The sequence below is a fragment of the Lutjanus erythropterus genome, chromosome 8, assembly GCF_056507025.1.
Source record: "Lutjanus erythropterus isolate fLutEry1 chromosome 8, fLutEry1.hap2, whole genome shotgun sequence".
Lineage (NCBI taxonomy): Eukaryota > Metazoa > Chordata > Actinopteri > Lutjaniformes > Lutjanidae > Lutjanus > Lutjanus erythropterus.
In genome coordinates, this window is record NC_139324.1 from 38,709,294 (window position 1) to 38,781,382 (window position 72,089).

At 39.6% G+C, this 72,089-nt stretch overlaps 4 protein-coding genes across 5 annotated transcripts; 2 read left to right on the forward strand and 2 right to left on the reverse strand.

The window, feature by feature from the left end:
• Positions 1 to 2,748: 2,748 nt before the first annotated feature.
• LOC146323267 (glycophorin-C-like) lies at positions 2,749 to 22,814 on the forward strand. 2 transcript variants are annotated; one of them, XM_084725482.1, is made up of 4 exons: positions 2,749 to 2,857; positions 16,594 to 16,629; positions 20,780 to 20,824; positions 22,156 to 22,814. In XM_084725482.1, exons 1-4 carry the CDS (start codon positions 2,785 to 2,787, stop codon positions 22,350 to 22,352), a joined length of 351 nt encoding a protein of 116 aa, XP_084581608.1. In that variant the 5' UTR covers positions 2,749 to 2,784; the 3' UTR covers positions 22,353 to 22,814. The 2 variants fall into 2 exon arrangements, with proteins under 2 accessions (XP_084581608.1, XP_084581609.1); XM_084725483.1 differs by having other exon boundaries at positions 2,756 to 2,857; positions 20,783 to 20,824.
• Positions 22,815 to 51,256: 28,442 nt separating this feature from the next.
• Positions 51,257 to 52,908, forward strand: LOC146323268 (trace amine-associated receptor 4-like). Its single transcript, XM_084724165.1, has one exon. The coding sequence runs from the start codon at positions 51,516 to 51,518 to the stop codon at positions 52,308 to 52,310; it is 795 nt and encodes a 264-aa protein (XP_084580291.1). The 5' UTR covers positions 51,257 to 51,515; the 3' UTR covers positions 52,311 to 52,908.
• Positions 52,909 to 57,186: 4,278 nt separating this feature from the next.
• LOC146323269 (alpha-tectorin-like) lies at positions 57,187 to 65,681 on the reverse strand. Its single transcript, XM_084723910.1, has 15 exons — positions 65,655 to 65,681; positions 65,445 to 65,550; positions 64,407 to 64,542; positions 63,920 to 64,166; positions 63,069 to 63,213; positions 62,233 to 62,329; positions 62,083 to 62,145; positions 61,449 to 61,651; positions 60,981 to 61,115; positions 60,673 to 60,860; positions 60,215 to 60,363; positions 59,866 to 60,111; positions 59,522 to 59,684; positions 58,776 to 58,874; positions 57,187 to 57,771 (listed from the first exon to the last, which is right to left on the reverse strand). The coding sequence occupies exons 1-14, from the start codon at positions 65,679 to 65,681 to the stop codon at positions 58,776 to 58,778; spliced, it is 2,004 nt and encodes a 667-aa protein (XP_084580036.1). The 3' UTR covers positions 57,187 to 57,771.
• Positions 65,682 to 66,179: 498 nt separating this feature from the next.
• LOC146323270 (uncharacterized) lies at positions 66,180 to 68,829 on the reverse strand. The gene is made up of 5 exons (XM_084725484.1): positions 68,711 to 68,829; positions 67,556 to 67,624; positions 67,006 to 67,112; positions 66,564 to 66,791; positions 66,180 to 66,436 (listed from the first exon to the last, which is right to left on the reverse strand). The coding sequence occupies exons 2-5, from the start codon at positions 67,590 to 67,592 to the stop codon at positions 66,302 to 66,304; spliced, it is 507 nt and encodes a 168-aa protein (XP_084581610.1). The 5' UTR covers positions 67,593 to 67,624; positions 68,711 to 68,829; the 3' UTR covers positions 66,180 to 66,301.
• Between the last annotated feature and the right edge of the window lie 3,260 nt (positions 68,830 to 72,089).

The window sequence follows — 72,089 nt, forward strand, 5'->3', positions numbered from 1 at the left end:
CCTCGTAGCCCGTAGTCGGCCAGTTACGTGTGCAGCGTTTCATTTTGCCTTGCAGGTACTTCACAATAATTACCAACGCCTTCAGTGAAGAGCTCCGTCTCTTCTTCTTACCTTTCAATGAACAGTTAACCCCGGAATCCTTACTTGTAGTGCTATTTACCAATCTAGATCACATCTGTCAAACTCAAGGGCTGAACATACTTACCAACCTTGAGACAAAAACAGTTTGAGAGACTTTGTTTCCTGCATTCTAGGGACTTTTTAAAAATACACTGCAACAGCATTCATTTTACTTTTGATTTCAAAAGAATCCTGAGCAATTTGTTGCTCTACTGTGAACTTTGAAAATTTAAGCAGCAAATTTTACAAAGTTCATGGCACCTTAAAACTTTGCTTAAGCAATGGGAATTCTTCTGAGGAAGATTAACGCAGTCTTGGTGTATTGTTGTCTGGGTGTAAACAGGCTTTCAGATTTGTGAAGGACTTAAAAATACCGCGCAGTGTCAGGAAGCCAGTGATAATGAAACAGAAGGCAAGGTGCGAAAGTTTGAAGTGTGAAAGTTTGTCAGAAATAGTGAGAAAAACAGGATAACTGTGACCCGAAGTGGAGATATGGAGAGAGTCTTATAGGAAAATCAAGAGAGTTGGCAAGTACAGTGTCAAATCTGGCCTTGGTTATGTGACCTGTGAGAGCTTACAAAGGATATAAGAATATAAGAATAAATTCTATGCTGCGTTCTTGAAGCACGGTGTCTATACACTACATGTTTCAGAATGTATTAAGTTTTTCATGCAAGCATTGAAGGTGTCCTGCATCTAAATGTCAGTATGCGTTAAGTCTGAGCAGACCTGATGTGTCCATGGATGAAACAGTTTCGGTATGAGTTGACAGATTTGCGAGATATTAGCCATAGAGATATCTGCCTTTTCTCCAATATAACAGAACCTTATTGTGAGCAGTTTCCTGTAGGAACTACTTTCTTTCTACCCAACTACACTGACCAATCATATAAGAGGAAGTTTGCATCTACTCACGGACCAGAGGCTTGTGCTTGTGACCATTGCTGGGCAGTAAAATTATTACTTAAAATATAATAATAATATATAAGATGGCAGTGCTCATATCTAACTAGTCCAAAGCCCACATTTTGGTAAGGCACTTCTTCTCCGCAGCTGAATACCGTGCCTCTTAAGCTTCAGGGAAGTGGTGGTGTAAAGGATAGAGAAGAGAGCTTCTGCTGTAAAGGTCAATGGTCATGAGGAAAGCGAAAGGCAGCACTTGTCCCTCCTTCATTACCACCACTGAGGAGCCCTTGAGTAAGACCCTTAACCGCAACGCTCCAGTGCAGCCACTCAGTGGCCGTTAGATCAGATTGTGGTTGTACAAGGTGCTGCTGTGTGAATGTGATCAGAAAGACAGCCTTCCTCTCAGTGAATCTTCCATGAATAAATAAAGGTTTAAAATAAAGCTTCCTGCTGAAGATACAGTACAGGCTTCCTGTTTCCTCCTGCAGGAGGGCAGCAACCAACACCTAACTCAGACTCAGTTGGAAACTTTATTGGAAGTCAAGGCTCTTTAGTATGGGATCCTTGCAGAGAGCAGTCTTCAGGGCCTGAAAGAACTCCTCGCACTCGTGTTCAGTGAACCTTATCGGGTTTCTTAACATGCGGAGCCTCAGACCTGAGCTGCACAGTGCAATGAGAAAGTGGTTCAATGCACATGTTATTGTGCCAGCATGGTGAAATAAATATGAAAGGGAGCCTTGAGTGAAAGACGCTTCCTTTGTGGGTAATGTCTGACCCGTACAGGAGCCTAAAAATCAGGATATCTCATAAATCCCCTGACCTCATAGAGATGAAACACTAAAATATTGGAGTATTTATTTCAGTTTCATAGAGCCAAAGCCATTGCAGTCCAAAAAGTATTAAAAGACATCAGTGAGACACACTGTTACATTGGCCTACATGTTCCATCATCAGCATGAACACACAGGGTGATTTATTTTTTCAATCCCACATATGGATATGGATTATTCCGCCACTGAAAATTGTCCCAAACTAATCCACTATTTCTTCTTGCTTGACAAACATTTGAAAAAATGTACAATGACCAGCTGTTTTAGGAGATTAATGAGCCTTTTTGAAAAGCCTTATTTTTTGCACATGGGATTTGGAAAGAGCCAAATGCCCTCTTTTCACTTTATCTCAATGTAAATATACATATTTTATTTATTCAAGTTAATTAAACTTAAAATTTCTATTTGCCCTCCCCCTTTTCTTTCTTCAAGTTCTTCTAAGTCTAGTTCTTCTAATGTCTGGACTCAAAATGATGTGTTGAATTAAGTGGAGTTCAATCAGCTCATTAAATTAAGCTTCTAAAGAAACAAGATCAGCACATTCGCAGACTTCCCAGCATGCACTATTTGAGAGTTAAAACTCTGAGGGCATCCTAGAACATATATGATGAAAACTAATTTTTTAAAGTTAAAACGAAAAGTTTGTTTTAACAGTGTATCCACCCTGTGATTCTGAATCTGCTCAAAAATTCCACCAAGTTTCATGGGTGAAAATAGATTTTCCATAATCCTTCTGACAAACACCATTGCGAGTTGACATATTTAGAGGTTACATCCGTCCACTGCTCTCTGGTTCTTCTCCGTGAGAAAATGAAGAAAACTGTGGGATAAAGAAATCTCTTTCCCTCTCACCTCCTGTCAACTGTCTCTTCACCTGAATGTCTTTTCCACTTTCTTCCTTCCCTCTGTAGACATCACAAACACTGTCATGGCTGACCCTTCATTGACGCCGGCCTCTCTTCAAACTCAAACAGAAGCCGTCACAGGAACTGTGCTGACCGGTGAGTGATCCTCAACGCTTGTTTTCAACAGGACAACATAAACAACATCCGATATGATACTGTGTGACAATGAAAATTAAAGTTTATTACAAAATGTGTCTTATTTTGGTTGTTTTGTCCATCATTTTACATCAGCGATAATAACATTGTCCTGGTTAAGTTAATATCCGAAAGCTTTATATCTCAAACATGCACACACTACAAGATTTGAAAATAATGGCACATCTCAAACAACAGGATATCATCAAGTTTATCCTGCCAGAGGGAGCACAATCTTGTGTGATTTCATAAGATAACAAATGTTAAAACTGTAATGTAGAAAGTGTTGAGCACTTTACTCAGTCTGGATAACTGGACTACAATGAAGGAACTTATGGAATATCTGTACAGTATTAGATTACATAAAAAAATACAAATAATTGTCAAAACTCCTCAGGTATCAAAAGTTTGGTACCATAAAAGTGTTAAGGTTTGATATCCAGACCTAGCTAACGTAGACTAACTAGAACTAGAATTTCCATCTGACCAGAACATCTCAAATAGATATTTGCTGCTGAGACGTTACCTTTAGTAAGAGATAAAACCAGCCACAAACTCCCCCTGTGTTGGTTTTCTTTTCCTCGTATGAAAAAAGGTTGTAATGTGACATTCATAAACGCGGACTCTGGTGTGACTGTCTTCAGGGGAGCACCAGGGGAGCTTGGAAAATAGTGTGCAGACTGCAGTGGCCAGGAAGGTACACTGCGGCTCTGGGAACACCGGCGCACACGACGGGTGACCTTGTTTGGCTGAGAGTGAAAGAAAAGTTAGGTAACGCTGGAGATGTTTTCAGCATTTGACTATCAGAAAGAGGAAGAGGAGTTTTTCCCACTGAGTGTCTGGGCCTTACCAGGTCAGGCGTCACGCTGTGAAAAGCAGTTGCCATCTTTTCAACTGTCACTCCAGGTGCTCCCTTTGTACGCATGTGTTTCGTGTCAGTTGCTATCCATGGGCTCTGTTCTGAAAGGCACTCACTCAGAAGCCTGACGTTGCTGTTGTAGATTTTCTGCTCTGTATGATTCCCAGAGATGGGAATTCAAACAAAGACAACATGGAAATTTGTGAAACCTGATGCAAGGAGAGATGAATATATGTTCCAGCAAGCTGTGAAACAACACACCGGTCATGGAGACTAGCACAACATAAAAGTTTGCAGCTTGCAGAGAGAAAGTACTCGCTTGAATGGCTTCAGCACTCACTGTTTGTGGTTTGTATTGTCTGTGCAGACAAAAGGAGAGGACTGATGGCCATTATGATGGATGTTGGTAAGCCTTTGAGCAGTGAATAGGTAGCATGGAGGGCAGCTGCAAGAGCAGAACTAACATCAACATCAGAACACAAAGGTGCGAGTTATTGCTTCAAAAACCGACATACTAAAAAAAAAATCAGACTATAAAAGGCAGATTCTTACAGTCTTAGAAATAAGGGTTCCAAAAGGGTTCTTTCTGAAGGGCTGAGGTTCTACCCAGACCCATTTGCTTGTGAGGAACCCTTATAAGAAATGACACTGTCAAGGGTTATTTGTAAGATTAAGGGTTGCACTAAGAACCCTTTTCATCCAGAGAACCACTTTTGAAAAAAAAGAAAAAGGTTCTTCAAGGTTTGTTGGATTTCAAAAGATTTCATCTAAGGTTCTTTGTACCATGAAAGCGTTTTAGCTAGAACCCCCTGAATGTGTTCAAGATAATTTTTTTTTGGAAAAGGACTCCCTGGGTGGGTTCTAGAAAAAATACATGCAGTATAAAAACTTTTGTGGTAGAGCCATCCTGGGTGGGTTCTAATTAAAACCCTTGAAATATATAAAGGTTCCCAGTAGAACCCCCTTGGTACGTTCTAGATAAAACTCTTGGAATATATAATGGCTAACAATGGTAGAATCCTGAATCTGGTCTAGATATAAAACTCAATATATGAAAAGGTTCTTGGTAGAACCCCCTGGGTGCGTTCTAGATAAAGCCCTTGGAATATAATAGTTTTCTTGGTAAAGCCCCCTGGCCCGGGTGCCTGGTAGAACCCAATGCATGGGTTCTTGTTAGCACCCTTAGAAAAGGAAGTAACAGTTCTGGATTATTTTCTCACTACAAACAGGGAATATGTTGTAAACAAATTAGTTTAATACCTTGGGAAATGTGCTTTCTTTCTTCTTTGGTCTTTTCTTCTTTCTTTTGCAGACCTGGAGTCAAGATGCAGTTAGCCTAGCTTAGCACAAAGACGAAGCTTGGGGAAACAGCTGGCTTTGCAGTCCAATAATAAGTTCAAAAATATACCTACCAGCATTTCTTCAGATCACTAATTAATATGTATCTCCTTTGTATAATTTGTACAAAAACAGACAAATAAAATGGATTATACACAATTGCATGTAGAAACTGGCAAGCTAAACAATGCTCCCAGACATCATGGCATCTATCTTCTCACCAGAGGTAATTATTGTATAGCTAGCAAACTTTAAACATAGACAGATGCATAAATGTCACCAAAACACAGGAGATGGTTCTTGAGGCAAGTGACTCACCACGAGTAAGTGGTAATCAGGAATCAAACAATCATTCAGGTGTCATACAAATACTCCAGTGTCACAAAAAAACATTCTTTCCTGGAAAACACACTTTGATGATCTGTGACTATGACTGCAGTAAAGATTCTACTTTCAAGGTGACTGAGGCTGTATGGAGTGAGGAACCATATCATGCTGATGTTATTCTCTATTCAATCCTAGAACACCATTATAGACAAAATTACAGCAGGGTTTGGCAACCTAACAGTGCAACTGAAAAGCAGCTTTGACAGCATGCACAAAACAGCTATTAAGGTAATAGGGAGGAATATGAGCCCATGCAGAGCCTGTAAAAGCAGGCACTCATGAAACAAGCAGCAAAAAAATCATTGCAGACCCTCGACATCCCCTCTTCTCTCAATATGAACATCTGCCGTCAGGAAGAAGACTCTGTGTGCCAAAGTGCAAATCAGACTGCTCGAAGCTATCGTTTGTTCCAGCCTCCGTCAAGCTGCTGAACTCCAGTGTTAAATCTTAGTGCAACTGAGCAATGTGCAATAAATATACAGGCACTTTAGCACTTAGCACTCTTAACTTTAATTCTTGGAGTTTCTTTTTCAAGCCGTCAAGCTAGTTTTATTTATATAGCACCAAGTCATACCAGAAGTTATCTCAGGGCGCTTTGCATGTAGAACAAGACCAGAAGGTACTTGTTATAATTTTATTTACGGAGACTCCAGAATTCCCATCAAGAGCAAGCACTAAGGCAACAGAAAGCTCAAGCAGAACCAGTGCAAGTGGTTGCATAAACTACCTTAAGGGTATAGACTGGTGGGATATGACAGAAAGAACTGGAGTCTCTTGCGTTTTCCAGAGACGCTGCACTAAACTCAGACACACCTATGTGAGGTGGATATTAGCTTCACTTTCAGTGCAAACACACCAACAATAGCCCATAAGCAGTACCGAACTATGAGAAATTCTTACACTGGGCCATGTTTACTAATGTAGCAGACCCAGAGCTTCCCTTCGTTAGCTGCCAGTTAGCCGCTACAGTTAGCTCTGCGGCTGTAAAAACACCGAAGCCCACCAGCTACTGACAGCTAACGCTAACTAATGTTACCTGACCATTTCCGGAATTCAATACTGATTTGTTGTCCAGACGGAGATTATTCATGTGCTGGAAAGACTTATGGCTACCTAGCAATGGCTAAATTAAGTTAGCTGATACGTTTGCTGGTTGGATCTGTGACTTATAAGCAACTAACATTTGCTAAGCCAGCTAGCTAGCTTGTTAGGAGTCGGAATCTAGGCTCTTCACCTGTGCTAGCATACCCGGCCGGGGCTTAGCAACTCATGTTGCTAAACCCCTGCTAACCCTGCATGTCATATTTACAAAATAGCTATTTTTTATGTATATTTGATTAAAGTGAGCTTACCTGAAGACCAATCATGACTGACATGAGATACTCACTCTCCGTCTCCAACACCTGCTCTCTGTTCTGTTGGCACCAATTGGGTAATGTGCAATCGGCTGATCCACAGCCAACCTATCTCATAACCCCGCCCTCTGGTAAACCATGTCGCTGCTATGGGCCGATGCTTCTCAGACGCATTTACAGACTTTAGGAGTAGAATGCTGACGCACGATCTGAGGCCAACATCGGCGAGACGTATACGTGCTGTCTGGGTAAGATGTAGTAACTGACGTTAGTAGTACTGAAGTAACTGACCAAATCAACTTGAGAAGTCTGCAGTGAAACAAAGTGTAGATGAATTCATGAAGAAATATGAACGTTTCACTGTGACAATAAAGTTGACATTCAAACATTGACAAAAACTGTCAAGTGTCATGAAAATGTTAATAAATGAGAGTTTTGTTTATGTTTGACTAGCTAGCTACAAAGTAGCTAATGCTAAGTAAGGGATAATCAACGAGTAGGAGTATATTAAAGGGTCTGAAGGCACAACATGGAGGCAAAGCACCACCTGGCCTGAAGCGTGAGTTGATTATACTTCTTATACCATAGTCAACTGACAACAATATGAAAAACATCTGCAGATTTTTTTGTACTCAAAATTCGAAAGTTATGAAGCTGTTGTTTTAATTCTTTAAAAGTGAAGTATATGACAGTACATTTTGGGAGGAGAAATCCTTCCTATTTTTCAGGTTTCAAGGTTGGCAAGTATGATGACAGGTGCCATGTGTTATTAACATTATTTTAACATGAATAATTAACAAACAAACAAACAAATAATTTCCCTCTCAGAATCTGAGGCTGGGAATGAGTAAAACAAAAACAAAAAATAAAATTAAAAAAAGCTGGAAATATTGTTATCTTTATCTTTAAGTAAGGGTACTTTGTTTTAAACTTTGAGAGCACAAAATTTAAGTTCAGATATGAGTTGGAGGTGCTGAGACAAACTTTGTTACAACTGTCCCCAGTCTCCCCTACTTTATTTTTAATTCAGTGTAGTTAATTAATTGTTTGTATTCTAATGTCAGCAAATTGGAGCCTGAGACCACTTGTGAGGTTTCACTGACAGAGACAATGACAGTTGCTAAGCAACCAAGATGCCTCTCCAACTGTGAAAAAATGTAACTTAGCAAGTAAGCAATTTCAGTTCAGCCTACATAACGGCCTATGGCCAAATTAGGTAAAATGTATCACATTTTCTTTGCATTTTGTGTAATTTATATAAAAAGCATTTTAAATACAAATACACTTTGGGAAAAGTCAGGTACCAGCAGCATTATAGTTTTTAACAAGTCATTGCACATATAAATTTGACTCGGCTGTTCTAGTGTTAAAATGATTTTCAGTGGGTCAGCATGTTGTGTCAAAGTGTGCTGCGCTGTGAGTTGGATTTCTGAGGTAATTGAGAGGCAGACTGGACACCGGTCCAAAATCCCTGACTGATGGTCTGGCTGTGAAGAGACGGCAGCTCAGCGTGAGAGATAAAGAGGAGAAGGGGGAGTCCTCCAGGGCTCCTGCTCTCCTGCCCTCTTATCTCCAACACAGGACTGGAGGAGGGGGTGGAGGTGGTGGAGGTTCTTGGGGCTCTAAGATAAACAGACACCAGACGCCATTTCTGCCTTTTGGACATTTCTCTCCCTGCTGATTCCCCAATACATCTTTTTACCACCCCCTCTCCCTCCTCCTCCTCCTCCTCCTCCTCCTTGTCTCAGAAGGAAAAAGTACCTCCAAACCCTGCAGCTCCAAAACTCAACACATCCTGTTCCAACAGAGCTGGCAGTAGATGGTTTCCTCTTCCAGCTGGGTTTTTTCTCTCCCTCTCTTCTACAGCTTTTTTTCTCTTCTGCTGCCACTTTTTTTACTTATCGATTTTTCTCCATCTCATTCTTGGCCACTTTAAGTGCTTCCCCATCTCTGCCTCCAACCCTCTTTTTCATGCCGTCAGTCTGAATTTCTCTGCCTCCGCCATGCTCTAACTCCCTCTGTCATCTACCCCGTGACCTCTCCCTCCCACCTGTCCGGTTTTTCCTCCTACTAAGACCTGGTAATTTCTTGCAGCGCTGACAAACAGAGACACAGTGGATCGTTTAAAAACTCTCTCCTCGCTCTGCCTCAGCCTCCACTGGCTCTTTCGTCAGCTCTGGTAGCTTCAGACAAAAAAGTCGAGATCAACTCCTCTGCTCCTCTGTCGTCTCGTCTCAGCACGGGCAGACGCTCTCCATCATGCTGAAACTGGAGAATCTCAACATTGTTTTTTGTCCTCAGTGACACTGTGAACTAACTGCTCCAGATGGAGGTGTTCTGGCTCAGTGTTTTGTTAAGAAGAGGAAGACAGATGTATTGGCGTGATACAAGAAATATGCAGCTAATGATATGCACAGGTATTGTTCAGCATGATATCAGGTAGGGTGGAGTGACAGAAGCCATCTGTGTCAAACTGCACAGCCATCAGTCAACAGGAGAGTACGTTAACTTCTTCAGTTTGTTATATCCCACTGAGCCCAATGCGGATCGTGTAGAAATTCTATCAAAAATTGCAAAGTTGTTTACATTTTTCCTTTAAAGGTCCAGTATGTAAAAAATGGTCATATCAACAACATAACAACTCCAAACAGGAGCAGCATATCATCAGACTAACTGCTTAATGCTGCTACTGTAGCTGTTAACTGTAGCTGCCCCTGGCTAGTTAGCTCAGTTAACCAGGGGAGCGTTGATGTTTACATAGCTATCATATGTTTGTGTTTGTCATGTGTTTGTCTCTTATGCTGTGACAGGCAATGACATATGTTGCAACTTCCATGGTGATGATACTATTTTCTCCCAGAAGGCATTTAATTTTCATTTGATCAGAGTGTGTATTGAAAACTTTGAATTTACATTTAACTTTTGCAAGGAACTTTGTCCTAACATCTTCACATTTGCTGCAGTGTAGCAGAAAATGTTGTTGTCTCCACCTGTCTCTGCCTAGAGAAGACAGACTGTCAACTGCACAGTCAGGTGTGCCTGTGTCGGTCAGGCTGTGATCACTGAGTCTGCACATAGTTCATGTCTTTCTCAGTTTCCGATCAGTCATGGTGGTCAGATAAATTGCAGATATGTTGCAGAACTGCAAACATAACTGAAGGTTGTTTTGGTAGTTTTCTTTTTTGTTTAGCTATAATTTGGTTGGGCCAGATTGTGTGAGGTCTGTCCTGAGGCCTTGAGCTGTAAGAGGAGGTGAACCTCAGGACCAGCTGGCTGAGGGGACTGTTCTCCGCTTGGCAATGGAGAGCTTTGTAATGGATAGTAGTTGGGGGCACTAGTTTTTAAGTATTTGTAGAATTTGATTGCTCGCTTTTGCATCCAAATTAAAAGGGGAAATTTGCCAGATTATAGCTGCTCTTTTTAAAAATAAAAGTGTGTGTGTGAGCAGTGGAGCAGGACAGGAGCTGCTCTCAGTCTGACAGTTTTCCCCCCGAGGATTTCCTGCCCTCGACAGGAAGTTGCTGAAACAGAGAACATCGTTGTTTTTCTGTTAACTAACAGTTCAGAGAACATGATGTCAGAATACACAGGAGAATTTTTTTCCAACAACTGTATTGTGTTGTTCAGTGATGTCACCGAGAAGCTGTCAGCGAATCAACAACCGTGAGCAGTCAGTCGTCTGTGTTATATTTATATTAACCATTTGAGTGGTCTCACTTTCAGTTTGACCTCCAAATAAAAGTATCAATAATAACTCATCACAGGAAAACTGTGTCCACAACTGAGGTTAGTACTGGAGCTGAAGATTTTCTCATGATTTTAAAATTATTGATACTTGGGAACGTTCTTTTCATAGGTCAAACTATAAGACCAAAATGGTCATGGACAGTAATAAAGAATTTCATTCATTAATAACAACTTGTATAATAAAAATATGCATTAATAAATGTACTTAGTTTGCAAATTGTTTTATATTTTATATTTAAATACACTTAATTACAAAATAACTACTTATTTGACATTTTCATTGGCAATAAAAAAGAGGAATAATAAAAAGAATTTAACATCATAAAGTAAGATAAAATAAGAAGGGGAATAATAAAAAGCACATAAAACAGTCACTAAGGATATTATGTATTCATGAAAAATGCCTTTTTAAAAAACTAAAAAAAAGTCTGGATAGACTTAATGGAATTAAGAATAGAGATTTTATTCATACAATTAAAAAAGTATTTCTTTTTCCATTTGCATTTCCATTTTCGAGGTGCTTTTCCTTTTCCATTCAGTTACTCAGTGAACGCTGAGTCATTTAGCCTCTACGTTTAGCTTTTCCAACACCTGGGACGTTCTGCTGGTAAAAATGAGGTAAAACAATGCAAATCAGCCAAAGGATGTAACAAGCTCTCTGATTGGTTAGAAAGCCACAACCCCTCAAACCCTAGTTATCTTTTCCAACTTTGTTTAGGTGCCAAAAAAGACCCTTTTGGGAACATAATTGTTTCTATGCGTCCATAGATATAGAGGCGTAGATACCTAATTCACTGTTGCTGTATCTCGCCAATGTGTGTCTGCGCTTTCGCCATATTGGTGCAGTCACGATCCACCTACAGTCTGTTTTGTATCTTTGTCTTGTCATGTCCCCCTCAGGATGAGTTACCTCTAGTAATTTTGTAATTTTCTGTAGAACATTTTCAAGTCAAAATGTAATGTGAAATTTAACATTGGATTTTATTTGTGATTATTTATTTATTACCTGCACAACTCCAATCAGCCTCAGCTGTACTTTGTGTTTCCCAGTAATTAGCATTTAGCTCAAAGCACTGCTGTGCTTGAGCAGCCTCACATAGCTGCTGACATGGCTGGCTCTTGTTATCGTACAGTTAATTATACAGACTGGAGCCGCCTGTGTGGATTCTTGGCTCCTTGTACTTGAGGGTTTGGTTTCATTCCTCCTGAGTGGCACTGACAGTGAAAATCCAGGTATTACATACCATGTCTTGTCACTCTGAAGGGGAATTAGGGAGGATGTCATCTCCCTTGTTATCAAAATGTCTCAAATGCAGTTAGTTGAACATGTTCTGCCTGAGTCATTGATCCCTTATCTGACTGAGGTTTGAAAAAGTTAGAATCTCTCCCTGTTAACTTGCAAGACAACGGATCGCAAGATCACATGAGAATTCATCTCGCCAGGCTTCAAATTATCTGTTCATGTCCGCGCCAAAAGTTACGCAGCCAATTAGTGTCCTTAGATGGTTCATCCAATCACCTGCTGAGTGATGTTTGACAGTGCCTGCCCTTTTCCAAACAGTTTCTAAGGACGACCTCCCAGATGGCTCTGAATTATCAGTAGCCTCATTGTGCTGTGTAGTGATAAATCCATGGCACCATCTGTGGTGCTGAGGTAGCAGATTGATTTGTAATTGTGTGTTTTTTGTTCGTCAGTCCCCCCCCTTCTGTCAGCTCAATCTCAGATCTAAATTATGCTCAGTTCTATGCTCTATTGTAGCCTACAGCCTATGGAGTAGTGTGGCCTTCATGATCAAATTGACAAGTAGCAACGTGAAGTTGTGCAAGAGTGAGGGTACACACTGCCGGTTGCAGTATTCCTATCAGACGTCTTGCAACAGTGTTTTCTCGTGCGGCCTCCTCTCTCAGAGACTGAATGATTTCTGCTGTGATTGTTTATCCTGTAAAACCAAACAGCCTGAAGCCACTTGGTTGTTACTACTGAGACCAACCCCACCCTTCCAATGTTTATTTTAAATGTGATTTTTTTTTTCTTTTGGTTTCTCGAAAATAATATACTGGGTTCACTGAAACACCGGGTCCCGGTCACTGACAGGTCAGATCTAATTTCCCAGAGGTCACCGCAACTCTGCCAATTCTTCATAAAGTCTCAGTGTGTATCTTATACTTTTCCAGCTTGGATTTGCTATGTTCCCTCCGGGTCAACAAACACCTTTTCTAACCACTCTTGATAGTTGGTAGGTTCAGCTCTTTGATCCAGACTGAAGTGTCTCACTGGAAGAATGGCCATGAAATTTGATGGTACCCTCAGGATAAACTGCAATAACTGTGGGGATCCTATAAAGGAATAGTTCAGATTATTTGAAGTGGGGTTGTATGAAGTACTTATCCATAGTTAGTGTGTTAGCTACAGGAGATGGCGGTCGGCACACTCCCGCTCAGGAGAAGCAGTAAGAGTTGTGGGTTACGAAGCTAAGCAATGAACTGCTGTGGACAGGGTCAGCAGCAAAACATATTTTAGACACTTAAATCAATATCAGTTTGAGTGTATGCTAAATTTTGAAGATTTACCTTGATGTCTGACAGCCTTTTCCAAAGCTGAAAATCATTCCCTCCAAAGCCACCAGACTCCTTTGACAAAAACAGCACAAAACCTACCTCACGAAACACAGGAATTGCTGGTCGACCACCTGAATCAGGTAGTTTGTTTGTGTTACTGTGCTTCTTTGGTGTTTTAACACCAAAGTAAGACAAAGAATTTATCTGATTGAGGCAGTGGTAGACCAGTAAGCCCTGTGTTCTGCGATGTAAAAAGACTAATTTTGTCAAAGGAGTCTGGATGCTATGGAGAGAACGTAGAAAGAAATAATGGCTTCAATTCCCACATTTGAGCCTCTCAAAGACTCCATGAAGGGAAGGGAAAGGACCATGGACCAGTGGTGGATGAGTTTGTGCTTTAAATGAGTCTAAAATGAAAAACAAGACTGATTTCAGGAAGTCACCTAGCCCACAGCCAACTGTTGTAAAAGGTGTTGATATTGACGCAGGTGAGATGTACAAATATCTGGGGATTGTCCTTGATAATAAATCGACTTTTGATGACACTCTTTTACGGAAGTTTCATTGAATTTCTTTCAACTTTCTGTATTATTGCTTGGTTTGGAAACTTTAATCTCTCCTGTAAGAATCGACTTGGATGTCTTGTTAGAGGATCCAAGGAATCAGATCAAGCTTTTAGACATTTATAACAGGCAGGTACTTAGGTGGGCTGATGCCGTACTGGTCTGCCACCCACTCCAGAGGGAGTTTGAGCTACTGCCCTCAGGCCACCATTTCTTGGCAGCTGTTCGGAGGACTAAAAGACTCCATGCCTCTTTCATTCCAAGTGCAATATATGTTCAATGGCACTCAGCACCTTGACTGCAGTCCTTGCACCATGCTGGAATATTCTGCACACCTGCACTTTGGCATTCTTGCATATTTGTATTTGATATGAAATTTCCATTTCCTTGAGCTAGTATGTGCTTTATTTATTTATTTATTTATTTTTTGTTCATTGCTGTTGTGGTTGATGATATTTCCCTCTTATATAATGTTTTCATGTTAACCCTTGCTGCACAACAAATTTCCCTGAGGGGACAATCAAGACCAACTCATCTCACCATGAATCTTTGGTGTTAAACTGTGCTTTAGATTGCACCAGTTTAAGCTACATGTACCAAACTGCATAGCCTCTTTTCAGGAATTATCATAAATTAACAATGAAATGCAAGCTTCTTTTTAGGGAATCTTTAGCACAATTTCAAGAAAATTAGTAGGAGACAGAGACCTTAGTCTGAAATAAAGTGATTCTACAGAAATCTCAAAGAACTATTTTCAAAACCAAGACAAATAAAAGCAAAACTTCTGGGATTCAGGAGAAGTGACCCGTGAGGGAGAGATAAAGTAGACAGATGGTGGAAAGGTTTGTGTGGAAGCATCTGCACTACATTTTATATTTTCAACCTCAGTCGGCCTCAGAAACATCTCTCAGATGACATGGGGGGAGTTTTCAAATTCAGACTCCATCATTTCACTTCAGTCTTTTATCATGCTTGTGGAGAACTCGGAATTCAGATGTTTCTTTGCAGATACTTGTATTTCCATGTTCATAAATGATTACCAGCAGAATTTCGAGATTGCAAAAGTGGCCAATTATTCACCAAAAGCTGCTTGTGCGTATTTGAGAACACTCCAGACTTTTTTTCAATATGAGTGATTCAGCGTGGAGCTGACGACATCAGGCGCCCCTCAGGCTGCAGCATTAAAGCAAATAACAGTCATCTCCACAGACTCTGACTGATAACAACATGATGGCTATTGATGGCACAAAGCGACCACTGAATGTTTGGCCTGAAGCTGCCAAATTGAGGTTTGTCACACTGTTGGCACCATTCTACAGTCCATTCGTCCGTCCTCACAGAGTCCAGGAATCATCCATCTGCAGCGACACAACAGTCAGAACCTCCCAGAGAGCTCAAGGTCTGTCTGCACACACTGATAACATTCTTGTTTCGATTGTTGCTGATGGTTTGTGTGTGGTTTTTATTCCTTCTCTCTCTGTTAAACCATCCAGTCACAAGAATTAAATTGCAGCCATGCTTTTGCATGTATTTATTTGTGGAGAATATCCTATCAGTACGTGTCAGCCACAGCACTGCAGGGTGAAATTAATTTGGCTTCCAGTTTTTGCTTGGAGACACTCAGCAGCTCCTTCTTCTTTGACTTTGGGTGAGATTAATGCAACTTCTGGGAATGTGATGAAAGCCGCATGTGACGCTCCCCGGGGGACAAGTTATTCACTGTCTCTGTGAAATATGTGTGGCCAGTCCGTGATGTGGCTGCTGTAACAACCCTCCTCGGCCCCTCCTGCCTGTTGATCCCTCCGGGTTCTCTGACCAGAAAGAGGAATCTGCCCTCTGAAGAGGCTCAGTGGCTGCCAGCAATGCAGAGCAGATGTCCCATCTTTGTCCTGCAGAAGCCTGTGGACCTCACTAACAAGACTAATAAGGCGCCTTCATCTGGGAGGACATAACCCCCTGCCTCTTTACTGGACGAATGTGACTATACTTAATGCTCTCCTCTCAGCCCTTTCCTGGTTTAGACTGAAATCTCCTGTGTTTTGGATTTATGTTTTGGACTTTGGCTTCTTTCCTTTCCTCTGAATTTTGCCACTAGCTATTTCTGGTACTATACATACACTCAAACACCCTTAATAAATACTTTTTTGTAGCAGAAGGACAGCAGTTTAAAGGCTATGTGTGTCTGATTTTACCAAAGGCTCGGAGGATGAATATTCAAACTGATCCTAACAAATTCAGATCCAAAAATCAGTGATCTTCAAGACTAAAACTACCCAATAGCAGCTCCATCAGGCTGTAATGCTGATTAAAGGTGCTGTATATGACATTTGCTCGAGAGGTCACAGTAGACCACCAGGATCTCAGACTAAAACGAATGCTACTTTTGCTTAAACTGTCAATCTACGCAGTGATTATGTTCTGACTTTACTATATTTTAAAGGGAAATATTGTTTCTTGTTGCCACTTTACATCTATCTGAAAGTTGCAGTGGCTGCTTAACTCACATATTAAAGGTTTTACATACAAAATACCCAAGATATTAAACTGTTATTTGCAGGGATTAAAGCAAGAAAACATTGGCTGAAAACTTGTCCGGGAGGAATTTAAAACTGCTCTATGCCTGATGCCCGGGAACTTTAAGCCCTGCATTTAATTGGTTAAAGTCAGTTACAGCTCAATCAGCTACAAAATAAAAGACATCATCATCTAATTGCTCAGCAGCTTAAAAACTAAAATAATTCACTTTATAATTTGAGATGGAGAAAAGCTGCAGATGTTCACACTGAAGAAGACACAAATATCTGACAAATTAATTAAAATGATTATCGACTTATTTCCTCGGCGCCGGTTCCAACATGGTCATTTTTCTTGTGCTCTTTTCATCTGCAGGAGTCAGAGACACAACGACCACGGTCACTGTTGTTGGTGAGTTTTTGGTTTGTTTGTTTGTTTGTTTGTTTGTTTTCTTCCATTCCAAGCCTCCTGCAACAAAGAATTTCCCCTCCTTGCCGAGGATATATCCTGGGTGCTGTTTATATTCTGATGAATGGAGAAAACATGACTCACTGAGCACCATTATTTTAATGGGTGGATTCTATATCACCCCCACAGCACATTATAATGAAATAGGCTATTGTTGTTCATTATAATGGTACACTAAATTAAGAATCAGAAATGCTGAGTTGCTGTGATTAATACAACCCCACTCAACAGAGAAAGGCTGGAATAGTTTTCTTATCATCAACAAATCCCACGAAAAAACAAGACTTATGTTTTGATCAACTTGTCTTTATGCACATTCTGAAGTTTGTCAGTAGAAAACATTAATGGAAATGGCAACATTTGAAAAAGTATCCTCAATGTGGAAAAAACTGTTTTTATTTTGCTATAACTTTAAAAAAAACAGTCAGTACACCTTCCTCTTCATCAATGCATGAAACTAACATGAATGTCATATTTCCATCCTGTTTTTTTTTAAAACTGTTTTTCACTGTTTGAGGTTCGACTGCTTATCCACTGCTTATCTCAATGAACCAACTCCTATAAGTGCTCAACAGTAGGAGATAGAAACAAGCATTGAGTCACATTTTCTTTTGCCAGTTTAGCCTCCTACAATTCAGGTAGAATTTGGATTTCTCTCAGTACTGTCTGACTTCACTAAACTGTTTGTGGCTCTCAGCTCTGAGGCTTTTGATTCTTTTCAGCTCACAAATATATATACTAACTGTATTTCTTAATATCTTAAACGACGAGCTTCACACTTATATGTAGTCATTTAGATGCTTTTCAAAAACAACATGTTTTAGTCCTTTGAAAAACTTTAACTTTTTAACCAAATTCAGCCTAGTTTAGTGTGTGCGTGATCACTGGACCTACATTTTGTTATATTACATATATAAATGTCCCCTTGGACTCAAAGATGAGCTAATTAAATTTTGGTGGTTCAAGGTCAAATGTCAGCTCAACCCGCGGTAGGCATCATGTGACTTCAGTATTGCGAGAACATGGTTCATCATCACAGTCCTGGTTTCAACCAAGATATCTAATCTTCATTATTATTATTATTATTATTATTATTATTATTATTATTATTATTTTAACCTTTTAGCCTTTATTGACAGATCAGCTTGAGATAGACAGGAAATGGGGTTGAGAGAGGGGGCAAGACATGCAGCAAAGCGCCACAGGTTCGAATTGAACCCATGGCCGCTGCTGAGGACCGATAGTCTCTGAACGCAGGCCGCACACCTCCAGTTGAGCTGGCAGGACGCCAAAGATATCTAATCATTTGACTTAAAGTAATTCCCTCCTGAAATCAACAAGACAAGACCACAAATCATTATTTGTAAAAGTTTATAGACAATTTTGTTCACATTCAGAAGGCAGAATGACTTATTAGAACAGAGAAGTTTTTACAGTGTGCAGTCAATGAAGTTTAATTTCCCATCTCCCTCTGTCCCACATGATCCAGTGTTGTAATTCTGCTTTAATTGCACTGAAGTCATCCACACTGTAAACAATGCAGCACAATGAGAATTTAATGAGTGGGCGAACACCTCGATGTTTGAGGTGATTAGGCATTAATGAGCCTGTCTGTTAATTGCACACATTGGGCTCAACATTAATACTGTGTGCTGAACACTCTGCTGGGCTTATGGGATGATTTCACAAACACACACACACCACACACACACACACACACACACGCGCGCGCGCTGTCCTTCAGCGGAAAGTCGAGTGAATGTGGGCAGATGTTGCCTGAGCAATAATTCATGATTACCTTTAATCACTTTCTGTAACGAGCGTTTTGTCCCCCGGTGATGGACACCAGGGAGCTGTCTGTGCACAGCAGGGAGACAGCTGACTGTTCAAACAAACTCTGATGAAAAATTCACAGCTGTTACAATAACAATCTGGATCTGCACGTGGAAATAACCATCCGCATCTTAGATTTTGTCAAACATTTGCAAAAGGTCTGATGATGAATTTCTGCATAGGAACTGAAAAAGGAAGCTCCTGCGATTTTGGCACAGATGGAAGAGAGATTCTTTGTTTGTATCATTTCTGTGTTTATTGAATGTTAGGAAGGAGTTCAGAGCGTCTGCACCAAGTTGCAGTAAGTCTGCGGTAATTTTACAACTGCTTTTTCCTCATACAGCTGCGAGACTGAAATTCCAAGTTTATTGCCTGTGATCTGTGACTGAACAGCCTCATGGAAGTGATACTTTACAATTCTTCATGTTACAAACAAATTAAATTTATTAAAAAAAAAGTTAATTGGTATTTTCAAAGTCATTCTATTGAGCTGAGACATTCCATATTCTGTTCACGCTCAGAGGCTGCTGCTGTAACTCCAGCAGAAGTTTGGCATTGTGTGCAGAAACACTCCTAATATGAAGGCCTAATAAATTTAATGATCACTCAAAATTATAAAGCAAAACTCTCACTCATTTGCTGTGAGATTTTGGATGGATTCTGCAGGAACTTTTGGCCGTCTTTCTGCAGTGAGGGGCGCATTTAGCTGCAGCCAACTGTTGGAGGTAAATCCGTCATATGCTGCCATATCTGCCAGCATTTCACCCTGAAGTGTTTTGGATTAAGTATGAATCCAGTGTTCTTGATGCTTTGGGCTTTCGCTTGGAATTCTGTCTGATATTCCAAATGTTGCAGCAAACCTCGGTTAAGTGCATTTTATCCCTCATTAGAGAGTAGCGCGCATTTTGCATCTTCATTATTTAAAGTGTTTGCACACAGAGCTGGTGACAGAAATCGTGTTGTGTCTAATTTAGATGGTAGAGCTACAAGTTACTGTATTAACTGCAGTAAGTGTTTGAATATATGGCGCCTTATGCTTGTTTACTAATTAATTAAAGTGCTTGGCTGGCAACAGAAATATGGAGAATAATAAAGCATATGCTATGACTTTATTAGTGGTCCTTTCAAACCACTTTCAAACTAATTTATAAGTCTATGGCAATTTTATCAACTGCTTTTTCCTGCTTTCCCTCAGGATTGGGGGGGTCGCTGTACCTCATCTTGAACTTTAGGGAGGCATAAAACTCCCCTATGAATACAACTTACTTATAAAACGCTTATATAATGTAAAATTAGGCTGCAGTTTTCACATGAAAAACAAATTTTATGTCATCAGTTCCACCGAAAAGTTAACTTCTCATTTGTAGCTGATAACCGTGAATTTCGTCATTAAAACTGTGACTCTCATCAGTGTGTCTTGCCATTGAAAGCTAATGCGATAAATGCAATACGATAAAAGACCTGAGGTGTGGGGACTAGATTAGGTGCAGCAGACCTTGAGATGGTCATCCAGCAAGACCAGCTGGATCCCCCTAACCTCAAGAAGGGTGAGAGCTAAGCCAACCTGGCTCAGACCTAAAGAGAGAGAAGCATTTGATTCTGCTCCAACTCCCCTCAATTAACAAATCCCAAATTTAATGGAATAAACCATGAGTTGGTCAAATGCAGCTCTTCCGATACACAAGTTTGGTCACTAACTTTTACAGAGTACATTAGAGCAGATAAAGACAGTCATGTCTGCAAATCTATGGGACTCTGAGTATCGCTCTTCTTAGTGTCCCCATGCATATGGCGTCAGTATAGTGAGAAATGCAAAGCTTGACAGGATTGTGGTGCTTACAGTTGCTAGTCTGTGATTGGACAGTTTCTGTTTGGAGGAGGGGCTTGGTGGAGGGTAAATCCATATGTAGATCCATATCCTTATGCTTTTCTTGGGAACTGATGAGGGGTATTTTGAGAATGATTTATATTGAGCAAATCAGGAGACAAGACCTGACTGTAGTTACAACAATCAGATAATCTCTAGGCAGGGCAGAGTGTTATTAGCCTGTTGATGTTGGATTTTACTTGATGTAAGTGCCAGTGTCATACCTCAGTGATTCTGCCTTTTTATGAGTTTGTTTGTACCTTTCTGCATTTGCTTGTATTGAAAATGATTTTAAAGTAGCTGCATATGCACGATAACAACGGGTCTCCTCTTTAAAGGCCAGTATGACCAATAATGCAGAACGTTCAGCTAACATCTCTTTTTCCTTTGCAGCAGATTCAGATATGGATGACGGATATTTTGACGCCATTCTGGGAGGTGAGTTCAGGTTTTTTTTTTTTTTCTCAACATGTCTGAGCCATCTGAAGAATCCCACTGGTTTTCTCTCGTCAGGCCTCATTTCTGCTTCTCTAGACAATGAAATGAGGCTGAGAGCAGACACCAGCCCTGCTTCAGTGAAACACACATTTCTCAGACAGAAAATGTCTGCTAAATGTTCTGGAACAAAGGCTTTTAAAAAACCATTTCCAGCAGCTGTGAGAATGTTTTTGTGTATTTGGCCTTGAACATTCAGAGTCTCACAGCAGCCCTGAAATCTCTATTTACCAAGCACTGTCCTCTTCATTTATCAGTTACAGGTACATCACTTAGTACACTTGATAATCAGTTTCTCTCCACAGTAACTAAAGCAATTAACAGGCTTGTGAGTGGTGTCAAATATCATGTTGTAGAATCATAAAAATTGGCAACACTCTTTTCCAGTATTTTACAGAGAAATTATACAGCAAATAATTACATATAAGCAATGCAACAGTTTAAAGGAGCTGTATGCAAGAACTGGCCAAGTCGAATTCACGCGTCAAAGAAAATGGAGGCAGCATATAACCAGAAAGTTTCGATTTCCACCACATAGATAGTATGATAAATAGTGGAGGGGATCTTTGACATCAGAAGAGCCATTGTGAAACTAACAGGAAAGTTAGGAAAGAGGGAAAAGAGGCTGAAATAACTTATCTAAAGAAAATCACCTCCTGTGCAGTTGTCATTAATGGGAAAATTAAAAACTGTAAAGAAAAAACTGTAGAGACAAAAACTATTTTTTGCACCAGGCTGCAGAGGAGTTTGGAAAAGAAGAAAAAAGTTGGGATCAGAGCGCAGTGTGATTTCACTCAACTTTTTCTTTCCTCTGACATATTCTACAGATATAGACATTGAAAATTGTAGTGAGAGGTGTCATGTTGATGGTATGGAGGTGATATGGCTGTCAAAAGATAATTTCCTCTGTCGGCTTTTCCTGAGAACCTCGTGCGTCACACAGGGAAAAAAAAGGTGAGACCCGAATCTTCAGATAAAGTGTGAAGTGCTGCAGCTACACATGATACGTATGTGCACCGCGCTGCTCACGTGGGCTGTGTGGCTGCACTAACCTTTTAACATGTGTGCCAAAAATGAAAACTAAGATGCACATGTGCTGCTCAAGCAGCCAGAGGAGACACAGAGCCCACAATTAAGAAAAATTCAGGAAAATCCAAAAAACAAATACAGAGAATAAAATCAGGCAGAATTAACAATGAACAAAAAATTAAAGTACATGATGTTTTCTCTCTTTGGGGACATTATATCTGTGTGATTTGTCTCCATGTTCTCAGCTGTCATCATCACCGTCATCCTGGTGCTGATTGGTCTGGCCGTTGTCGTGGTCCGCTACATGTTCAGGCACAAGGGCTCGTACCGCACCAACGAAGCCAAGGGCACGGAGTTCGCAGAGACGGCCGACACAGCGCTGCGAGGCGACCCCGCCCTGCGGGACGCTGTGGACGACAGCAAGAAGGAATACTTTATCTGAGCATGTGCAAACTGCTGCTGCCGTGCTCACTGGACTTATTTATGTGGTTTTGGAAGAAGAATGGCAGGATATGCAGCAGGAAACGATGACTTGGCAAGCAACTTTCTTCTCTGTCCTTACACTTCACTGCAATCACTGCAACATATCAGTTTGGAAAGAAAACACATGGAATGTTCTGGAAATGCATTGACTGTCCAGCCTGCAGAGTGGTTAGTGGCTGGTTGCAACAGTTGACTCCACTGGGCTCGGCACATCGACACTGTGGTTTTGCATTCCCCCACCAGCAGCGTTTCAAAGGCGTTTAAGCAGCACAGCATTTTGTTTGCCTGATTATGTTTACTTGCTCAGATCATGTTGACTTGGTCCTCTGTCCTTGCTTCTTCCATGCATAAGTAGGTTACGTAGTTGAATAGTTTCTTTTCTGTCTGTCTTTTATTTGGAAAACTGACCAGATTCCCTCCACTTTTTCTGTCTGACTTCCTGCCTACTCAAGACTTGCATGTATTTGAAGCAGTGGTGAGGTTCTGCTGGTAGAATCACAAGCATTGTGTAGAATGGCCACAATCAGCTCCAGCTGATGTGATGCAGCTGTAACACGACACAGCCGAGCCTGGTGGAATCCAGCTGTTGGTGTTGTACAGACAGACACTTAGTCTCATTCTGAACATAAATTAAAACATAAAATAAATAAACAATCTTGATATAAACCCCTTCCTACAAACCTACAAGCCAAGACTACAAGATGCAACTCCTACAAGATGCAGATGTAACATGTAAAAAAGTGTTCATTTACTTTAGGTACAAGAAAGGGATCTCATTATGAGTATGTGAGCATCACCATGTTACTCTGTTTCAGAAACAAAGAAAACATCTAGGAGATTGATGAAACTACTAAAACTGGGTTAAGAACTGTCCAACACATTATTAAAACCTGGAAGAAAAGTGGTGAACCATCATCTTCAAGGAAGGAATGTGGTCAGAAAAAAATCTTGAATGATCGTGATCAGAGATCACTTCAGTGTTTGGTGAAATCAAACCACAAAACATTAACAGTATGTTGTGGTCTGATGAGTCCAGATTTACCCTGTTCCAGAGTGATGGGGGCATCAGGGTAAGAAGAGAGGTAGTGAAGTGAACAAGCCTGTGGGGGCAGTGTTATGATCTGGGGTTGCTTCAGTTGCTCAGGTCGAGGTTCAGCAACGTTATGAGCCCAAAAAATGAGGTCAGCTCACAACCTGAATATACTGAATGAGCAGGTTTTTACATCAGTGGATTTTTTTTTTCCACTGATGGCACGGGCGTATTCCAGGATGACAATGGCAGAAGCATGAGACATCACTTTCACACATGGATTGTCCACCACAGAGTCCAGACCTGAACCCCACTGAGAACCTTTGGGATGTGTTGGAGGAGACTTTACACAGCGGTCCGACTCTCCCATCATCAAAACAAGATCTTGGTGAAAAATGAATGCAGCTCTGGACAGAAATAAATGTTGTGATATTACGTAAGCCAATCGAAAAGATGCCGTGGCGAATGCATGCTGTAATCGAGGCTAAAGGTGGTCCAATGAAATATTAGTGTGTGTGACTTTTTTCTTTGGCCAGGCAGTGTATATTAGAAATGGACAGGATCACAGATTACAGCCAAAGTGTTTGGACCGCTCCCTGATGGCTGACTGCAGTTCAAGTCATAAACCCTGTCTTCCAATGTTAATAAAAGAACATGGGCCAAACTAAAACATCCAAGTACACATCAAATACATCTTTTCCAAAGATGATTTTTGTCATTTTTGGAAGTTCTTATCACACCGATGTTCATCCAAGTGTTCATTTTTCTGATCAGTTTGATTTGAATTAGTTATTTAATATTATAAAAAGGGTTTTCTGCCATGATTGACAGTTGAGCTCTGCTGCGATTGAGTCAGTCTGCTGTGTGGGCGGGAACTTGATATTATGGCTCCAACACTGGGCACTACTGCACAGACTTCAGCACAAGATGGCAGCACTCCTATCTGGGATATTTTGGCTTTGTTTTTGGAAGTGGAGCAGCGTCACTCATTGGTACAGGTTTACATGGTCACGCTGTTGCAGCCTGGTGTCATTTTCAGGTGGATAAAAGCCAAATAAGTGGGAGAAATTGTGAGCTTTCAATGCACTCAGATTGTGATGCTGTGTGTCTTGATTGTTTAATCTGTACACATACAGACATGTAAAACAGCAGTTTGGGATTATAGTCTGTCAGGGAACAGCACCAGTTTTTGATCACTGGTACACTGGAATATTTCAGAGTTTAGTCGGGTCATTTCATGAAAAATTGACACTTAAGTTATCACAGTAAGAAGAACACGGACAAAAATGGGATTCACTTTCCAAATCTCCCAAATTACACAGCTCACACAGTCTGTTTTCCTTTGGTATTATGGTAAATAAATCCATATGACTTGGAGGCAGCAGCCCTCAGAGACAGCACGCTAGATGTTTTTTTTTTTTCTTTTTCTGTCTGGATTGAAATGTGAAGAAAAAAATCCACTCTTTACAACTGAAACTGGTGAAATATTCATGCATCTGCATTATTTTGATGCTCCAATGTTTTATTCATCCCTGAGGAGTAAAATCCAACTAAAAGCAAATAAAAGGTATTTCAAGTCAAACAAGCAACATTTCCAAGTTTAGAAAAATGTATAAATGTATTAATAAAAGAAAAGATGCTGCTGCTCAGATGTTTTTTCTGCTAGAGAGTGAAAAGATATCGACCCTCCATCTGCAGCGTGGAGCAGTTCAATCATTCAGCTGAGCGGGGAGGGAGAAAGGAAGATGGAACAGAAAAAACGTGTGGACTTCAGGAAAGAAGATTGTGGAGGAGAATATAAAGAAAGAAATACAGGATTCACTAAATCAACTTTCTTAACATACTGTATGGGATATAAGGCAGTATTTTCCTGGGTATTCTGTTTTAAAAAAAAAAGCACTATCAAGAGCGGATTGACGGTTTCTCCATCGGTTTTGTTAATGGTAGAAAGGAGAACCAACCATGTTCATGACCTGGATTGACATCACAGTGAGGCCGACAACTATTAGCTTAAACAAGGAAAATACGGGGCCCGTTTCACATCCTGTAGACCTACACTGAAACGCTTGTTTTTAAGTCTTGACTCAAAGTGACTTACCTTAAAATAGTTGTAGGCTGTTCTGGATTGAACTAAGCCAACTGCAAAGAGTGATAGAGCTATTCCAGGACTAAAGTGAAGTTCTTAATCCTTCAAAGAGGCAGGTTTAACTTCTGTTTTGTCCTGTTTGTGAGAGGACATGGACTATTTGGAACATAAATCTAACCTTCTGAGGGCCTAAACTGAAACTTAATGGTTAGCTATAGGCCAACGCCTATGACATTGTATTGCATAGTTAAAGGGACTGTTCACCCGTAAATAAAATACAAATCTTTCCTCTATTTATCCATTTATACTGTTTTGGGGTGAGTTGCAGAGGGTTGTAGAGATGTCTGCCTTCTCTCCAATATAGTGGAACTAGATGGTACTCGGCTTGTGCTCAAAGCGCCAAAAAAATGCATTTCATTATACAGAAATCATGACCTGGTTAGTCAAGATAATCCACACGCTTTGCTGGGAGCAGTTTCATGTATGAACTATTTTCTTCCTGCAGTACAATCTCCTGGAACTACTTTCTTGGGGTGCTCCTATTGCTCAGTTGGTATGGCGTGCGCACCATTTACTGAGGCTGTCAGTCGTCTGCAGCGGCCGCTGGTTCGACTCCCGCCTGAGGCCCATTTGCTTCGTCTCATCCCCTCTCTCTCTCCCTTCTTTCTTGTCATATCTTCAGCTGTCACTGTCAAAATAAAGGCAAACGCACAAAAGAAATCCAAAGGAAATAACTATTTTCCTTCTACGAGAATGAAAGTATGCGCTGCGCAAAAACTCCATAAAGTTGCAAAGTTGTACCTCAGTGACTGCAGTTTGATATGTTTATAAGGATTTTGGCATAGACCTGCTCTATCTGAAAAGTGCCCTGAGATAACTTTGTTATGATCTGGCGCTATACAAATAAAATTTATTGAACTGAATTTAATCTCCAGTCGTGTAATGACTTGTGTAATGTGCTCTGCCACCACAGGCAAAATCAATTCCTGACAAGAGAAAATGAGTCAGAATTGTCTCCTGATGTCTTAACTGCAGAAACACACCGGTGACTGAATCATGTGTCATCCTGCCTCGAGTAACTCACTGTCACAGACACCAAAGCTGCTAAAAACCAGGGAGGATTCTGCTGCTTCAAGAGCCTGACAGAACTAAATGTGAATATGTGGCTGATGGACACTAATGTGGGCTTTACATCTGTCTTCATGAAAAGTATTTTATTGTTGTGATTGTATAAGAGAAAAGCTTTCAAGAATGAGGACTATTATCTCTTCAGACTAGTGGAGTGGTTAGTTTTATTATGAAATATACAGTAAGTGACACAGAAGAAAAAAAGTGTTTGCACATAACTTGTAACTGATACAAAATACAAAGAAAATACAAAATTATTGTTTTCAGGGTGAACTTGTCCTTCAGATTAGCACGGACTGATTCATCCTCCTGAATACTTTCAGGTTTCTTTCAGGTTTTCCTCCGTACGTCACATCAGAGCTGTGAAATTTAAATCTGATGATTCGCCCGCAGCCCGATGACTTTTCCTCTTTCTCTCCATATTTACTCTCGTTGTCCAGGTGTTTTTTTTAATGCAAACTCTGAATCATCCAGCCTTTCTCCCAAACTCTCATGGAATAACTTTTTCTTCTTCTGAATATTCGTCTTCAACTGTGCTTCGAAATATATTTTAAAAGATCAAACTCTTCACTGATAAACCTTGTAGGCTCCCAAAGATGAACGTTTTTAGTTGGCGTCTTACAACGCTGACAAAAAAGACTTTTGTTTTGATTGAGAAGAGCCACAGAGTTGACATGTTATGGTTGAGACACATCTGATAGCAATAATATTGAATTAATTTTTTGATAAAAATTAAGTTTACCAGTGCTTGAGCAGTGTTAACCCCCTTTTTTAAACCAAGAAGTGAGAAAGAGTCCTTAGTAAAACCTGTTCATACTGGATTAAATCATGTTTTTGTAAAAAGTTTAGAAATGAAAAAAACAATTAAGCACACCAAACATTTAAGAAACTATATTTCATATCTATGTATCTATGAAATGTGTGTGTATGTGTATGCTGTTATGACCCTGGGTCATTTCTAAATTTGTTTGTCATTTTGCTGCAGTTTTGTCTCTCCTCCCCTCAGTGTGTGTGTGTGTGTGTGTGTGTGTGTGTGTGTGTGTGTGAACGATCTCTCTCTCCCTCTCTTTCTACTGAGGAGTATCTGAAATTGTGAACAGGTGGGGCTCAGCGATTGGCCCATCCAGCTTGATTTCCGTCACAGGATTGGTCGGGGGAGGACCGCAGCCTGAACCTCCAGCTGACAGCGATCTGTCTCCCTTTAGAAAGTGCCAGCTCATTGTTTGTTGTTATTTGACATTAGAAAGTGGAGTAACAAGCCAACATTGTGGAGGATTTTGATAATAAAAGCAACTGGTACTTTGTAGATATTGCCTGTAAAATAGTAGCAGTCAGTATTTTTGAATCACCCTTTTCTCCTGTTTTTCTTAATGAGTCATTTATATATATTTTGTTACAGGAAGTTTAAGATTAATTTAGAAAGGTTTGTGTGTTGTTTTAGCTATTGTTCTCCTTCTGAGCAAAACTAAAATCTGCTTCTTTGTTAACGTGTGCTGCCGGCCTTCCTTAAGAGTAGGAAGGATGGGGGAGTTACACGTCGTGTCATGTCAAAGGTTCCCCTGGACCGGGGTGTAACAGTGCTCTGAGCACAAACCAGAATCAACCCAGTTAAATTAAGTTTAAATATTTAATATTTCACGACATCATCAAACAAGCAGCATGTTCCTCAACATGTTTACAGATATTCAGTTAGTCACAAGGCGTTCATGTGAGTCGTCACAGAATGATGTTTCTGTTGAGTCATTCTGTGATCTGGCCCCTAATCGCTGTGTTTGAAGGGCCAATTATGACGAGGCCACAAATCCCCCGAAGGCTGTCATCCAGCTTTATCAATTCTGTTGTTTACCCAGCACGTGTTCTGAGAAAAGGATTTTCACCACCACATGATGCAGGTTTTATAAAAGAGATCATTTAGTCTGCTGTGTCTAAGATAATGGGATATCTGAGAATATACTGTATATACATATACATGGAGCCAGCTGGCTGCAGTCCAGTTCCCATCTGTTATCCAGCAACCAGCTCTTCAGTGAAGTTCGGCTATAAGATGTTAACACGGAGTGAAATATTCAAATCCGGGGCTCCTCGTTTTTTATGGCAACATCATTTCACAGAAATGGAAATCATCAGTTTAGACACACTTCCACAAATTAAAGTCTGGAACCAGTTGAAGGTCTGTGGGTGCTGAGGGGCTGAAATCCCCAACCCCCGGATTCCACATAAAAACAGATCCTACAGCACGTGGCTCAACAGAAGTGTGATTAATGTGACTGTCCATCAAAAAATAAAGCAACATGAAGCCTGACTCTTGCAGCCCCTTGTTTGTTTGCTGGAGGTCTTCTGGACATATGATGCTGACTTTGTAAAGGAATTCATCTCTTTTTTTTTTTTTTTTTTTTTGTCAGAATACTCCGTGCACTCGGTGTGGAAGCTCTCTCTCCCTCCACTTCTGAAGCTGTCCATGGTACTGACCATGAACATTATTATTACCCCTGCCAAGGAGGTTGTGTTTTCATTGCTGTGTGTTTGTTTGTTTGTCAACAGGATTATAGAAAAACTACTGGCACAATTTTCACAAAACTTGGTGGAATGAAACAGCAGAGGCCAAGAAGAGCCCAATAAATTTTTGATTGGATCCGAATCACGGGGCAGATACAGCACATAAAGTTTTTTTCACTTTCGTTAACATTGGCACGTGCAGCATTCGGCCTCGGCAAGAGGTTTGCACTTGTAGTAAACAGTGTGTCGTCTCCAAAACACTGACCTGACCATGGAATTAGCCCACCTTTAAACATTCACAGGTCTGTATGTATGCTGCGCTCAGATCAGATACAAAAACAAATGAAAGAGAATATTTTTTCAGCCAAGTAACAGAAGGAAACTAGAAACCAAGACATGTCATAGTTTTGTCACAGTGTGATGGAAACAATGGAAATTCAAGTAACTCAAGGATCTACCCAAATATGATACTCAGTACTAGTCCCAAGGTTTCAAATCACACAGTGGCTTTCGTGGGAACCCTGTTTTCTGGTGCGCAACACTACTAGTGTGCCACTTTCTGCAAAGAAGATGCTACTATTACCACTACAGACATTTAATCAGTGGTGGACAAAGTACTCAACCCCAGTACTAAAAACTAGTAAAGTATAGATACTCCTGGTCAAATATTACTCAAGTACAACTGAAAGTTGCTGAGTCAAGATTTTACTTGAGTTAAAGTACTAGAGTACTTGCTTTTTGATACTTGAGTATTCAAAGGTACAAATTACAAAGTGCATTTTCTATTATCAGTACATGCTGTATTGTTCTCACGATGCATTTACTGAACCTTGTAACTCTCTGAAACCTCCTGATGATGCACTGACCTGCTTGTAGAACCACTCTGCTACATAAAGTCTATAGAAACACCTGTAAAAACTTCAGCATAGAAATGCAATCAAAAACAAAAAAGACAGCTTTTCTCATTTTCTGACATAACTGTGTTAAAATCAGTGCATAAAATTAGATTGAGGCCAACTGTAAGGAGTTTTCCAAGTCTGTGATTCTCTCTCTCGCGTGCTTCTTATGAATCACCTCCTCTCTCCATCAGAACCATGGACAGAGGACACAACATTCAGTTAATTAGTGAGGATGAATGTTTTAAAATTGAAACATAATGAGTGAATAAACACACAACATTTGAATTATTTAACTGTTATTTATTTCAAGAACCTGATGTTGATTCGAGCTCCCCATAAATTTCTCACAGTAAACTTTTAGAGGAGCTCATATCCTTTTCAGAGGAGCAGAGCTTCCCTGAGCTCCCCCGAAATTCAAACCATGCTAGTCCAATTTGACCACTGGCACCATCGGTCACCATTATACCAAAATATCCCATAAAACTGCACATTGAAATCTTAAAGGTAAACCCAAGCTTCAAACACCTCTTGGTTTTAGAACAACAACCTGCTCCACCTTCTGTGTCCTTCACTGAGGGAACGTAACGGAAAAAACATCTTTGGCCCCGTTTTCACCTGACAAACATGTGCTCGAACATGTTATTTGCATTACAGCGACCCAAATGGGAGTCAGACGGCGTGTTTCATGTGCACTTGCAGGTCGTCAGTTGAGTAGGCGGTGCTTCAGTGTGGTCCAGGACACAATGATTAAACGCTGCTGGTCTGCAGGCCAGACCACGTCTGAATGTGGTCTTAGAGATGGAATCTGAACGCGTCCTCCTGCGTCTGGGGTGCATCCGCAGCTGAAGATTACGGAGTATTAGGAGAAATATAACTCAATTCTGTATGAGCACATATCCTGAGGCAGTGAGGGCCTTTAACTCCTCACCTTCAGGTCTGCTCATGAACTCTACTTCACTGTGTCCCCTAGTGGGTTTTTATTGACTGCTAACTTGTGTTTTATTTATGCTGATAGGGTATATATGCTTTTATTTACTCTTACTTAATTTTATTTTCCAATACTGCAATTATTGAATCAGAATCAGAAATACTTTATTGATCACCAGGGGTAAATTGTTAGCATCACAGTTACACCCATTCAAGACCAAAACAGAACAGAAGTATATAAGCATATAGAAATATAGAAATTAAGACAGAAATCTCATGTAGAGATAAAACATGTAAAAATAATTAAACATTTAAATAATTAAAGTAAATACAACAACAGAAAAAATAGAAATAAGAGGTGTGAAAATATGTAAACAATAAAAATATACAACAATATATACAGCAGTGGTACACATAATAATATAAAGCAGCAGTAAGGCTGAAGATGGGGGACAAGAGTGATAGAATACCTGTATTATAATAAGAATATAGGTTGATTTAAATGCACAGTATGAATTAATTGTAGTGCTGCTGCCAGTGTAGTCCGTGTTGAAATTATTGCACATATAACCATATTGTTAGGTCAGTATAGCACGTATGAAGATAAATGAAATATAAATAATAATCTGCTGATGAAGATTCTTAAGATGAGCTTCTGATGATGACATGAATAACTAATAAGTAGCTTCTGACAGTGTTGAAGTGAGTCCAGGTCAGTCTATTTACTCTGAGAGTTGTTGAGTTCGATGGCCACAGGTAGGAATGACTTCCTGTGGTGCATTTTATAGGAATCGGTCTCCCACTGAATGTGCTAATTGAGTAACATACACAGATGTTGATATATCAATGATACATGCATCCATATATCACTTGAATTATGTAAAACATAAAGGTAAAACAAACTGGTCAGTAATATTGATCTGATAATACATAAGTAAGGCAATGTGAAGAAATGCAGGTATTTTAATCAACATATCTTCTAAAGAACTGCTGGAGGCAGAGGTCACATCTCTTCAAATAACGTGTTGTTAGCGTTCGACTGGCTGCTATTCACCGTGAGATGAGGTAAAAGGAGTCTCAGGGCCTTTGGCCAAAATGAATTAACATGGCTGCTCCTCCATGAGGGACCACACACTGCTTACATGAGCAAAACCAGCTTCCTGTCTCCCTGAGATCATTAGCGGGGGGTCATTACACCGTCCTTCCCTCAGGCTGATAGGGAGATGCGGCATGTAATGTATGTGTAATGCTCCTTCAGAGGGAAGGAGGCACAGGGTGGAGACATGAGAGAGATTCAATAAATGAGTCTGGAGACGTGGTGGTGGAAAAATGAAAGTGTAAAATTACACAGGAGTCCCCAACCCGGCTCATGTTCGGTTCCTCTGTCTGCCTTCATCACCTTCTTCTTCGCTCGCTACATTAGAGATGCACACAAATCCGAGCACCTTACACGGGAAAGCACAAATAATCATACTGGGTCAACCTTGAAACCTTCAAAACCAAAGCAGGGGAGAACATTTGAGTTTCAGACTTTGTTTCCTGCATTCTGGTGATTTTTTAAAGAATGAAAATAACATAATCATAAGTAACTTACATATGTTTTGCAGACAGATACCTGCAGGTAACTTACAAATCACAATTATTAACTGTAAAACACAATGAGGCCACAGTATTTAGCCTGTCTATTAAGATTTGATTGCACAGAAAATTAAAAATTTTACAAATGTTTTTCATAAGATATATTAATTTTAGGCAGCTCTTAGAAAAAGTCTGCCCCTTCCCTTTAAAACTTTATGTTAGAAATAAAAAAAAAGTCATAAAATTTATCATAAATCTTGAGAAATACAGGAGAATTGTGAAACTGAGAGAGGGCAATGAAAAATGACAGTCCTCTAGGAAAACCAGGAGGGCTGGCAAGTATGCAAATAGTACAATTGAAACAGATATTTCTTCTATCCAAATATTTCCCATTATTATTCAGATAAAGTTTCTTCTGTGATTACCTCTGCATAGTTAAAAAGGACTTCATGTACCTTAATCAGTCACTGAAATGTTGCACCAAAATGATTCCCTTCAGCTGAATATTATTATTACATGCTTTTTTCAATATCACTCAGTTAAAGGAGAGGCGGCAGATAGTTCTTATAACTTGTTTAGTCAGAAATAAAAGCAGAGGAAGAGACAAATGAAAAGTATGAGGATGTTGAAACATATTTTTTAATTAATTATATGTCTATTAAATTGTTTTGATGCTTTGTAGGCACAGCAATGGCATTGCCAGTGAAAATTAAGTTATAAAATAAGTCTTTTGTCTGCTTTAACCTGACCTCCAGTACCAACCACGCCTACTTTTATCCAAATACAGATACAGAGACAGATTTGTTGGTTTTACAAATACGGATATAAATGATTGCATCTCTGTAAACGGCTACTCTACATGCTCATTTTTCTCAGTAAGTTGTTATTTCACCACAGGCCTCCAGAACAGCTTGAGTGATCCCTGACGTTAATAATTATTTATATGCCAATATTAAACCATTTTGATACTTTGTAGGCACAACAATTGCATTGCCAGTAATTACTCAGTTAGAAAGGAAAACATTGCTAGATTTGACATGACTTCTGCTGTTTCTTTTGTTACTGATGCAGCATGAAGTTTCATCTCTTCACTTGCAATTCAACTCTGCAGACGAGGCAAGGAAATCCCAGGCTGTCACTGTGTGGTCTGAAAGTGAGCAAATAAATCAGAGATAGAAGCCGTGTACACAGGTGAAGTGCACGGCAAGCGTGTCAAAGGATTTTTTTTTTCTTCTGTGTACTTCTCTGTTAAAAGTCTGAATGGATCCACTCAGACTCTTCTTTATAAACAAGTAGCTGTTGACCTTCAGCCAGTCGTGTGGCTGCAAGGAGCTGTGAAAAGCAATAAAGTTTAAAATGAACAGTGAGGAAGATGAGAAGAGAGAGTGGCTGCGGGTGCAGGTGTGAAATCTGTCCTGTCTTCAGCTACGCAGACTTTTTTTCATTCTCTCAACCTGCAGGGATCTTCCCTTTCCCTTCATTGAGAACCACTAGAACCGCCTCGGTGACCACTGCAGCATCCTGAAGGACTACTACACCCTCCTAAATGACCATTGGAACCTCCCAAATGACGATTACAACTAACTAAAGTACTCATACACCCTTCTAAAGGTCCACTAAAACCATTCTTAGGATTCCTAGAACAGGACCCCAGCAACCTCCTAAATAAATACAAAAACAACCAGAAGGACCTCTAGAACCTCATCAGTGACTTGTAGAATTACCTCAATTACAACATACAATGACAACAACCAACAGGACCACCTCTAAAACCTCTTCAGGGCATCAGGACCTCCTTAAGGGCCACTAGAACCACAAACAGAACATCATCATTAAATAAAACAATAACTTGAATGAGCTTTAGAACCTCCAAAGTGACAGTTAAAACCTCAAACAGGACCTCCTCAATGACCACTAGGATCGACTATAGGACCAGAATCTTCTCAGGAATCACAACGACCACTACAACCACCTTAGTGACCTTAAGAACCCGCTAAATTACTACCAGAACACACTAAAGTACCATGAATACCTTCACAGTGGCAAACCATCACCTGGGACCATAGAACCTCTGCACTGACCAACACAACCTCCTGAAGGACCTCTTTAGAACTGAAGATCCTTAGAACCTCTAAAAGGATAACTAGTACCACCAGAACCTCTATGGCAAATAACCTCTAACAGGAACCCTAGAACCTTTGCACGGACCACTAAAATCTCTTTAACCACAGTTAACCCTACGACTACCTGAAGAATGAGTAGAACCTCCTAAGAACCCCCTCATTGACCAGGAGTACCTCCCAAAGGACAACTAGAACTTCCTAAAATACCACTAGAATCACTTCAGTCAATATTTAACCAGCAGCAGGAACCATAGAACCCCGTCAGTGACTACTAGAACCACCTACAAGACCAGAACTGCCTGGACAACCTCTAAAATCTCTTCTGTAAAACCCCTTAAAAAAAACAAAAAAACACTTAAACCTCATCCATAAACAGAAGAACAATGTCAAGGACCTCTAGAGCATCAGAACCTCTTAAAGTGCCACAATGACCTCTTCAGTAAATGTATCACCAACAGGGTCTGAATTGAACCTCCTCAGTGACAATTAGAACCGCTTAAAGAACTCTACCTCCTCAGTGAGCATGAGAACCACTTAAGGACAACAGCAACCTGGAGAACTTCTAAATTATCATCCATAAAACCTCCTAAACCCCTAAAACTCCCTCATCAGTAAATGGAAAAACCTTCCAACTTCCAGAACCTCCTAATATACCACCAGAACCTCCTCAGTATAATCACCAACCATAACCCAACAGAACATCTCAATGACTATTAGAACCTCTTGAATAACCATAACACCTCCGCAGTGATCACTAGAACCACCTGGAGAACCTCTAAAAACCATCACTTGTTCTCTAGAATCTTCTCAATCTCTAGAACCTCCAAAACATCTTAAAGTACCACCAAAATATTCTCAGTAAACACACAACCATCAAGAGAGACGACAGAACCTCTGCACTGACTAAAACCTCTTCAACCTCCTCAGTGATGACTGCAATGATCTGAAGGAGTAGAACCTCCTAACGAACTCCCTCATAGACCATTAGAACCTCTCAAAGGACAGGCAGAACCCTACAACCACCTCATGGACTACTAGAACCACCTAAAGGACCAGACCAACCTGGAGAGCCTCCAAAATCTCTCCTCTTGTCTCTAGAATCTTCTCAATGACCTCTTGAAACCCCTTAAACAACCCCTAGAAGGAAGATAAGATGCAAGACGACAGAGGTTCTGCAGGTGTGAAATCTCTCTGGCTTTAGACCGTCTTTCATTCCTTTAGCGTGCAGGGAACCTCACCTCCTCTTCAGCTACCTATCAGCTGCACTCATCATCAGCGAAGACAAACAGACCTTTATGCTGCTGCCCCTCATTTGTTTAAGACATCATGTCATTTAAATGTAATCAGAGGCAGGCCTGCAGAGCACATGAATATTTAAATGTGTTTTGCCTCTGAATCTTAATGAAATGGTAATTTATGAGAGCTTCAGGCTTAATTTAGGACACAGAGCAAATTAACTGGATTTCAAGAGATTCCCTTAAGTAATTTCCCTTTTCTTTTTTCTTTTTTTTTTTTATCCTAGTATGAAAATCTAAGTAAAAAAATGTATTCAGAAAAGCTTATTCAGCCAGCCGTGGTTTTTAATGTTCAAGTATTAGTTTGTTTTTAAATAATTTAATGCTTTTCTGGATAGAGGGTTGGATTTAGTTAAGTTCAGGCAGGCTGCTTCACATCATGTTGGAGAAGATGCTGGTTTTCATTCTCTCAGGCGGGTTCCTTAATCTGCGTTGACTCAGGGGATCTCAGTCTCTGTAAATGGAGGAGTTAACACTCTGCTGTTATGTAAGCATCTCAGGCCTCCACTGGCTGTGTGAATAATAAAAGATGTTGACATCTCCTTCTCGCTATTGGCTTCACTTTGCTTTAGCAGTGATTCTTTGTAGAGACATTTGGTGCTGCTGGTGTGTAATTGAGCTCTGTTGCAGACCAGCTAAAGCCCTCTTCCCAGAAGACTAGTATTACCTGGGGACCTAATAATTTGTAATAAATGGTCAACTGTGATCTTAATCCTGTGCAAATCTGCCGCATCTGTAATTTGCGAATTAAAAATTCCACCACGAATTACCCACCAACACAGAGGGCATGTGATAATATTAGTCTGTGAAAATTGGTATCTCTGGGATTTGGGGTTCTATTTTTGCAAGTTTTTTTTTCCTCTGTGCTTTTATCTGTCTTTTTTCTAGTCGAGATTTACGAAGTCTGCATTCACAATTATAAATCAAAGTTTTGACAGCATTTTGGGTGCAAATTCAGGAGGCTCATCACTCTCTTTTATGTTTTATGACGTCTGGCAAACTATGAATTGATGTATCACCACCACCTATGTGTGGTGGGACCAAGTCATTGTTTTGCAAGTCACAAATCAGTGTCAGGTCTTTGTAATTAAGTTCTGAATCTGGTCAAGTCCCAGATCAAGTATTTTTAAGTCCCCAAACAAGTCCTAAGGTATTAAGTCCAAAGGCTCAAGTCCAAGTAACGTCACAAGTCACTGGTGTTTAAGTCCAAGTAGAGTTTTAAATGTATCACTATGGAGTGCGTCTTTGCGGGCCCATGTGGGTCCCCAGGCATCTCCAAGCATAACAGGAAAGGACCAGTTCGATGGGCAGTGATGAACCAATCCAGAGCCACTTCACTGTTGCCCATATAGTTTTTCAGATGTCTGAATAAGACATTATGGTCCACCGTGTTGACCTGAGGTCATGGAGAATTAAAATGGAGTGCAGTCCTGCATCAGCAGCAAGCAGGAAGTCACTGGTGATCTTGACCAGCACTCTCTCACTGCCACGTGGAAAGCGAAAAGCAGATTGAAAACATAGGCTGCAGTCTATAGGGGCCCCACATGTGCAAGAGCCCCAGATTGGCAAGTCTATTTTCGATTATTTAATTTGACTGTAGAAGACGTCTCTGAAGATTCTCAGTTTTCTAGGTCATGGTTTTCTTCCTGTGCTGTATGTAGGCAACTGGACTTACTTACTTCATTGGGCCCTGACCCCCTTTGACCCCTATGGGCCAATTTGGTGTTCATATAAAAAGCTAAGAGCTGGTTACTAGCTTACAGATGCACTGTGACTTTTCCTGTAGCATTGTTGTTTATAGTAAAGGCTGTCTCAATGAAAGTGTGTATGCCAGTGTGCGTATTTGGGTCACGCAATATTCCTAACACACTTTTACACTCAGCACTGAATTACCTTTCTTTGGGGGAGGGGGGCACAAAGAGTAGCCTAGTGGTCCATGACCACCTTAATCTGCCACTGCCCACAGGACCCAGAAACACCTGTCATACACATGAACCTGAAATATCCATCGTAACATCGAGATCTGCTTTTTCCCCACTGTTAGTCAACAACGGGACCTCCACGGCTCTCAGTGCTGGAGGAGGAGGCTGTTTTCTACAATGAAGAGTCAGTGGGGACAATTGACTTGGTCACGACTTTCCTACATACATATTCAGCAAGAGAGCCTCTTCAAGAAGGGAGAGAAAAGCGGCATGTTTAAAATTAGAGGTGAAAATGCCAATAGAAAGAGAGCAGCTAATAATACCTGTAATATCTGGATCAATCATCTAAGAAAATGCTTTTAGAAAACAAAACGTGAATGCAGTCTGAAGGGCATGTGGATGATTTCTAATGTGCAACAGTGAGTTCCAGGACTGGCAGAGAAATTTCACTGAAGTGAGTTAGTGTGGAAGATGGGAAAGAGTCAACATCAAGTTTTCTGACTTCTGTCTTAATGTGCTGCTGAATCTTTACCATTCTGTTGTAATAGGAGAAGTTTGTCTCGTCTCTGCGGGGAGGATTCACCTGGCTGGCTGAGCGGGGGATTAATCACAGAGTTTATAGTCTTAAAGAGGATTCTGGGATAATGGCCCCATTTAGCGATCACTTGTGAAAAATGGGAGTAGCTTGCGTCTAAACATCAGACATTTAAAAGAAGCCAGGAATCACTTATACTATCCATTTCTTCCCATTTCTGCCCTGCTTTCCTACACTGTCTTTTCTAAATTTCTTATTCCTCCATTTAACCATAGCAGAGAAGAAGATTTAGAGGTTTTGTATCTGGCAGGGGCTACAGATTCTAAAATATTCATGCAATACCTATTAAACACTGAAAAGCTCCTCTATGGCGAGGCCCTGGTGTTCATGGGTACTAAAAAAAATGTGTGTGGGGCAGTAAAAGCTAAACAGAAATGAGGAACAAAGAGTGACTTTAGGCAGCAGGAGTGAATCGATATGAGAGGTTTTGGGGCCAGGAGAGAGGAACAGAACCTGGATGAACACTGCCTCGTGGTCAGGGACAGAAAAAACAGCTGAATTCTCCACTAGGAGAGCACCAGGTTCCTGACATACTGTGAAAATTTAAAACAATCGAGGAGTTTCAAGATATCAGAAGTAAACAAGGAGGAGGAGGGGCAACAAACATGGATGTTAAAATGAAAATTATGAAAGCAGATTTCCCCCACATTAATTTGTCTTTGTCAGGATAATATTTTTGTTTTTGTTGTTGTAATACTCATTTCAGCCACAAGAGGCTGAAGTGTCATATTACCAGTGGAGATCTTAAAGGGATATTTCACCTAAAAATTTAAATTCAGTCATTATCTACTCACTGTCACGCCAAGTGAAGGATAGGCTTAGTTTTTTTTAGTCCACAAAACACTGCTGGAGTTTCACACAAAAACAGTGTTACAGAATCTCACGAACAATGGAAGTGAATGGTGACCAGTTTTCAAATTTAAAAAAACAATAGGATAAAAACACAAAATGCCTCCGTACTGCTTGTCTGGTGTAATCCAAGTCTCCTAAAGCCCCAACATACCAAGTTGGCTGAAAATAAATTTGTTATTATTTACACCATGTTTTCAACCTGTGTCTTCACTGTAGATCCTCAGCTTGGAGCCACGTTCACGTGCACACTGTCTGAACTGGGTGTGTGCAGTGTGACCATGTGCAAACGGCATGTCGGGCCTTAAAGAGACTTTGACTATGCCAGACAAGCAGTATGGAGGCATTTTATGTTTGTTTTTTTTCAGTTGTTTTTTACGTTTGAAAACTGGTCACCATTCACTTCCACTGTTTGGGAGCAACACTGGGTTCCTGTGAAACTCCAACAGAGTAACAAAATAAACCCAACCCTCTGTTGTAACCATTCAATATTGGACCCAAAAAATGAGCACAGCCTGGAGACAGAGAGAGGTTTAGACAGTTTATTATGTGTTCCTTTTTGAAGGTTGTCCCAAGGCTTGGCTGAGACAAACAGGGTTCAGGCTGCAGAGGGCTAAGCAGGGCAGGCAAAGGAGCTGGTGGCTGAAGACAGAGACGAGGCTGGTTTGAATGGCTGAGCAGGGCAGGCAATGGAACTGGGGTCAGAGGACGAACACAAGGCTGGTTCAGGCAGAGCTGGCGTGGACGATCTGAAGCACAGGAAAAAGGTGTTACAGAGGTCCAGTAACAACATCAAAAACACACTAACAAAACCTTTAGCAGGCAAGAGCCTAGATGTCTGTACCACAAAGGAGACTGAACGATCTGGCAGAGTCTGGAAGTCTGAGCCGGGATATATGCTGCAGTGTCTTGATTAGGAGATTGGGTGCAGGTGAGCAGGAGAGCAGCTGCAGAGGATCAGATGAATGAGCAGGAAGGAGGGAACCAAGAGTCCACGCCCAGCAACACAGACAAACGTGACACACTGGGGGGGAGGGGAAACATGAAACACAATGAAAGGGAGAGACAAGGCCCAAACTCTAACACCCTCAACTGGCGTGAGGGTGAGTGGTTGACGGAATTTTCATTTTTGGTTGAACTATCCCTTTAACTACATTATGTAAGTTATGTGACATGCGACTCATGTGACATTACACATATAACAGTCACAGTTTGGTTAGGGTTAGGCCAGGGGTCAGCAACCTTTACTATTAAACGAGTCATTTTTGGCCAAAAAAGAAAAGAAATTCTGCCTCAAGGTGCAACTGGATTTGATATCCACTCCAGGTCATAGAAGACTAGCCACTGGCTAAATTTAGAAGAAAAGGTACTGATGAAATAGTTGACAAAATACAAAATCTTTTCTTTTTTTTTTATTATTCTACACATTTTTCAACAGGAGAACATAAGAATAACTCCAGGCCTAAAGCAATGAACATGAAAATTACAAAAAAGAAAAAAGAAAAGTTATTCCTTCACATTTAATTTTTTGCCAAAGCCACAGGAAGCCACTGGACTGAGGCAAAAAAGAGCTGCAAAAACGGCAGAGTGAGACTTGAGAACAACTCAGATAATCTTCGAGTATCTCTGCAAGTCCACAACCTGTCAGTCTTGGCTGGTGGAAAAATTTAAAAGAAATCTGGGAGGGAATGAAAATCAGATTTAATCAAAGACTTTGTAATGCTGCAAAAATCAATACTGTTGGTCAAGATAAAATCTTGGCAGACAAAGTATTTATTAACAAGAGATCTTACATTTAGTATGCAGAAAAGAGCTGATACACCAGAGGAGATGGAGAAAGTTTGTGCTTTAACCGTGATGAGATTTTTCTCTGTGAAACTGTCAATAAATGTTGGCCCATCAGTAATTCCAGCAGGAATGAGGGAATTAAAACTTGTCAAATTAACAGCTAACTAACTATAATTCTGACTTTGTAAATCAATCAGTTCCTAATGACTTCATGTCATTGTATCTGTTTTAATTAGTGTTTTTTTTAAACAATCAAAGGGCCCCAATGCCATCTAAACTATTTTACTGAGTTCATGTTTTTGCCATCAGTCTTACTGTAAAGTATCACTCTCCCTACTAGATCATCTTGAAGGACACAGACGCAGCTGACAGAGTGATGATCTCAATTAAATAACTAATAATGTTACAAGGAAGAAATTAGTTAACATTTTACTAGAATGGTTGTCTCTCGTTTTCAAATTTACAGTGACAAAATATATGGAAAAGGACACACAAACAAAAACAAACAAACAAAAACAAAAAGCAAATGGAACACAAACAGGTTAAAACAAAAAGGCTGCCACACAGTTTACAGAAAATAATCTTTCAAAAGATGGCGCAATAGTGACAAAGGTAACAACCCAGGAGCAAGAGGCAGAAACATGAAGGAGCGCATCGCATTTTACAATGCACCAGCTCAGGTAACCAAGCAGATCGCAGTCACTGTGGATGCTGGGTAATGTGACACTGTACCAAGAAGGGTCCCCCAGTTCTTTCAAATCTATTCTGTGTATTTGGTTTTTGCAAACGCAGTCTTTCCATTGTTATAATGGACAACACGTCCTTGAGCCGCTGCACAAAGCAGGGTGACCGCCGGGTCGGGAAGCAACCGCTGATCCTATGGGTGCACGGCCAGGTCGTGGCTGGGCTCAGCGTCTCTGGAACGGACTTTTGAGAACCGTGTGAGGAAAATGTGCTTGTGATTCTACAGCAGACTAACACTTGTCGCATTCAGGAAACACTGATGGAAAGATGTGGTTCAGTTTTGTTTTCGAGTGATGCAGCCAGTGCATCACCTTTATCTGGGTTAACCTGTGGTGTGAGGTGGTCAGTTATCCTCTGTAACTGATGGTAACACCATATCATCACACTTGAAGAAAGGCTGCCACAATGTAGAGTTTGGATGCTAAACCATTTTTAGTGTGCATGATTTTTTTTTTCTAGTTTAGAGAGTGTGAGTCAGACCACTGCGCTTTTTCCATTTCTTCCAACTTCCATTTTTCAAGCTGAAGTCACAGTTGGACAGTGCAGCTGTTCAGCTTAATTTATATTACTTTGAGTTTCATGCGCTTTCTGTCAGAAAGGTGCCTTTTCTTTCAAATTCAGGGATGTTTTTGTTGACACTCATCTCTGCAAATGAATAAAAATTAGTTAACCAGATTAAAGAGTAGTGTTTTAATTATTTTGAAATGCTATTGTAGATTTAGAATGTAAATTTTGTATAAAATTGAATACAGTTTGATTTAATGTAGCTTTATTTGGCTCAATCATTTTATGGCCCTGCATAGTGAAGAAATAAGGCACCTCCAATCTTAAGGCTGGTCTACCACCTCAGAAATAGTTTTAAAAATAAAAGTCCAGTATGAATGTAGGGAAGGGCATCACAGGGGTATGATGGCATCTTACATGACTCATCTGGAAATATTCTTGGAAGTTTCTTCTTTGTCAAATTGGCCCGATGTAACAGTTTACACTGAATCACTGCATGTCTGGTGCAATTAGATTCAGACTGGACTCGAGTGAGTATTACACAATTCATCTCATATCTCTGTGTGCAGGTCTTGTGCCCATAAAGTTTTAATAGTATCGTTTGTGGGCTCACCAAGTTTGAATAGGCTAGAATATAGTACAGAGAAGGATTCCCCTAAGCATTGGGCCGTCCTGAAAAAGAGTCTATAGGCGTTTTAGGTGGGAGGGTAGGAGAGCAAGCAAATTATTTTCTGCAGAATTTGCGAACCTGAAGTTACCTGAAAAAAAAAAAAAAAAAGGGAATTAAGGAGCCTATTCCTGCTCGCAAGCTGCTGGAGAGAGACCTTCAGAATAGCATGCCTAGCCCAGATATCATGGGCACTGTCATGCAGGGAAGGTGTGAAAAATGGGTTACCAAATTAAGGGTATTTTTAGCAGTAGTGTTTGTGTGTTGGATGTACTGTTTGTAATGTTTTCTGAACCGATTCCAAATCTTGAGTGTGAACTATAACATGCTTTGAGTATGTAAATAGAGATGGATGAAGCTTTGCTGTCTGGCTAATATCTTCAGTGTATGCTGATGTTTGATACTGGATCAAACACAGTTTTGTTAACAAAAAAAAATAGAAAAGAAAAGACAGTCTACCACTGCATAATTTTGATGTTTGGAAAGATAAATATTGGGCTGTGTTTTTCTGCCGTTTTAGGAAAAACATGGCCTCATGTTGAAGTGAGAAAGAGATGGATGGTGACTCTAGTTGTTTAGTGTAAAAGACAACTGGTAAACATAATCGTCGCATCACATCATCGTTTTAAGATAAATGTCGAAAGCTCATATTCAGATGTGATTCACCTGGAGTCATCAACGAAATATATTGATTGAGAGCACATTTAACTATCTGTATTGAGAATGTAAATGTAACAGATTATGGTGCTTGATTACAGCTGCAGACTGACGTTTAATCACAGGAGCTTTGGTGTCTCTGCTGATTGACGGAGGAGTGTGAAACCGACAGTCCTGACAGGAGATCTGACGCTCTCATCTCCTCCCTCACATCAGGGAGTCTTCCAGACAAAAGCGGCCGTCGGACAGGTAGAGACGCTCTCTCGAGGCATTACGAATGTACACTGCTAAAATGCTGCTGTCAAAATAGAGGCATCCACCAGCCGCACTCAAGACAAAAAAAAAAAAAAAACAGTATCACCATCCATGGATCACGTGTAAAAGGGTTTGATGCACACTGGCATGTGGCTTCGACGCTGTGACAGAGCTACACTGCCCCCATGTGGACACTTGGGATGATTTACTGAATCATCCCTATGCTTTAACCTCTATACATTTCAATGAACATCAACCCACTTAATACAATATGTATAAGCAAACATAAAGAATAATCAAACAGAATGGACTCTTTTTTTTTTTTTTAACAGGCACAACTGGGAACATTTGACACATCATTGTCAAAATGTGACATTTTATTTTTCATGAAACACAGAGAAATTAAAGAATAGATGAATAACACTTTATTCAGATTTAGAATCAAATAACTTCAAATTGTTTGCGTTATAGTTGCCCCCATTTAATAATACAAGAATATATAAGCATATAGAAATTAAAAGAGTAGAATAGAAATGGTAAGTATATTAAAAAAAAAATGTAAATATGTTTTATGCTTTTTCAGCATAAAAAATGAGCTCTCAACTCTAAAATTTCTATTTTAATCAAACATTTCTGCCTTGACTTAACAACAGAAAGAATTCAGTTCGAGCAGCGTGAACATGTAGTGAGCAAACTACTGGTTTGCAGCAGGGTCCTGTTCTGCAGCACATAAATAAGGACAAAATCACTTACATAAATGTGCACATATTATGAGTTAAGTCAGTGGTTGCAAGTGTGTCCTTCCAACAGATAGTGTTTATACACCTGTTTAAAATGTATCACAGAGGTTATTGTTCTGATATAATATGAGATCTCATTCCAGAGTTTTGTGTATGCGTGAAAAAATTATCTCAGACCGTAGATATTTTTATAAGCCGGTACTGGAATCAGTGCTTGGGAGACTGATGCGTCCCGGTCTTATGTTGTGTCTTGGAACTTGATCAGTGAGTGTTGGAGACGTGTTATAGTTTTGAATCCGATGATAAAATTGAACAGTTTGATTAGTGGTGAGTCCAGAGGGGAAATTTGCCACAGATCTTATAGGCTGTATTGTATAGTCTTGCTATTGGTTCAGTTTGTGGTGAGGGACCAGACTAGGAGACATACTGTGATATTGTTGAGAGAATTACTGCATGTAGATATGTGTCTGAGGTAGTACTGGTGAGATATGATCTTGGTAGAAACACACGGTTTTGTTTTGAATATCTACTCAGTGAGGACTTTGCTGTTTTATTTGCAATAGCTAATGACTATATTGAGTGAGAAAGTTTTTAAACAGTAAAATTTACATTTAATTTGTAGCTTGACTCACTCATTAAAGTTGGTAGACTTAACTAGCTTCTGTAGGCCCTAATTAATTACCAGTTAGCAGCTGGTAAAGCTGGAGCTCATTTTAATTACTCTGTATACTGCTGGGTAGTTTAATCCATAAAAATGCATCACCATTTATTAGTATTAAGTAAAGATAAGTAAAAAGTACAATTTGCCTCTGAAATGCAGTGAAATAAATAGTATCATGAAATGGCAATACTTACATACCTTAAAGCTGTACTTAAGTAAGTATGTGTACTCAGTTCTGCTCACACTACAAACACAGAAAAAGAATTGTTGCATCAGCTCAGCGTTCTCCGATCCTGGTACTCAGAGCCCACTGCTCTGTGTGTTTTAGATGTTTCCCTGCTCCAGCACACCTGAATCAAATGAACAGGTCGTTATCAGGCTTCTGCAGAGGCTTGATGATGAGCTGAGTGCTGAGTGAAAATGTTGAGGAAATACTGAAATCCAGACAGTGGGCTGCAGGGTCTCTACAGGCGTTGATTTAAAGGGATTGTGTTTATATGAAGCTATTCATAGTTTATTAAGAAAATGTTCCATGTTGTCCCTTTCAGACCTGCTGCTGATTGTTAAAAAAAATCCCAATGATCACCTTCCCAAATAAAAGGCGCCTCAGTGTAACCAACATGTGATAACGTGCAGCATCTGACAGGGCACATTCACCACAGAAACACACCTTTTATATCAGAGCTCAGATTAGTTTCAGTTATAAGGAAACTGATCTCAGAGAGTCAGTCAATGAGAGGTGAAATAGCTCAGAAAGGATTTCAGCTGGACCGGGAAAACATCTCTTGTTCCATCTGCCTGGATCTACTGAAGGAGCCGGTGACTACTTCCTGTGGACAGAGCTACTGCATGATAGACAGTGACAGACATTGACAGAGGTAGACTCATATTTTAATGCATTTGAGCGCATTGCAACTACATTGAATTGGCCGAGGGACATCTGGACTTTTTTGCTCCAGTGTAAATTTATGGGGAAAGCTCAGGAGGTGTGTGCCACCCTCACTGTTGAACAGAGTTTGGATTATGATGTTGTTAAGGCTACTGTTTTGCGTGCCTACGAACCGTTGCCGCAGGCCTACAGACAAAAGTTTAGAAACTGTGGAAAGGATGTCAACCAGACATATGTAGAGTTTGTGTGTGAGAAGGAAATACTTTTTGACAAATGGTGTCAGGCCAGTAAAATCACGGATTTCAGGCAGCTGTGAGAGCTGTTGCTTTTGGAGGAGTTTAAAAAGTGTTTTTGCGCATTGTTGTGTATTTGAATGAACAGAAAGTTACGGCCCTAGCTGAGGCGGCCGTCCTTGCCAATGAGTTTGTTTTAACTCACAAGAGTGTTTTTTCTGTCATCCGTGCACTGGGAGTCAGCGGTGAATGAGGATAAAAAAAAAAAAATAGGTCACCTAAAGTTTTCCGGCGCAACAATTTTTCCACGAGTGAGAATCGTGAATGCTTTTATTGCCATGAACCTGGTCACCTCATTGCCGTCTGTCTTGTGTTAAAGCAAAGCGACCAATCAAAGGGTGAGAGTCCTTCAACTGTTGGACTAATTCAGAGTAAATTGGCTGCCGGTCAACAGGGGCAGCTGACAAAGGAAGTATCGAAATCAGGGATTGACGATGATTGCAAGCCTTTCATTTCGCATGTTTTTTTTTCTGTGACTGCCAATGAGGAAGACAAGGTTCCGATTACTATTTTGAGAGATACCAGCGCAAAGCACCCTTTGGCTCAGCGGGGTGATGTACTCTTTTCTGACCAGTTGTACTGTGGGTCTGACTTGCTGATGTGGGGGATTAAAAACCAACCCTTTAAGACAAGACAAAACAGTTTTGTTCTGGTCAAGAGAAACATCTTGGAAAATGGGACAGTTTATCTTTTTATGATTTCTAATCCACAACAGTCATAACAGAGTTATGAAGCGTTGCTAGACTCTACATTTGGGAAGAGCCTCCAGGCCTGAATTAAACAGTTGCATTGCTCTTCCTCTGACCAGAGAAACCAGCGTCTCCAGCTGCAGGTCCACCAACAGCCAATTGATGACAGCAAAATTCTCCCACTGGCTTGAAATGTGTCAGTCCAAGTCAGTCAGACATCCATGATTCAGTATAATTAGCTTCATTCATACAGGTACTGAACACCTGTATTATTCAGTGTTAAAGTGAAATTATTGTTATTATTACTTGCTGGCAGGCATATTGATGGATTTTGGGTTGAATACCAAACTTATTTTATGGATAAGTAATTAACGACAGTCCACAAGTTTCAAGTTCCTTCATCTCCCAAAGTCATTAACACAGGCGCCTTACAAGGTGCGCTCTGACCCCAGTTCTATACACTCTGTACATTAATGATGTACTTAATGATGTAATTAAGCATCTGCTGCAGCTCATTTAAATATGCAGATTACACAGCACTGGTCAGGTTTTTACAGTCTGACAATTCATTGGTGGAGGGTTTTGGGAGGGAAACACACCTTTTGAAACATGCATGTCCAAGATCATGCCAAGACAGCAAGCATTATGACGGGGGTTGATGGTGTATAATGACCTTATTTTAAAGGGACAGTCTACTCCCAAAATCAAAAATAAATACTTTTTCCCCTGGTCAGTAGTGTTATGTATCCATCTAGACTGTTTTAGTGGTAGTTGCAGAGTTTTGGAGATATCGGTTGTTGAGAAAGTAGTTCTGGTAGATTCTAAAGTACATCAGTTCTAGTAGTTTCTACTGGTTTTATTTTTCAGACAGTTGAATATCTGTTAGATCCACAGAACTCCAACCGCACACAACACGTATCTGAGATTTTAGAGATTTGCATGTTCCTTTGCAAACTTCTGCAATGGTTAGTCTGAAAACCTGCTGGTAAAGTTTATTTTGGTAAATGCCTTTTCAACAACTCTCACCACTTTCCTGCTAAACTTAGTATGTTCCTCATTTCTTCTTTACGCTCTGTCCATCAACAGGTTTTTGTCGTCTTGGTGAAAAAGGAAATACTGCTATAGTTATGATCACTTTGGGGATAATACAGGGCATTTAAACAGAAGAACATATACATGGATTGTGATGTTTAAAGGGAAGTCATCTCATTCTTTCCTCTGCAATTATTATTATAATTATAATATCTATATATATAATATTATAAATTCTGCTAAAATACAGAACTTGAGTGAATCAACTTGTTTACTTTCCACCACTGTAATTATCTGTATATTACCTCAGGGCCATGTGTTGTGGCCATAAGCAGTTCAAGAACAAACATTAAACGAATGCATAAACACACACACACACACACACACACAAACACACACACACACACACACCGGCACTGAACAGCCCATTAGCTGCACCTGATTACTGAAACCTTTCACACATGCTTTCATTAGTGCGACATGACGGTGTGACTGCAGTCAGAGGTGTGAAGAGCTAACAAGCACCAACATGAACACATGATGCAATCATTGCGTTTTTTTTAGATCGGGATCATTTCTGTAATGACTTTCAAACTCTTCTAATGCAGCCTCACCACTTCAACACATGATGTAATTGTTACAAAACGAGTCAACTCGCCCAAATCACACACACACACATTTCTGACTAGCACTAGTGGTATTAAATAATAATATTTTGGTTGAATTAATGCAAAATCTGAAGTCTATTTAACAGATAAAAAAAGGAATTTAATCTCCCACAGATATTAGATATTCACAAATTCGATATCTTCACACAAAAAAGATCACCTCTATGAATTCCAGACTCAAAAGGCAGTTGAAAGGCTATTGATTAATCTAGAAAAATTTATATCACTAGGCTAAATCATCTCCTGGTGTGCCGAGGAGCATTCCACATTATGTCCAGTTTTTCTTAGGGATCAAGTAATCGCTCTGAGTGTGTGCAAATGAGTGAGTGAGTGTGTGTGTGCGTGATCACAGCTTGTCCACAATTAATCTCAAATACTACTGGACCGATCATCTTAATTTTATTGGTGCACATTCATGAGTGTATGCTGAAGGACTTCTGTGAATCAGAGTTCTCAAAAAAAAAAAACTTTAAATACCTGTTCTTAGAGCTTTATGTTTTTTATGGCTGGAGGGATTAAGTTTTAAGGTCATCAGATTCTTGTGAATGTGATATATGAAGAAAGAGAATTTATTCAAACTTCACTTTGACTCTGATTAGATTTTGCTGGTCAATGGTCAAAGATAACTAAACACACTTTTGGCCACAACTCAAGATTTCATACACTAATTATGACAAAATTTCACACAAATGTCTAGAATTAGATAAAACAATGACGTAATGACATTTTATATCCAGAAGGTCAAAGGTAAACTTCACTGTAACATCATAATGTTCAGTTTTCTATCAGTCTTTTGTACTCCTCTTTCTGTAAAAACAGTCTCAAAGTGAATTTCTCATTTCTTGAACAACCATGTCAGAAGACACATCCTGTGGTCGTGGAAAAGATGTTACTCTGTTTCAGAAGAGTCAAATTATTCGCCTGCATCAAGCAAAGAAAACAAGCAAGGAGATTGATGAAACTATTAAAATTGAGTTAAGAACTGTCCAACGTGTTATTAAAACCTGGCAGGATAGTAGTGAACCACTATCTCACGGCTATGTTTAAAAGTGAAAGAAAGAGCATTTCCACACAAACAATGTGACGAGAACTCAAGGAACTGGGACTAAACAGCTGTGTAGCCTTAAGAAAACCACTTATCAGTGAGGCTAATCAGAAAAAATTCAATTTGCTAGGGAGCATAAAGATTGGACTCCAATTTTACCCTGTTCCAGAGTGATGGGGGCATCAGGGTAAGAAGAGAGGCGGATGAAATGAGGCTCCCATCATGCCTAGTGCCTACAGTACAAGCCTGTGGGGGCAGTTTTATGATCTGGGGTTCCTTCAGTTGCTCAGGTCGAGGTTCAGCAACGTTATGAGCCCAAAAAATGAGGTGAACTCACTGCCTGAATATACTGAATGAGCAGGTTTTTTACATCAGTGGATTTTTTTTCTTCCCTAATGACACAAGCATATTCCAAGATGACAATGTCAGGATTCATCAGGCTCAAGTGCTGAAAGATTGGTTCAATCAATGAACTTTGTGCCAAAGCATTCAGTTAAGTAGCACTGACTGTGGATATAACTTGTTTCTTTACAAGACAATTCCCTAGTGAAGAAAGGGGAATGACAATGGAAGTGGAAGAAGGGGGGTTAGTGTACAGCAGGGAGAAGGCAGGAAGGAGGGAGAGATACATGAAGTACACAACTCACAAAGAGCTTTGGTCAGAAGGCTGACGGAGGTCAGTGATGTCTCTTCTGTCTGCTGATGGAAGAACTCTGCTTTCCACAGCTCAACACCTCCTGCAGGAGACCAGAGCCTCCTCACACAGAAACTGTGCTCATATACATCATGCTCATCTTCATCTCTCTGCTCACTGTCACTCTCAACCTGCTGGTCATTATCTGCATCACCCACTTCAGGCAAAGATAAACCTCTCAGTCTACTCAAATACATTGTTATACTGCTGTTAAATTCACTATAAGAAGGCAGAACAGTTTCAAAAAGAGGTGCAAATGTTGTAAAATGTTTATTGATATTCTCAATGTTGTTGCAAAAACAGATCTTTTCTGCACATCAACAAACTTTAGTTTCACCTGCTGAGTTTATTAGATGTGTACATAAATTATCTCTGAGTTTACACAAAGACAGAGAAAATATAAGTGCTCTTATTTTCTTACAAATATGAATTTTGTCCTTTTTTTACAGCTGAAATCAGGGCCAACATTTGGTCTTGTTACTTCAATGTGTGTGTATGTGTTTAGTGTCACACACAGTGTGGGAAAATTAAGACAGTTTTCTGCTTTTGATGTGTAGTCAGATGCTCACCAAATCACTTCTTTTTTCCTCAGCCTTTAAGTAACCTCATCCTTGATGTAACTTATGATTTTATCATTTCATGTTTTCTATAGATCCACAAACTTCAGTTTCTCCTGCAGAGTGTTTTCACACATTTACAGAGGCTGACACACAATCACAGACTGAAATTATTATCATTTGACAAACTTTTAAACCAACAGCTGGAGATTCAGTCCCCCTTTTATTGCTATTCAGTGGCTTTGAACAGTTCTTACTGCTTTTATTGTACAACAGTTACTCTTTTTGATAATATTCGTGTTGATAGATATATGATAATCTCTCTCTGCAGGCAGCTCCACTCCCCCACCAACCTCCTCCTCCTCTCTCTGGCTGTCTCAGACTTCCTTGTGGGCCTCCTGGTGATGCCGGTTGACATCCTGCTGTCCAGCTCCTGCTGGCTTCTGGGTGACCTCATATGTTTTCTGTATTATATCATATGTTTCACCCTCATATCAGGCTCTGTGGGAAGCATGGTGCTCATATCAGCTGACCGCTATGTGGCTATTTGTGACCCTCTGCATTACCCTGTCAGAATCACTGGAAAACTAGTGACCCTCAGTGTTTGTGTGTGCTGGATCTGCTCTGTTTTCTACAGCATTTTCTCTTTATTTGATCACCTGAAACAACCCGACAGGTACACTTCCTGCCATGGAGAGTGTGTGGTTAGCATTGCAGGATATGTGGACCTTGTTGTCGCCTTTATTATCCCCATCACTGTCATCATAGTTCTGTATATGAGAGTGTTTGCGGTGGCCATGTCTCAGGCTCGTGCCATATACTGTCGTGTTGCATCTGTTAAATCTGAGTTGAAAGCAGCCAGGAGTCTTGGCATTCTTGTACTCGTTTTTCTGATTTGCTACTCTCCAGGTTACTGCATTTACCTCACAGGCCAGAGAGTTGTGATTGATTTAACTAAGACCTTTTTGGGCTTTGTGTTTTATTTTAACTCCTGTCTGAACCCTCTAATCTATGCTTTTTTGTACCCCTGGTTTAGAAAAGCTATTAGACTCACTGTCACTCTTCAGATACTGAAACCTGACTCCCGCGAGACCAACATGCTGTAGACAGAGACACTGTGCTGTGAATGAGACCTCTGGTTCTTTTTTACCATCACATTTTACCAGACAATCTATATATACAATATCAACTAGAATCTGCATTTTTAAAATCTGCATTATCTGATATCAGGAAATTGTTGTCTTTGTTGTACCATTTTTTTTCACATCCTTGTGGTTTATTCGTTCATGCACTGTCTTATTTATTGATACATTTCATTTTTCAAAACATTCAACACTATTACTGATGTCTTTTCTTCAATACTCACAAGAAATCTGTTTCACTCCCCTTCCCAGCTTGTGTCACTTCTCCATCTCACATTAAATTCTTACATCAGTCTGTTAGAATGATCAGATTCAAATTCACAAAGTTAGTGAAATAAAATGTCCTGCTCCAGCTGCAAATGCAGAAAAAACATCCAGCATTACTGTTATACTATAATATATGACATCATTAGACTATTATTACTAATGCCTCACACAGTTTCATATTTGCTTTCAGCTGTGTCGGAGTCGTGTTAAGTTATTGCTGATGAAAACCCTTGAATGAAAAGACTTCCTGTTTGTGCTGTTTCACAATAAAAGCATTTCAATAGCAAACTTCTATTCTTATATTCCTCTTCTATTGTGAAGAAGACAGCGTGTCTATCTCAGAGACATATATGAATGGTTTATCCACCACTTTACAGCCACTTGACTTGAGCCTCCTCGAGCTCGTTCGCAATTAAAAGACACACCTTCATGCTGGTAGCCCTGTTGTAATGGAAATGCAAACCCCTGCTGTGCGGGGCTGACTGAGACTGAGTTAAAGCGAGTCAGTGTGTATGGAAAAGAGCCAAAAGTCACACTATAACCATGCTTATTTTGTCCAACCAACAGTCCAGCCCAAAGTATTCATATTTAATGTCATGTATCTGCAATTAAAAACATAGCAAATAGCTCAACAATACTCTGCTTAAATGTGAAAATATCAAAGTTTCTATCTTTATGTTGGAGTGGAGTTGAAGAAGGAAATTCTGAAACTTGGTGCAGCTCTGATGACTGGTAAAGCATGTGACAAAATGTGGGGGAGGCAAACCAGCTGATGTGGTTCCAACAAATCTGATTTTAAGGCCAAGAAGGCTTGTTTTTAACTTCCAAAATAGTGATAAAATAATAATGGCTTTTTAAGTTGTTATCTCCTGAGTGCCTCAGATTTCTTCAGCAGCTGAACTGAACAGCAACAGAGGCAGTTAAAACACTAAATAAATTAGGCATGTTAGCCCAGTGTGTCTGCTGTAGTATCTAATAATGTTACTTAAGTTTTTAGGCTACTATTCTAAGATTTTACTGATTTGAATTTACTTAAAATAATTTAAAATTTACAAATAAAATAAATACAAAAACATGAATATTGTGCCCCATTTAGTATAACATAATTATGTCGATGCAATTAAATAATTGTTACAATATTGTTGGGTTAAAGCAGAGAAAACCACTTGGTTAAAGTCAGGGAAAGATAAGGACATGATGTTGACACTCATGATGTTGGTGCTCTGCTGCCCTCCTGTGTCCTCCTCCTTGCACATACACACACACATACACACACACACACACACACTCAGTGGTTAGAAATAATGAGTGACTACTGTCTGACTCAGAACTGAGACACATTTCTATGTTTGAACTCGATTGAATCCCCCAGTTCTGTGCCGATAGGACACACACATTAACACAACTACACTCAGACGGAAATGAAACACCTTCTCCTCCAACATTTCTACTGGCCTCTGATTGGCTGATTATTTGGGAGAAGTGTCATTATTAATAACTGTCAGTGTTTCACTGTATCACCCTCTCAAGCAGGATAAGAAAGCTAATCTAGGTGCACTGTTATTTTTTAAAAAGAAGTAGAATCAGTATTTGTCTGAGCCGTTCATAAATACACCAGAGAGATACCTGATGTTGGGTTTCACGTCAGATACCTTTGTTTTAGGTTGGTAACATGTCCTGATCAAAGCAAAAAAAAAAACACTACACACTTCTAGTCACTTTAGAAACTGTCTTAACACTTCATTAAACATATTAGCCTGTGTTCATATTGCTGTGAAGTGTGATGGGAAAGATCGGTCAGCTGGGTAATAAAAAAAAAAGTGCAAATGTGGCTGAAATGTTGCAAATGTATAACAACATCTACAGGAGAAAAACGGGGAGGAGGATAATTAGTATTTGAATAATGACCGGTGTGGGGAAGTAAAGAGGACAGTGTTCATTTCCCCTCCAGGTTTGTGTTTCATTTCCCAAAATTTTCTGACTCAGACTGACAAATACAATCTGTATCTGACCATCGGCACCACCTGGGGTTCAAATATTGGTGGTGCTGTCAGCTGATACCCTCAAAAAAACCACGGGCAGGCTCCAAAACGTCTTTCAGACAGAACACCACGTCTCAGGTCAGGAAATTCATCTCAGTTTTATGGCTCCGTGATTCTGTTGATGCTGGAGGCAATAAGGTATGATATTATCAGGTCAATCAAAAAGTAACAAGAAATTTCCTGCACCAAGTGCTTCACATAGAAGACACGAAGAATGAACACAAAAACAGGGATAGAATGAAATGAGATGAAAAATAAAACCCACTTCCTGGAGGCCAGTGCTATCTTGCTTGTAGTCCAGAGATGAACGGTGTTGCTAAGTAGCTAGTTTGATAGTGCTGCTTATTGAAGCTACTTGCAATAGTGCAGCACAGTGGACAGAGCTATGTTGGTTCACACAGAAAGAATATTACTGGGGATACACCTGCACCTCCATATACCTGCAACAACGACACACTACAGACACCTGCTGTTGTCACGACCTACCTGGCAGTCTGCTGCTTATCCCAGCAAAAATCTTTCTGTCTCGGTGTGTCTGGATAAGCTCTGGCCGAGCTGCAGTCCCAGCTCTAACAGTCACGGTTCACCACTGAAATTATTAAGTGTTTTTCAGCTTCTTTAAACACATCAACACGTGTTAATTCTGCTGTGAAGTGTGGTGGAAAATATACCTGCGCCTGCATTTACTGTAGTCTGTTTTGCACTTTAAATATTATTTATTGCAAATACCGGTGCAGCCATGTTTTTTATTTCTTGTAAATGATCAATGTCATTGCACACTGTCCTTTTATAAATCAAATCAACTAAGCTAAATCAGTCAGCAAGGAAGGTCAAAAAACACACTGAGGTAAGATTGTAGGGGTTTATATCCCTTCTGTGTCTGCCACTGTCTTATATCTGTTGTCTGAATACTTAAGATGTCAGTTCAATGTAGGTCCAGTTTACCAGCAGCAGAGGGCGCTATTTACCTGCTAATGAGCATGTGAGGAGAACAGAGGACAATGTTCATGTGTATGTTTCATTTGTAATTTCAGAGTCATCTGTCAATAATTTCCTGACTCAGACCGACAAACACACGTCTGTTTGTCGTAGGAGGTAGGGACTGATCATCAACACACAGGCATCACTACAATGAAACACAATGAAAAGTTTAAGGGTAAATAAAGAGTTCTTTCATCAGACAGGATGTTATTTGTATTACAATGAAGCCTGTGTTTTACGTGGGTAAGTTTACTTCAGTCAACTTCACTGACAGCATGATCAAATGTTGGACTGACTTTATCAGTAACTTCATCATGTTGACGATGTAACGCAGCAGTCAGTCCACAGGATGCTCTCTGCTGTGACTGCAAGTCAAATAACTGGGGAAAATCAAAGCCTCTCACTGTGAAAACTGACATTTACGCACAAAACTGCAAAAATGTTTCCACACTTGGAAAGAAAAAAGTGTCAGAGCGTTGTTCCAGTGCGCTCCGTGTGTGTAATATTTGTTAATTAATGTAATTTAAACTTAATTACAAGCAAAAACATTTGACCAGTCTGGTTCCTCCACAGAACATTTACCACAGTGATACAAACTGATTACTGATGTACAAAAACATCTCACTGTAGAGAAACAACAGACTTTATCAAATATGTACTTGTGTTTTATCAATACTGATAAATGCTCATTAAAAGTTAATAAATAAATTGTCAGGAGTACGCAAATGGACATTGTAACATGAATGAAATACAAAAATCTATGTATAGTGAAAAAGAAATGTACAAATGTAAGTGTGTTCCTTATTTTAATATATTCATCACATATATTTTGGCAGACTGCATTTGACATACTATATTGTATTGGGACATACTAAATAGTTTTTTGGCGTACTGAAAAGTATGGTAGTATGGGTATTAAGAGTCACAGTCAGTTATCCGTTTGTGAAGGTATCCCTGGTGGTGAACCCACAGGAGTGAACTGCTGGTTTGATCTGTGTTAATGTGCTGCCAGCTAGTGGTGATCATCTGTAACTACACTATCAAAAATGGACGTTTCTGAGGGGATGCAGAGCTGAAGTCTGTTTAAAAAAAGGTGAGTATGTTTGTGTAATGTTAAACTAGCACAAAGACATATATGGAGCTGATATAATTAATGTAATTAACAGAATGATGCAATGTTTCAAATATGACTATGTTTTTGCAACAAGACAGCAAAAACATATATAATACAGCAACTTTGATTTTGTTTCTTAGTTTCTTTAAGTAATAAATCATTGTAACTTTTTAGCCTTGATGAGCCTTGACATGAGCTTGACTAACAGGATGAAGATTTACATTTATTAAGACTTACAGGTTAGGGTTGGGGTTAACTGATTGGTTGGTTGAGTGACCTCACAGATGATGTCACAGTTTAGATATTATCATGGTTCTGACCATGTAACCACCTCTGACCTCACTGGTTCCAACCTCACAGACGATGTCACACTCAAGACATCATCATGCACTCTGATGATGTCACTGCTTCTATCAATGGGTGAAGGTGAATAAAATAAGATCCAACTTGAATTTTATTGGATTGACAGTCAGTAAGACGACACCAGCAAACTCTTGATTATTAATTTTACCATCACATATTTCACGTCCATGCCCACCACCTGCAGTTTGAGCACCACTGATTTATAAAACCTTCAGTCCAATAAGAATAATAATAATCACCATTTTAATGTGTTATTCAGTATTTTCCTTCGCTGGATCTCTGCAGCTTCTTTCAGCTGATCAACTTATTTCCAACTCACGTCACTGAAACACAGAAAACCTGTTTGTGCCTCCTGAGGCGGCGCGCTGACAGCAGGCAGCTCACAGTTTATACGGGGAACAAGAACCCAGTTTTAAACAGAACCCACAGGACCAGGAAGGAATACAAACATCAAACCAAACCCTCTGAACTTTTCTTTGATTGTTTCCTTCATTGATCTCTTCACCAAAGATTATCTTCCATTTAAAGATCTCATTAATAATTTGCATGAATCGTTAGATTGAATTATTGTGTCACAGCAGCAAAAACTTCAAACTTTCCTTCAAAACCAGTCAGACTCCAGGATCTGTACTGGGACGAAGCTTCAGACAGGAATCACCTGAGGAGATAAAAACACCATGAGTCAGGATTTATACTTTAATCATTCCTGCAAATGAGACATTTGATTTTGAACCCAACTCAAACTCTTTTAAAAAAAACAGCTTTACCAGCTTAAAATATTTTGTCAACACAATCTACTTTTCTTCTTTAGAAAAAATGAAAGTGAATAATAGTTAATATTACTTTTTTTAAATTAAAACAGAGTAATTTCTGAAATCCATTTTTTGAGTCTCTAAACATAAGAGACTCAAGTTCAAGTATCTCAACTAAAGATTATAGGTCGACAAAACTTAAGAGTCTGACTTTGATTCAAGACTCAGAAATCTCTGACAGTAAGTTGCCTTGAAATTTAAAAGATTTGTTTTCTTGATGAGAGGCAATAAAAACGGTGAGGTGACCTGTTAACTCACAATAAATGCATTTATCTCTCATTTTTAAAGTATTTAACGTGTATATGTGTGCGTTCAGATGATATAAGGTGTTATGGAAATGTTCGGGAAGGTTCATTCATGGACAAATGAACTCCTCATTTGTCATTTTTAAAAAGTGGGTCCCCAGAAAAAAGTCTGTGAAACGCTGCTCTTCTAGGAACATTTACGACACTTATCCTTAATTCTGAGAAAATTTCTTCACATTTAAAGACGTCCTCCGGTGAAAATCTTGTTTTTAACCTCGTCAACACGTCCATGTGGTGTTTTTTTTATGTTACGAGTCACATCAGGAGAGAAATAAGAAGTAAACAGCATGTCTGGATGTTTCTGCCTTTGAAACTGGATTCAGTCAGGCTGATGTCATAAACCTCCGCAACCAAAAAAGGTGTTTAGAGGGCGGAGACTATTTGTATATACAGTGAGGTGTGGAGCTAAATGTGAGATATTTTAACAAGGTGTTTGAATTTATTTTTTTAAAAAAGGATATCATTTATTACGTCTTGCAGAACATTTAATATTGGTTCAAACATGACTGGAGGTGAACTTTAATGGATCAAATTATATTTCTTACCTAGTTAGTCCAGACCATGGTGATGAGGGCGGAGTCTTCATCTGCTGATTCATACCTGGAGGATCTTCGCCTCCGAGCTCCTCCTCCTCCTCTGCATTTCTGTGAGACGAAGACGATGATTTGATGTCAGGTTTGAGGAGGGTCGACAGTGATGCAGATATTTGTGGAGTGAACATTTAAGCATTTTGTGCAAAAATATTATTATATGTCTTATATGTATTATATATTAATTATTTAAGGGACACTACAGTGAGTGGAACATTATGATCCACTCACTGCACATTATCCTGCTTATTACACTTCAATCATTTGAAACAAAATATTAATTCAAAGATTATTTTATTGATTTAAGAATGAACTGATTGTTCCCCCAGAGTCGATGATCAGAACTGTGTCCATATCAATGATCTGTTTCACAGAAATAAAAGACCTTTGACAAGAAGAATCGAATATTTAACAAATTTAAAAGGTTAATTAAAAAGGTTAATGTAAGGGCAGCTGTTTAGCTCAGTTAGTAGAGAGTATTTTTGTCATTCCTCTTTAATTTTCCACATTTATTTCTGTCTATTATCCCTGCTGCTACGACTCCACATTATAAAACACGCTGCTCCTCCTCAACCAGAAACAACACAAACACTCACCAGTAAAATTTGCTGACAGTACTTCTGTATTTATGCAGGACTTTTATTTGTAATGGAGTATTGGTATGTAGTTGCATGAGTACTTTTCCTGCGGTATTTGCTCACCGGAGCGCAGCTGTTTCCCTGTTTGACGCACAGCTCCAGTTTGCAGTGCAGGTAAACTTCGCTGTTTTTCTCTGAGAACTCGAACATGTTGAAGGAGAAGTAGCTGGACGTTCCCAATCCGTTTCCCACCATCTCCACCGTCTGGTCAGCAGGGTTCGGACACCTGCACACAAACAGGAAACACACACATGATTTGTTCTTTATATAATGACAGTTCTCCTAAAATTAGATTAAAAAATATATATTATCTTACTTACAGTATCACATTATATTGTACTGTGTACTACTATATAGCGATATATTGTATCTTGCCAATATTCAACTCAGTCGTGTTTTTCTCTCACTTTTTCCTGATGAGGTCGTATCGCAGGCTTCCGGCAGGTGATGGCAGGTTGGTTGCCCAGCAGGAGTCGGTCACCACGGCAACCTTTGTGCCATCCAGCCCCTTCGTCTTCAGCTCCAGCCAGACCTTCTGGTTCAGCCGGACCTCGGCGTTTGGCCCAATGAGCTGCGTGCGGCCGGGGTCGGAGTAGGCGTTCATCATCAGGGTGTAGTTCCAAACTCCAGAGATGATCTGCTTCATCACAGAGCTGCAGGACACACACACACACACACACACACACACACAGACACATATCAGCTGTCTGACACTTTACCATGTGACACAGTGACAACAGCTGAAGCTCCACCCACCCGTCTTTGATCAGGAAGACCAAAGTATTGATCTCTGGTTTGGCGTAGAGGCAGGAGAAGTCAATCTGTACTTGATTTTGGCGGGTGACAATGTTGTTCAGCGAACTGTTGATGATGGTGTTCTGATAGATCACGTGACTTTGGTTCATCTAGAATGTGACAGGAAGTGAGAAAAACTCATGAGGCCAGCTCACATTCACCTGCAACAACTTTACTCACAGAGAAAAAAGACAGTTACAAGTCAAATCTAATCTAGTCTAAATTTTATGCCTTAAAATGTCTTAAATATGACTATGACTCAAGATTGTGACAGGATCAATTTAATCAATTTAATCAATTTTTGTTATTTTCTGACATTTTATGGACCAAACAATTAATCAATTAGTGGATAAATTATTGTCAGATAGATATTTTTCACCACTGATTGATCAGTCAGCATGTTGTATGCGTCCACCCACCGTGACCTCGGCGCCGCAGGTGTTGCTGATGTCGAAGCTGAACGTCACCATGTGCGTCCTGTTGTCAATGTGACCCGTGCAGTTCTGGTCCCTCAGGTGTAAAAGGGAGGGGTCGATGCCTCTGTCCTCCAGGAGACACCCGGCCAGAGTCAGAGAGGCAGAGTTCTGCGTGCAGACGGTCGGTTCACCTGAACACACACACACACACACACACACACACACACACACACACACACACACACGGGAGTTAATGTTAAATGATGTAATCCTCTCATATTCAGCTCGTGTTCTCGTGTCACACTCGTTACCTAAAGTGTTGCTCAGTTTGTACTTGGAAGCAAAAATGGCCCGACAGAGGCAGCGGGTTCCACCTTGCTGCTTGTCACCACAGAACTCGTGAGCACTGCAGAACTGGTCCTGACAGAAGGCCTGAGGGGCAGCAGCTATACACACACACACACACACACACACACACACCAACATAACATTTGTTTATTGTTCATGTAAACAAGTTTCATGATTTAATTTTTACTGAGCGGAAGAAAGTCCAAAAACACTGCACTGGTCCTTTAAGACTTTAGCGGTCACTCAGTCACAATTTGTTTTAATTTTGATTTTATATACATATATATATATATGTATATATATTATACTGTAGTTATACTGTAAGTACATTCTGATTAAAATTAAAGGTTGTGTTTGGTGTATTAAACCCTTCTGTCTCTTCTGTATTCTCGTCCCGTCTCATGGTGTGAAACAGAGTAGTTGACTCTTACAGCAGCCGGCCGTCGTCCTCCAGCCGCTCATCGTGATGTTGCGTTTCAGGCTGCAGGATTTGGCGTAAGCCTCCAAAAACTGGCACTTGAGGCCGTCCACTGCCGGATACCTGCACAAGGTGTCTGTGCAGGCGGTTATGAAGGGCTCCGGGTCAGAGATGTTGTGGCAGGCGGTGAAGGGCGGCTGCCTCAGCAGGTTACAGCTGTTCAAGTAAAACAGAGAGCGAGAAGGAGAGAAGATCAGCAGGTTTCTGAATACAGTTATCAGTGTTTATCACGGCAACATGCAGTAGGAACGTATGATAAAGATGACGTGTTCCTGACAGTGGTGATTTTGTCAGTGGAAATTCTGATGTTGACATCCTTTTATTTCATGAATGAAAATAATAAAAACAAAAACAACAAATATTCAGTCTGACATGAAATAGTCGTCTCTGTTCAGGTTCCAACCTAATTAGATCACAGAAACCCTCTCAGAGGACTCAGAAATTAAAGTGGACTAAGAAGTGTTTGCTTCATGTCCACCACTGTCCTGTCAGGTGGGAAGACAGAGGAGAGACGACCTGACTGTGGACACTCTCCTCTTACATTCAAACTGAGAGACAGACTTGAGGACAGGTTGGACAGTTCTTACTGTTGAGTCATGCGTTTGCAGTCGATCGTCCTGTTACCAGTGTCCCGGTGCTGAATCTCACAGCTAGGGGGCGACAAACAGAGCAGAATGTTAAATTTGAAACTCCTTTAATAAACAGGACGTGTGAGTCCACGTGTGACGGAGTCGTACCTGGCGGCGCTGTGTTTGGAGGACTTCTCTGCTTTCAGGGTGGAGGTGTGACTGCTGTTGGTGGGGCTGCCACACAGACCTGCAGCTCCAACACGTCCTGTCCACGTCGAGAGACAACGACGACAAAGAAATCAACTTTAAACCTGAGAGACACGACTGACGTCCTTTAATTCAAACAACAGCTCTGAAAAACAGCTGACAGAATCTGGTTTCCAGAATGTTAGAAGAACGTTGTGGGAATGTTTCTTGAATGTTCCCGGATATTAAAATGACAAGTTGTTCTGACATAAAATTAATGGTATCGTCGTGTTCCTGCAACGTTCTTGGATGGTCACTTGCATGTTTCCACTTTCCACTTAACGTTAGGTTTAAATGGCAAGTTTTTCCGAAATAATTCTAATGTTACGTTCTGGGAAGATTAATTGAACGTTTTAGGAAGGTTACATTTGTGCAGCATCCTTAAACCTGAAGAAAACCAACAGGGAACCTCATGGGAACGTTACAAAAGTTAACTGCAAACATGTGACTTTTTATTAGAATGTTTTGGGAATGTTTCTTTGAACAAAACATTTGTGCAACATCTATAAAACGTTGTGGAAGGGTTACCCTACAGAACCTTATGAGAACATTACAGAAATGACTCTTTGTATATGTGGTTACTGGAACCTTTTGTAAATCTTTTGTCGATCAAAATATTTACAAAAGGTTCTTAAAATATTATTGGAGGGTTACCAAATACAAACCCTGCAGGAAGGTTTCTGGAATGTTATGAGAAGGTTATGTGTTGGTTCAGTAAGGCCATGGACAGGCACAAATACTTTGGTCCACATGTTTACCCGTCACGTGCGCCGTGTAGCCGTCAAAGAAAACGGTCACGTTGGCGAATCGTATCTCTGCAGTGACTCCAGTCGGGTCTTTGGACAGCGAGACGCCGTGAACCAGCTGAGACGTGGAGTTGAGCGTCAGGACTCGGTCATCAACCTAAATCACAGCAGAGAGACAAAGTGAAGGAAACATCAGACATACGGTAAATACATACATACAAATATGTGCTTGTTCCTACATAAACATTATTTCTCACAGCAAAACTCCTCTCTCAGTCTGATCTAAGTTGTTTTAATTAACATTTTATTCCTGAGGGAATTTCTTGTGCCAGATTTTAGTCCAAAAATACAGTAACATCAGAAAAACAATAGAATAATAATATATTAAATATAAAGTGAATAAGGAGTAAATGCAAACAACAGTGCAGAATAGAACAACAATAGAAGATAAGTTGGGTAAAATGTAAATTAAAATAAACTGAAATATAAACGTAGTGTTGGAAATGACATTATAAGTAACACTGGCAACAATAATTATATTAGAAATAATATCTGGTGCAATAATAAAAAGTAATATTGCACCAGATAATGAACGAAATATATTTTGAAAATAATATTACATATTAAAATAATATGTGATATTGAACCTAATATTGGACATTGAAATAGTGAAAGTTAATTTTGCAAATAAAATGATTTTTTATACATTTATATAAAAATATTATATATGTAATATTTTTTATATATAAGATATATAAGTTTGAATATATGGAATAAAAATCTGAATATATTAAATGAAAGTCTGAACATATGTCTGGTGCTGCGTATCAAACACTGCTCTTAGAATGATTATGATAACTCACCCGAACTCTTCCACCTTGCTCCAGGTAAATCTTCACACCTGGCCCGCTCAGCGACAGGATCAGGTGATCCACGAACGTCACATCCACATGGCGTCTCTCCCGGAAACCAGCCAGCAGGTCGAAACCTGAGCGTCCGTGAGGCCTCATCAGACGGTACACGCAGCGATCAGGAACCGAGAGGTTCCTGCTGAAGAAATCGATGACGGTGGAGCCGGTGACGGTGCACACCGGAGGAGGTCCACGGCAACTGAGACGGACAGAGAGAGACAAAAAAATCCAGAGACGGCGATGAAATAAAGATGTTTTATCACCTGAAGATGTCATTTACACTGAATATAAATATGATAAAACATAAAGAGGCACTCTGAAAACATTTGTATCATGTCTTCTGTGGCTCTGGTTTAAAATACTATTAATATTATTATTATAATATTATCATATATTACTGAGTCCGACTTTATTCCATGTATGAAGCAAACATATTTACATGTTGTTGCCCTGGCAAACCTCTGTGGGTCCACAGGTGCTGACAGGACTGAGGACTCCAGGCACGGTACAGATCATTCTGGAGCACGTCTCTGGTTTCAGGATCTCAGATGTCGTATTTACAGCAAAAGGAGCATCTGGAAGGTGAACGGAGGTTTGTGAAATTTGTTCAAAACCTTCACATATTTATTTTAGGTGAAATAAATCTAGAACAACTCCTTTATGTTTATTTCTGGTCATTTTTGTTTGGTGAGAATTTATTTAAACATATTCCTATTACCATTCCAGAGTCAAATTAAGATGAAATAAAGGAAACAATACGATTTTTACTCTTACTTAGTAAAAAATCTGAATTTCAAAGCAATATCACCATCAAACAAAGTTCAAACAGCCAATTATGCAACTGAATTTCTTTTCCTCCTGTTTGACTACAACTGTAACTGCACACCTGGTGAAAATATGCTGAAGTACAACATTTATGATGCAGTTTTAAAAGTATTATCATGGATTGCCGGGTTTTATCCATATTTATATTGGCTGTTATTGGGAGTTTTAATTCAAAACACTATTTATTTCCAGACAGTCAAGTTACAAATAGTATAAACCTCCCCAAAACTCTGAAATATTGATAAACACAATAAATATCACTGAATACCAAAGCGCTCCATGCTGTACAGAGAGATACAGGGGTCTCCAACACACCTGATTCAAATGATCAGCTCATCATCAAGCCTCTGCAGAAGCCTGATAACAACCTGATCATTTGAATCAGGTGTGTCGGAGCAGGGAAACATTTAAAACATGCAGGGCAGTGTGCCTTGAGGACCAGGGTTGAGAAACACTGTTCTAAAATAACTGGAAAAAGGCTGCCGTTCTCTCTTCGTGGCTGGAGATTGGTTTAGTACCTCAGTTCTACCACTAGATGGAAACAGACACTGTGCAGTCTCATGTAAAGAAGGCACTTGTACAAAGTCTGACAGAAGAGAATAACATAAATTTTACAATATCACATTTTGTTTTGAGGATCCCTGAAAAGTACCTGAGAGTCTGCATCCGCTCAGGTCCATGAAAACAGACTTTTGTGCTTGAGCCTTTGAAAACGTCCATGAATCCACAGAAGTGTTACCAACCCTTGCATTCACAGCCTGGAGAGGTAACACACAAAAATAACATGCAGCGTCTTCAGACATCACTACAGTTTTGTTTAAATCTATTCTTTTTTTGGTCAAATTGTTGAAACAATCATCACCTGTGACAGAAATACACCTGTAGGCATTTGGAAAAGACAGCGAGTCCAGCCAGATAATAAGAAGTAACGAGGAAAAGAGTATAACATGGATCAATACATGACAAAATAAAAATGACGTAAGAGATGTAACAGCGTTTTACTTTTACTCCCTTGATTTTAACACACATATCACTTTCTACTCCTTAAATCTTCAATACAACATTGTTACTTTAGTTTTAATGCAAAATGAAAACAACATAAAAAGATGTAATGAGATGAAAACGGTATAAAAACACAACAAGACAAAACCAACATAAAAAGAAGAAGAAGACAAAAACCATGTGGAAAAATGTAACAAGATGAAAATGATGTAAAAAGACGTAACAGGATGAAACCATCGTCAAAAGAGTCCAGAGGATCAAGTCCTGGATAATAAGGAACACATTTCTAGTTTTTGTCTAATTTAATTCAAAGTATAGCTTGTTACATTTTATTAGTGTACCGTAAAATAAAACGCTACAGAAAATCTTTTCTGTGTCCTGCAGCAGGTGGAACTTTGAACATCAACAAGTCTTGTTAAACGTCTTCTAGGCTCTTTTTAGGTCACAGAGTGGATCAGCTGTCATGGTCACAGACAACAGGAACAAACTGGGTCAAACTCGTTCTCCTTAAAGGCTCATCTCAGAGAACAAAGTTTTTGATATACTTACAAATTTAGCTGAGGTAACGTAAGTTGTAAAGTTTTGAGATCCCCAGACTTTCAGAGCAGTTTGTGGGCCAAAGTTGTAGAAGTTCAAAAACATCTGACGGCATAAACAGACAAGATACAGAAAATATTAAAGTTTCCACACAGTGATTTCGAAATGCTTGTTTTGCACAAAACCCCGGACAGTCTGTCGATGAAAGAACGTGGGACTTATGATGACTCACAAAGGTTGTGGACTGGTTATAAACTGATACAGAAACCAGGCAGTCTGAGGTGGACTTGATGTTCGTCAGAGCTCTGTGAACTGAAGAATTTGTGTTCGTTGTGGTATTTGATGTGTCCACGTCCAGGTTGTCTGCTTCAAGTAGATCTTCTATCACAAAACAGTCTCGTGGCTTTTCAGTTGAGTTGTTTTTGAAACACAGTTCAGCAGCCGGACCATCGAAAGTCACCTGAGAAACCAGACGGACACGAACATGAATCAGTTCAAGTTAACAATCACATCAAAACTTTTTTCTCATCTTCTCATCTCTACTTCTGTTCCATTAGAGTAAATCACAGAATATAAGTATAATAACAAACAAAGCTTTACTGCATATTTTCAGTTTATTATCTATTATTGCCATTTTGTCTCTGTATGTTTGATGGGCTGTGCAATTTACTTACATGTACGAAGGAAGATTTACGTCCATAAAAGCTGATGGGACACCTGCTGATGTCAATGACTCCAGAACCAACGTTGGACAGAGACACGTCAACCTGACTGACAGCAACTGCAGCAGGAATTTAGAGGGAAAATAAATAAAAGACATCATACATCAATCTATCAAGACCAGCTCTCTTTCTTTTTATTCTCAATTCACACACATGAATTTACACTGGAGGTGTCAGAACGTCCATCAGCGTCATTTTGACCTTTGACCTCATGAAAAACACCAGACAGAAATTCATGCTTTTTTTCTGTTAGCTCATCTTTTTAAAAATGAAATAACACAAGATTGTAAAATGTATTTATATATTCATCAATATGCAGCGTGACGTGTAGTGAACTGTAATGATTTCATAGATTCACAGCAGTATTTTTCTGTAGGATAATAACCATCAGTGACCTGATTCAGATTTCAAATTCATCTAGAATCATTCATCATTCATCCAAAACTTCTGTTTTTGTTTCATGTATTTCATTGTATTGCTGAACTTTTCAGTGTCTGTTTACCTGCCAGCAGGAGGATCAGTGCACCAGGCTGCACCATGACGGAGCCTCGGCAGAGAACTGACCTGAGACCTGAGAGAGAGACGCAGGTCACACATGAACACAAGAACATGTTAATTAACATTCAAATAATGAGTTTTATTTGTTTATTTGTAGGGATGAGCATAGAAAACATTGAGAGTTGCATAAGTAGTGTCAAAAAAATGAGTTGAGATGTATGAAACTTTCAATTTATTCCAGAATTTTTTTTAAAACCAAATTTTTATTTTTTTTTGCGGGGGGGAGTACATTTTTTTGAAGAGGAAAAGTATGTAAGTATTCAAATGATCGGAACCAGGCGGAAATTATCGGATTTAACCTCACAAAACAACAAGCATGGCCATGTTCACATTTTAAATTCATCCTGAGGTACAAAGAGATTGTCAAATGGAATGACAATGGCTTAGTTTTAATTTTAATAAGTTCCACAACATCAATATTTATTGTTGCACAGACAGAAACAACACCGTAAACGTCACAATTTATAGCAGGTGGGAAATTCAGACAACATAATAGTAGTGAGTTGGTAGTTAGTAGACTAACGCAAAGCAAACATGTCCCCTTGGGACAGTGAAAATGTCTGCAGTTTGGAGGTATTTTAAACTGGACAGCGAAGAGGACAGCCACTTGTAATGTGTGCAAATTGGGCATTTTGCGTGGTGGAAATGTGGATGTGTTCTCTTTTTTTCTTCTTCTTATTAACGCATTGCTGAAGTATCGGATCGAGGCTCGATATCGGCAGATACTCAAAATCAAATGACTCGGACTCGGGGCAAAAAAATGTGATCGGGAAATCCCTAGTAGCAGGTAAAACATTTTTCAAAACTGAGCTCAACTCAAGAAGCTATTGCAGTACGTTGCCTTGAAATTTTAGATTTCCTCAGCTGTTTTGTTCTTACTGTGTGTTATGAAATTATGAATGAAAACTCTGAGTTGCATTTACTGAAAACATTTGAGTTGGCTTAATCAGATATTTTAATTGAACTGTAATCAAAGAGTACATGTCACACTGACTGTAACCTCCAAATTTTAAGTTTATCAACTCAAAAAACTTTCCTTATTTTTTTGGTAATAAGTTATTTGTGTTTACAGCGAGGGGGAGCGTGCAGCTCGTCTTACCGTGTGCAGTTTGTGTGGAGCAGGAGGCAGATGAAGCTCTGCAGGTGATGTTCAGTGTTCCAGCTCTCTGGATGTCTCAGATGTTCACGTTTGTCCCTGCTGTGTCCCTCTGTCTCTTTTTTTTATGTCTCCTTCTCGTTCACGCCCCTGAGGACTGAAACTCACCAAACTGGCTGTTTGTGACCTGCAGCAGTTCCTTAACTGCTTCGGGTCTTAAGTGACTGTCAGACATTTACAACCTCTGAGAAACCCTGCAGAAAATACTCTTCATTTTTTGGTGTCTCACAATGTGTTTGGCGGGTTCACAGGAATTCATTGTTCTGCTTCTGTCATCTCTGCTTCTCCAAACTGAGGACGTGTCCACTGCCACCTACTGTAGGTAATATACTGACTCAAATAATCTGAACTGTCCCTTTAAATCAGGAACAATCACCATGGTAACAGTGTCCTCTAGAGGCAGATATGAGATCTGTATCTCAGTCGTGCAGTGTTGTGCATCTGATTTGGTGTTGAAAGAGTTAAAATGAAAAAATAAAAATAAATTCCATCAGGTGGATCTTTGTGATGCATGATGCTGTTTTATAGAGCGCACTGAGCCGGACGCGTGCGGTCAGTCAGACAGACGGTGTGACTGAGCTCATGCTTCTTGAAAAGCTGAAGAAATAATTGTATATTCTCAAGAAAATATAATAATATGTTGTCTGTAAAAGAAATGGGTGTATTGAAATGGTGTTTTAAAGGGTGCTGTTAAATGCATTTAAAGTGCTTCACTTTTCATTGTACATTGATAAATTCAGAAAAGATAAAATACTAAAAGGTAATTGTATTATCTTTTGGGCTGATTGTAATTTTGCAAATTCATGACTAGGTGTTTAAAAACATTTCATATTTAAAAATATTTCAAACTTAAAAAGCTTGTGCTTTAAAAAAAAAGGCACTTTCATGGGTTAAACTATTTATAAAGATGTTTATTTTGTTTGTTTATCTTTGGCACTTGTTTGCACTTATTTAATGTTACATGTTAATTTGCAGTAATATACATTATGTGCAATATTTAACATTTTTCTTTTTCTGTGTTTCTTTGATTTTATTAAAGGTTTTTCACCTAAATGAGCTCAGTGATCCAAATGAACTGAATCACTGCATCTTCAAATAAAAGAAGGAAGAAAAAAGGAAAAACTGTTTCTTCATTTGAGTGAATTCTGAGTTGGGTTCTTCATCCTTTCAAGTTAGGAAATTGCACAGCGACTTAAAGTAGAACTTGACACTGTCCAGACTGGCTGTTGGTGACCTGAAGCACAGTTTTGACTTTACTGAACTTCTCTAGTTACTCAGTGAAGAATGCAGCAGTAAGTTAGTCAGTAATTTAGGACCTTTGAGAAGCCCTGGGGAAAATATTTTTCCTCTGTGTTCACTTCAAGTTCAACATTTTTCTTCTAAATCTCTGAAGGATGTCATTGTTTTATTTTTTATGGTGAACATCTCTTAGTATAGTATCTCAAATACTGACACTAAGGGATGTAAATTGTTATATTAACATTGACAAAATACTGGTAATAATTATGCAATAATAATGATAATCTTACTATAAAGCAGTGGTTCTCAAAGTGTGGGCTGTGGCCCAGTGGTGGGCCATGAAGGACCTTCAGGTGGGCCTTCACAGGTAATGAAAAATACATTTAGAAAATGTTTTACGTTACAATTTTGAAAGTCTGGAATTACCATAAAAAAGAGGTCATTTCAACTATTTCAAATTTATATGTTTAATTATTTATATATATTTATTTAAGTAAGATGTTTTTTATACATAAATTACACAAAGAAAATGTGATCATTTTTACCTGTTTCAGCCACAGGTGGTCATACTGACCCCACAGAAACTGTCGCTGTTATAGTGTTACTTTTTGCACAGTGTCGTCTCTGTCAATAAAACTTCACAAGTGGTCTTGATTTACAATTTCCCTACATTGAAATACAAAATAATCAATTAATTAGAGTCAATTAAAAATAAATTAGGGGAGCCCAGGGACAGTTGTAACACGTGTTGTCTCAGCACTTATAACTCACTGAATTTTTGTGTTAAAGTTCTCAGATGTTGAAAGAAAGAACCCATCATCATTACAAACAGAAACTTTTTCTTGTTTTTATTTTTGTACTTGTTTCAAGTTGTTTCCCACAGGCTGAGATTATTTTTTTGTGATGGTTCTTGGTGTAAATTTGTTCTTATTAATGTTTAAATATCGTGTTTATAATCTTATAAAATACATTTAACTGTTTCTGGCTCTGAGTAATTCTAGATTAATTTAAAATTTGAGTCAGATCACTGATGGTTATTATCCTAGAAGAATCCTTACAGTTGACTGCAGCTGATGCTGCATGTTTATAAAGATATGAATCCACTTTTCAAAATTTGACCTTTTGATGGCATTTCATTTAAAACAACAAACTAACAGAATAAAAGCATTAATCTCTCAGTCTGAGAGATGAAGTTCCACCGTTTCATCCGTCTTGATCGGCGTTGAATGAAACTCAGCACAGGACGTCTCAGGTGAGTTTAACCAGGATTGGTCAAATGAATTATGTCCTGTTCCTCACTAAGCCCCGCCCTTTGTGAGGATAATTTGATTGATGGCGGCCACGTTTTTTTTTAAGGATCTTGCTCATTTATGATAGAAATCTGTATCTCAGTTATCCAGTGTTGTGCATCTGACTTGTCAAAATAAAAAAATAAAATCTATCAGGTGGATCTTTGTGGTCCGAGATGCTTTTTTCATTCATATTCAGTTATTATTAAATATTACAGGACTGGACAACATGAAAGAAGACGCAGACGAAATATCTGCATATTTTCCGAAACGTGTTAAACTCCCCAAACTGGATGGTTGTGTCCTGAAGCAGTTCTTTTTTTTTTTTACTGCACTTCTGTAAAGAACACAGCAGTCGGTCACTGTCAGGATTTAAGAACCTTTGAGAAACCCTGGAGGAAATATTTTCACTCTGTCATCTGGGTCACATGAACAAGCTTTTCTACTAAATCTCTGAAGGATTTCAGTTTATTTTATCATGAAAGTGATTCCTACCAATGAAGCAAATCGTCTTTTGATTCCAAATAAAAACTTGCAGTTAACTTTCAGTGTGTTTGTGATTTATTTCCAGACAAACAGGGAGCTCAGTGACTGTAACAGGAGTGACTGTGGAACACTGCCCTCTTGTGGCGGCGCTGTAGACTGTGACAGTAGTGGAGAGAAAATGGAAAATATGAATAAAGACTGATGAAAGTTTTTACACATGAACGTGTGAGGCTCCATTCACACTGCAAATCAAAGATCAAATATCATTTATTTGCTCGTATCTAAATTTCACGTGATCTTGCATCTGA

Coding starts and splice junctions, on each gene's coding strand:
- LOC146323267 (XM_084725482.1), top strand. CDS start 2,785: ATGGCTGACCCTTCATTGACGCCGGCCTCTCTTCAAACTCAAACAGAA. Junction 16,630..20,779: donor GACCACGGTCACTGTTGTTG/GTGAGTTTTTGG, acceptor TTTCCTTTGCAG/CAGATTCAGATATGGATGAC. Junction 20,825..22,155: donor TTTTGACGCCATTCTGGGAG/GTGAGTTCAGGT, acceptor CCATGTTCTCAG/CTGTCATCATCACCGTCATC.
- LOC146323268 (XM_084724165.1), top strand. CDS start 51,516: ATGATAATCTCTCTCTGCAGGCAGCTCCACTCCCCCACCAACCTCCTC.
- LOC146323269 (XM_084723910.1), bottom strand. CDS start 65,681: ATGCCTACAGGTGTATTTCTGTCACAG. Junction 64,543..65,444: donor GAGCGGATGCAGACTCTCAG/GTACTTTTCAGG, acceptor TTCACCTTCCAG/ATGCTCCTTTTGCTGTAAAT. Junction 61,652..62,082: donor TGCAAACGCATGACTCAACA/GTAAGAACTGTC, acceptor TTACTTGAACAG/CTGTAACCTGCTGAGGCAGC.
- LOC146323270 (XM_084725484.1), bottom strand. CDS start 67,592: ATGGTGCAGCCTGGTGCACTGATCCTCCTGCTGGCAG. Junction 67,113..67,555: donor ACTGATCCTCCTGCTGGCAG/GTAAACAGACAC, acceptor TTCCTGCTGCAG/TTGCTGTCAGTCAGGTTGAC. Junction 66,792..67,005: donor GTAAATCTTCCTTCGTACAT/GTAAGTAAATTG, acceptor CTGGTTTCTCAG/GTGACTTTCGATGGTCCGGC.